The sequence below is a fragment of the Silurus aristotelis genome (assembly GCF_946808225.1).
Source record: "Silurus aristotelis genome assembly, chromosome: 1".
In the NCBI taxonomy this organism is placed as follows: Eukaryota; Metazoa; Chordata; class Actinopteri; order Siluriformes; family Siluridae; genus Silurus; species Silurus aristotelis.
Window position 1 is genome coordinate 27,290,469 of NC_139574.1, and position 72,089 is coordinate 27,362,557.

The window sequence follows — 72,089 nt, forward strand, 5'->3', positions numbered from 1 at the left end:
CTTTTGCAAGCAGTCAATAAGCCTAATGAACCAACATAGCTTCTTTTCCATACTTCAACACCATGAAACTCATTAAAAGTAGGCCAAACAAGTCTTTCAACAAAGACAAATAAATAAAGCAATCTTTTGAACAGGTCTCTTTAATTTACAAATAGATTTACAGTTTAATGTCACAAAAGCAAACAAACTATTACATTTAAAAAAATAATTAACATTTTTTATTTGCCAATACTGGGGCTTGAACCCACAACCTTGTGGGGACCTGTTAGTCAGTTAACCACCAGCTTAACTCACTGAGCTACCACTTCTGACTTTTGCAAGCAGTCAATAAGCCTAATGAACCAACATAGCTTCTTTTCCATACTTCAACACCATGAAACTCATTAAAAGTAGGCCAAACAAGTCTTTCAACAAAGACAAATAAATAAAGCAATCTTTTGAACAGGTCTCTTTAATTAACCACGAGCTTAACCGACTGAGCTACCATTTCTGACTTATTCAAGCAGTCAATAAGCCTAACAAACCAACATGGCTTTGTTTCTTTACTTCAACACCATGTAACTCATATTAAAAGTAGGCCAAACAAGTTTTTCACAAAAGACAAATAAATAAAGCAATCTTTTGAACAGGTCTCTTTAATTAACAAATAGATTTACAGTTTAATGTCACAAAAGCAAACAAACTATTACATTTAAAAAAATAATTAACATTTTTTACTTGCCAATACTGGGGCTTGAACCCACAATCTTGTGGGGAACTGTTAGTCAGTTAACCACCAGCTTAACCCACTGAGCTACCACTTCTGACTTTTGCAAGCAGTCAATAAGCCTAATGAACCAACATAGCTTCTTTTCCATACTTCAACACCATGAAACATTAAAAGTAGGCCAAACAAGTCTTTCAACAAAGACAAAGAAAAAAAGCAATCTTTTGAACAGGTCTCTTTAATAAACAAATTAATTTACAGTTTAATGTCACAAAAGCAAACAAACTATTACATTTCAAAAGAGAAATAAAATGTTTAATTGCCAATACTTGGGTTTGAACCCACGACCTTGTGCGGACTTGTTAGTCAGTTAACCACCAGCTTAACCCACTGAGCTACCATTTCTGATGTGTTAATGCAGTCAATAAGCCTAATAAACCAACATGGATTTTTTCTTTACTTCAACACCATGTAACTCATATTAAAAGTAGTCCAAACAAGTTTTTCACAAAAGACAAATAAATAAAGCAATCTTTTGAACAGGTCTCTTTAATTAACAAATAGATTTACAGTTTAATGTAACAAAAGCAAACAAACTATTACATTTAAAAGAGATTTAAAATTTTTTACTTGCCAATACTGGGGCTTGAACCCACAACTTTGTGTGGACCTGTTAGTCAGTTAACCACGAGCTTAACCGACTGAGCTATCATTTCTGACTTGTTCAAGCAGTCAATAAGCCTAATAAACCAACATGGCTTTGTTTCTTTACTTCAACACCATGTAACTCATAATAAAAGTAGGCCAAACAAGTCTTTCAACAAAGACAAAGAAAAAAAGCAATCTTTTGAACAGGTCTCTTTAATTAACAAATAGATTTACAGTTTAATGTCACAAAAGCAAACAAACTATTACCTTTAAAAAAATAATTAACATTTTTTACTTGCCAATACTGGGGCTTGAACCCACAATCTTGTGGGGACCTGTTAGTCAGTTAACCACCAGCTTAACCCACTGAGCTACCACTTCTGACTTTTGCAAGCAGTCAATAAGCCTAATGAACCAACATAGCTTATTTTCCATACTTCAACACCATGAAACTCATTAAAAGTAAGCCAATCAAGTCTTTCAACAAAGACAAAGAAAAAAAGCAATCTATTGAACAGGTCTCTTTAATAAACAAATTGATTTACAGTTTAATGTCACAAAAGCAAACAAACTATTACATTTAAAAGAGAATTAAAAATGTTTACTTGCCAATACTGGGGCTTGAACCCACAACCTTGTGCGGACCTGTTAGTCAGTTAACCACCAGCTTAACCCACTGAGCTACCATTTCTGAGTTGTTCAAGCAGTCAATAAGCCTAATAAACCAACATGGCTTTTTTCTTTACTTCAACACCATGTAACTCATATTAAAGTAGGCCAAACAAGTTTTTCACAAAAGACAAATAAATAAAGCAATCTTTTGAACAGGTCTCTTTAATTAACGAATAGATTTACAGTTTAATGTCACAAAAGCAAACAAACTATTACATTTAAAAAGAGAATTAAAATTTTTTACTTGCCAATACTGGAGCTTGAACCCACAACCTTGTGGGGACCTGTTAGTCAGTTAACCACCAGCTTAACCTACTGCGCTACCATTTCTGACTTGTTCAAGCAGTCAATAAGCCTAATAAACCAACATAGCTTCTTTTCCATACTTCAACACCATGAAACTCATTAAAAGTAGGCCAAACAAGTCTTTCAACAAAGACAAATAAATAAAGCAATCTTTTGAACAGGTCTCTTTAATTAACAAATAAATTTACAGTTTAATGTCACAAAAGCAAACAAACTATTACATTTAAAAAAATAATTAACATTTTTTACTTGCCAATAATGGGGCTTGAACCCACAACCTTGTGGCGACCTGTTAGTCAGTTAACCACCAGCTTAACCCACTGAGCTACCACTTCTGACTTTAGCAAGCAGTCAATAAGCCTAATGAACCAAAATAGCTTCTTTTCCATACTTAAACACCATGAAACATTAAAAGTAGGCCAAACAAGTCTTTCAACAAAGACAAAGGAAAAAAGCAATCTTTTGAACAGGTCTCTTTAATAAACAAATTGATTTACAGTTTAATGTCACAAAAGCAAACAAACTATTACATTTAAAAGAGAATTAAAAATGTTTACTTGCCAATACTGGGGCTTGAACCCACAACCTTGTGCGGACCTGTTAGTCAGTTAACCACCAGCTTAACCCACTGAGCTACCATTTCTGACTTGTTCAAGCAGTCAATAAGCCTAATAAACCAACATGCCTTTTTTCTTTACTTCAACACCATGAAACTCATTAAAAGTAGGCCAAACAAGTCTTTCAACAAAGACAAATAAATAAAGCAATCTTTTGAACAGGTCTCTTTAATTAACAAATAGATTTACAGTTTAATGTCACAAAAGCAAACAAACTATTACATTTAAAAAAATAATTAACATTTTTTACTTGCCAATACTGGGGCTTGAACCCACAACCTTGGGGGGACCTGTTAGTCAGTTAACCACCAGCTTAACCCACTGAGCTACCACTTCTGACTTTTGCAAGCAGTCCATAAGCCTAATGAACCAACATAGCTTCTTTTCCATACCATGAAACTCATTAAAAGTAAGCCAATCAAGTCTTTCAACAAAGACAAAGAAAAAAAGCAATCTTTTGAACAGGTCTCTTTAATAAACAAATTGATTTACAGTTTAATGTCACAAAAGCAAACAAACTATTACATTTCAAAAGAGAAATAAAATGTTTAATTGCCAATACTTGGGCTTGAACCCACAACCTTGTGGGGACCTGTTAGTCAGGTAACCACCAGCTTAACCTACTGAGCTACCATTTCTGACTTGTTAAAGCAGTCAATAAGCCTAATAAACCAACATAGCTTCTTTTCCATACTTCAACACCATAAAAGTCATTAAAAGTAGGCCAAACAAGTCTTTCAACAAAGACAAATAAGTAAAGCAATCTTTTGAACAGGTCTCTTTAATTAACAAATAGATTTACAGTTTAATGTCACAAAAGCAAACAAACTATTACATTTAAAAAAATAATTAACATTTTTTACTTGCCAATAATGGGGCTTGAACCCACAACCTTGTGGGGAACTGTTAGTCAGTTAACCACCAGCTTAACCCACTGAGCTACCACTTCTGGCTTTTGCAAGCAGTCAATAAGCCTAATGAACCAACATAGCTTCTTTTCCATACCATGAAACTCATTAAAAGTAAGCCAATCAAGTCTTTCAACAAAGACAAAGAAAAAAAGCAATCTTTTGAACAGGTCTCTTTAATAAACAAATTGATTTACAGTTTAATGTCACAAAAGCAAACAAACTATTACATTTAAAAAGAGAATTAGAATTTTTTACTTGCCAATACTGGAGTTTAAACCCACAACCTTGTGCGGACCTGTTAGTCAGTTAACCACCAGCTTAACCTACTGCGCTACCATTTCTGACTTGTTTAAGCAGTCAATAAGCCTAATAAACCAACATAGCTTCTTTTCCATACTTCAACACCATGAAACTCATTAAAAGTAGGCCAAACAAGTCTTTCAACAAAGACAAAGAAAAAAAGCAATCTTTTGAACAGGTCTCTTTAATAAACAAATTGATTTACAGTTTAATGTCACAAAAGCAAACAAACTAATACATTTCAAAAGAGAATTAAAATTTTTTACTTGCCAATATTGGGGCTTGAACCCACAACCTTGTGGGGACCTGTTAGTCAGTTAACCACCAGCTTAACCTACAGAGCTACCATTTCTGACTTACTCAAGCAGTAAATAAGCCTAATAAACCAACATGGCTTTTTTTTTTTCTATACTTTAACACCATGTAACTCATATTAAAAGTGGGCCAAACAAGTTTTTCACAAAAGACAAATAAATAAAGCAATCTTTTGAACAGGTCTCTTTAATTAACAAATAGATTTACAGTTTAATGTCACAAAAGCAAACAAACTATTACATTTAAAAGAGAATTAAAAATGTTTACTTGCCAATACTGGGGCTTGAACCCACAACCTTGTGCGGACCTGTTAGTCAGTTAACCACCAGCTTAACCCACTAAGCTACCATTTCTGACTTGTTCAAGCAGTCAATAAGCCTAATAAACCAACATGGCTTTTGTCTTTACTTCAACACCATGTAACTCATAATAAAAGTAGGCCAAACAAGTTTTTCACAAAAGACAAATAAATAAAGCAATCTTTTGAACAGGTCTCTTTAATTAACGAATAGATTTACAGTTTAATGTCACAAAAGCAAACAAACTATTACATTAAAAAAAATAATTAACATTTTTTACTTGCCAATACTGGGGCTTGAACCCACAACCTTGTGGGGACCTGTTAGTCAGTTAACCACCAGCTTAACCCACTGAGCTACCACTTCTGACTTTTGCAAGCAGTCAATAAGCCTAATAAACCAATATAGCTTCTTTTCCATACTTCAACACCATAAAACTCATTAAAAGTAGGCCAAACAAGTCTTTCAACAAAGACAAATAAGTAAAGCAATCTTTTGAACAGGTCTCTTTAATTAACGAATAGATTTACAGTTTAATGTCACAAAAGCAAACAAACTATTACATTTAAAAAAATAATTAACATTTTTTACTTGCCAATAATGGGGCTTGAAACCACAACCTTGTGGGGACAGTTAGTCAGTTAACCACCAGCTTAACCCACTGAGCTACCACTTCTGACTTTTGCAAGCAGTCAATAAGCCTAATGAACCAACATAGCTTCTTTTCCATACCATGAAACTCATTAAAAGTAAGCCAATCAAGTCTTTCAACAAAGACAAAGAAAAAAAGCAATCTTTTGAACAGGTTTCTTTAATAAACAAATTGATTTACAGTTTAATGTCACAAAAGCAAACAAACTATTACATTTAAAAAGAGAATTAAAAATTTTTTACTTGCCAATACTAGAGCTTGAACCCACAACCTTGTGGGGACCTGTTAGTCAGTTAACCACCAGCTTAACCTACTGCGCTACCATTTCTGACTTGTTCAAGCAGTCAATAAGCCTAATAAACCAACATAGTTTCTTTTCCATACTTCAACACCATGAAACTCATTAAAAGTAGGCCAAACAAGTCTTTCAACAAAGACAAATAAATAAAGCAATCTTTTGAACAGGTCTCTTTAATTAACCACGAGCTTAACCGACTGAGCTACCATTTCTGACTTGTTCAAGCAGTCAATAAGCCTAATAAACCAACATGGCTTTGTTTCTTTACTTCAACACCATGTAACTCATATTAAAAGTAGGCCAAACAAGTTTTTCACAAAAGACAAATAAAAAAACAAATCTTTTGAACAGGTCTCTTTAATTAACAAATAGATTTACAGTTTAATGTCACAAAAGCAAACAAACTATTACATTTAAAAATAATTAACATTTTTTACTTGCCAATACTGGGGCTTGAACCCACAATCTTGTGGGGAACTGTTAGTTAGTTAACCACCAGCTTAACCCACTGAGCTACCATTTCTGACTTGTTAAAGCAGTCAATAAGCCTAATAAACCAACATAGCTTCTTTTCCATACTTCAACACCATAAAACTCATTAAAAGTAGGCCAAACAAGTCTTTCAACAAAGACAAATAAGTAAAGCAATCTTTTGAACAGGTCTCTTTAATTAACAAATAGATTTACAGTTTAATGTCACAAAAGCAAACAAACTATTACATTTAAAAAAATAATTAACATTTTTTACTTGCCAATAATGGGGCTTGAACCCACAACCTTGGGGGGACCTGTTAGTCAGTTAACCACCAGCTTAACCCACTAAGCTACCATTTCTGACTTGTTCAAGCAGTCAATAAGCCTAATAAACCAACATGGCTTTTTTCTTTACTTCAACACCATGTAACTCATAATAAAAGTAGGCCAAACAAGTCTTTCAACAAAGACAAAGAAAAAAAGCAATCTTTTGAACAGGTCTCTTTAATAAACAAATTGATTTACAGTTTAATGTCACAAAAGCAAACAAACTATTACATTTCAAAAGAGAATTAAAATTTTTTACTTGCCAATACTGGGGCTTGAACCCACAACCTTGTGGGGACCTGTTAGTCAGTTAACCACCAGCTTAACCTACAGAGCTACCATTTCTGACTTGTTCAAGCAGTCAATAAGCCTAATAAACCAACATGGCTTTTTTCTTTACTTCAACACCATGTAACTCATTAAAAGTAGGCCAAACAAGTTTTTCACAAAAGACAAATAAATAAAGCAATCTTTTGAACAGGTCTCTTTAATTAACGAATAGATTTACAGTTTAATGTCACAAAAGCAAACAAAATATTACATTTAAAAAGAGAATTAAAAGTTTTTACTTGCCAATACTGGAGCTTGAACCCAAAACCTTGTGGGGACCTGTTAGTCAGTTAACCACCAGCTTAACCTACTGCGCTACCATTTCTGACTTGATCAAGCAGTCAATAAGCCTAATAAACCAACATAGCTTCTTTTCCATACTTTAACACCATGAAACTCATTAAAAGTAGGCCAAACAAGTCTTTCAACAAAGACAAATAAATAAAGCAATCTTTTGAACAGGTCTCTTTAATTAACCACGAGCTTAACCGACTGAGCTACCATTTCTGACTTGTTCAAGCAGTCAATAAGCCTAACAAACCAACATGGCTTTGTTTCTTTACTTCAACACCATGTAACTCATATTAAAAGTAGGCCAAACAAGTTTTTCACAAAAGACAAATAAATAAAGCAATCTTTTGAACAGGTCTCTTTAATTAACAAATAGATTTACAGTTTAATGTCACAAAAGCAAACAAACTATTACATTTAAAAAAATAATTAACATTTTTTACTTGCCAATACTGGGGCTTGAACCCACAATCTTGCGGGGAACTGTTAGTCAGTTAACCACCAGCTTAACCCACTGAGCTACCATTTCTGACTTTTGCAAGCAGTCAATAAGCCTAATGAACCAACATAGCTTCTTTTCCAAACTTCAACACCATGAAACATTAAAAGTAGGCCAAACAAGTCTTTCAACAAAGACAAAGAAAAAAAGCAATCTTTTGAACAGGTCTCTTTAATAAACAAATTGATTTACAGTTTAATGTCACAAAAGCAAACAAACTATTACATTTCAAAAGAGAAATAAAATGTTTAATTGCCAATACTTGGGCTTGAACCCACAACCTTGTGGGGACCTGTTAGTGAGGTAACCACCAGCTTAACCTACTGAGCTACCATTTCTGACTTGTTAAAGCAGTCAATAAGCCTAATAAACCAACATAGCTTCTTTTCCATACTTCAACACCATAAAACTAATTAAAAGTAGGCCAAACAAGTCTTTTAACAAAGACAAATAAGTAAAGCAATCTTTTGAACAGGTCTCTTTAATTAACAAATAGATTTACAGTTTAATGTCACAAAAGCAAACAAACTATTACATTTAAAAAAATAATTAACATTTTTTACTTGCCAATAATGGGGCTTGAACCCACAACCTTGTGGGGACCTGTTAGTCAGTTAACCACCAGCTTAACCCACTAAGCTACCATTTCTGACTTGTTCAAGCAGTCAATAAGCCTAATAAACCAACATGGCTTTTTTCTTTACTTCAACACCATGTAACTCATAATAAAAGTAGGCCAAACAAGTCTTTCAACAAAGACAAAGAAAAAAAGCAATCTTTTGAACAGGTCTCTTTAATAAACAAATTGATTTACAGTTTAATGTCACAAAAGCAAACAAACTATTACATTTCAAAAGAGAATTAAAATGTTTTACTTGCCAATACTGGGGCTTGAACCCACAACCTTGTGGGGATCTGTTAGTCAGTTAACCACCAGCTTAACCTACAGAGCTACCATTTCTGACTTGCTCAAGCAGTAAATAAGCCTAATAAACCAACATGGATTTTTTGTTCTATACTTTAACACCATGTAACTCATATTAAAAGTGGGCCAAACAAGTTTTTCACAAAAGACAAATAAATAAAGCAATCTTTTGAACAGGTCTCTTTAATTAACAAATAGATTTACAGTTTAATGTCACAAAAGCAAACAAACTATTACATTTAAAAGAGAATTAAAAATGTTTACTTGCCAATACTGGGGCTTGAACCCACAACTTTGTGCGGACCTGTTAGTCAGTTAACCACCAGCTTAACCCACTAAGCTACCATTTCTGACTTGTTCAAGCAGTCAATAAGCCTAATAAACCAACATGGCTTTTTTCTTTACTTCAACACCATGTAACTCATAATAAAAGTAGGCCAAACAAGTTTTTCACAAAAGACAAATAAATAAAGCAATCTTTTGAACAGGTCTCTTTAATTAACGAATAGATTTACAGTTTAATGTCACAAAAGCAAACAAACTATTACATTTAAAAAAGTAATTAACATTTTTTACTTGCCAATACTGGGGCTTGAACCCACAACCTTACGGGGACCTGTTAGTCAGTTAACCACCAGCTTAACCCACTGAGCTACCACTTCTGACTTTTGCAAGCAGTCCATAAGCCTAATGAACCAACATAGCTTCTTTTCCATACTTCAACACCATGAAACTCATTAAAAGTAGGCCAATCAAGTCTTTCAACAAAGACAAAGAAAAAAAGCAATCTTTTGAACAGGTCTCTTTAATAAACAAATTGATTTACAGTTTAATGTCACAAAAGCAAACAAACTATTCAATTTCAAAAGAGAAATAAAATGTTTAATTGCCAATACTTGGGCTTGAACCCACAACCTTGTGCGGACCTGTTAGTCAGTTAACCACCAGCTTAACCTACTGAGCTACCATTTCTGACTTGCTCAAGCAGTCAATAAGCCTAATAAACTAACATAGCTTCTTTTCCATACTTTAACACCATGAAACTCATTAAAAGTAGGCCAAACAAGTCTTTCAACAAAGACAAATAAATAAAGCAATCTTTTGAACAGGTCTCTTTAATTAACCACGAGCTTAACCGACTGAGCTACCATTTCTGACTTGTTCAAGCAGTCAATAAGCCTAACAAACCAACATGGCTTTGTTTCTTTACTTCAACACCATGTAACTCATATTAAAAGTAGGCCAAACAAGTTTTTCACAAAAGACAAATAAATAAAGCAATCTTTTGAACAGGTCTCTTTAATTAACAAATAGATTTACAGTTTAATGTCACAAAAGCAAACAAACTATTACATTTAAAAAAATTATTAACATTTTTTACTTGCCAATACTGGGGCTTGAACCCACAATCTTGTGGGGAACTGTTAGTCAGTTAACCACCAGCTTAACCCACTGAGCTACCATTTCTGACTTTTGCAAGCAGTCAATAAGCCTAATGAACCAACATAGCTTCTTTTCCATACTTCAACACCATGAAACATTAAAAGTAGGCCAAACAAGTCTTTCAACAAAGACAAAGAAAAAAAGCAATCTTTTGAACAGGTCTCTTTAATAAACAAATTGATTTACAGTTTAATGTCACAAAAGCAAACAAACTATTACATTTCAAAAGAGAAATAAAATGTTTAATTGCCAATACTTGGGCTTGAACCCACAACCTTGTGGGAACCTGTTAGTGAGGTAACCACCAGCTTAACCTACTGAGCTACCATTTCTGACTTGTTAAAGCAGTCAATAAGCCTAATAAACCAACATAGCTTCTTTTCCATACTTCAACACCATAAAACTAATTAAAAGTAGGCCAAACAAGTCTTTCAACAAAGACAAATAAGTAAAGCAATCTCTTGAACAGGTCTCTTTAATTAACAAATAGATTTACAGTTTAATGTCACAAAAGCAAACAAACTATTACATTTAAAAAAATAATTAACATTTTTTACTTGTCAATAATGGGGCTTGAACCCACAACCTTGTGGGGACCTGTTAGTCAGTTAACCACCAGCTTAACCCACTAAGCTACCATTTCTGACTTGTTCAAGCAGTCAATAAGCCTAATAAACCAACATGGCTTTTTTCTTTACTTCAACACCATGTAACTCATATTAAAAGTGGGCCAAACAAGTTTTTCACAAAAGACAAATAAATAAAGCAATCTTTTGAACAGGTCTCTTTAATTAACAAATAGATTTACAGTTTAATGTCACAAAAGCAAACAAACTATTACATTTAAAAGAGAATTAAAAATGTTTACTTGCCAATACTGGGGCTTGAACCCACAACTTTGTGCGGACCTGTTAGTCAGTTAACCACCAGCTTAACCCACTAAGCTACCATTTCTGACTTGTTCAAGCAGTCAATAAGCCTAATAAACCAACATGGCTTTTTTCTTTACTTCAACACCATGTAACTCATAATAAAAGTAGGCCAAACAAGTTTTTCACAAAAGACAAATAAATAAAGCAATCTTTTGAACAGGTCTCTTTAATTAACGAATAGATTTACAGTTTAATGTCACAAAAGCAAACAAACTATTACATTTAAAAAAGTAATTAACATTTTTTACTTGCCAATACTGGGGCTTGAACCCACAACCTTACGGGGACCTGTTAGTCAGTTAACCACCAGCTTAACCCACTGAGCTACCACTTCTGACTTTTGCAAGCAGTCCATAAGCCTAATGAACCAACATAGCTTCTTTTCCATACTTCAACACCATGAAACTCATTAAAAGTAGGCCAATCAAGTCTTTCAACAAAGACAAAGAAAAAAAGCAATCTTTTGAACAGGTCTCTTTAATAAACAAATTGATTTACAGTTTAATGTCACAAAAGCAAACAAACTATTCAATTTCAAAAGAGAAATAAAATGTTTAATTGCCAATACTTGGGCTTGAACCCACAACCTTGTGCGGACCTGTTAGTCAGTTAACCACCAGCTTAACCTACTGAGCTACCATTTCTGACTTGCTCAAGCAGTCAATAAGCCTAATAAACTAACATAGCTTCTTTTCCATACTTTAACACCATGAAACTCATTAAAAGTAGGCCAAACAAGTCTTTCAACAAAGACAAATAAATAAAGCAATCTTTTGAACAGGTCTCTTTAATTAACCACGAGCTTAACCGACTGAGCTACCATTTCTGACTTGTTCAAGCAGTCAATAAGCCTAACAAACCAACATGGCTTTGTTTCTTTACTTCAACACCATGTAACTCATATTAAAAGTAGGCCAAACAAGTTTTTCACAAAAGACAAATAAATAAAGCAATCTTTTGAACAGGTCTCTTTAATTAACAAATAGATTTACAGTTTAATGTCACAAAAGCAAACAAACTATTACATTTAAAAAAATTATTAACATTTTTTACTTGCCAATACTGGGGCTTGAACCCACAATCTTGTGGGGAACTGTTAGTCAGTTAACCACCAGCTTAACCCACTGAGCTACCATTTCTGACTTTTGCAAGCAGTCAATAAGCCTAATGAACCAACATAGCTTCTTTTCCATACTTCAACACCATGAAACATTAAAAGTAGGCCAAACAAGTCTTTCAACAAAGACAAAGAAAAAAAGCAATCTTTTGAACAGGTCTCTTTAATAAACAAATTGATTTACAGTTTAATGTCACAAAAGCAAACAAACTATTACATTTCAAAAGAGAAATAAAATGTTTAATTGCCAATACTTGGGCTTGAACCCACAACCTTGTGGGAACCTGTTAGTGAGGTAACCACCAGCTTAACCTACTGAGCTACCATTTCTGACTTGTTAAAGCAGTCAATAAGCCTAATAAACCAACATAGCTTCTTTTCCATACTTCAACACCATAAAACTAATTAAAAGTAGGCCAAACAAGTCTTTCAACAAAGACAAATAAGTAAAGCAATCTCTTGAACAGGTCTCTTTAATTAACAAATAGATTTACAGTTTAATGTCACAAAAGCAAACAAACTATTACATTTAAAAAAATAATTAACATTTTTTACTTGCCAATAATGGGGCTTGAACCCACAACCTTGTGGGGACCTGTTAGTCAGTTAACCACCAGCTTAACCCACTAAGCTACCATTTCTGACTTGTTCAAGCAGTCAATAAGCCTAATAAACCAACATGGCTTTTTTCTTTACTTCAACACCATGTAACTCATAATAAAAGTAGGCCAAACAAGTCTTTCAACAAAGACAAATAAATAAAGCAATCTTTTGAACAGGTCTCTTTAATTAACAAATAGATTTACAGTTTAATGTCACAAAAGCAAACAAACTATTACATTTAAAAGAGAATTAAAAATGTTTACTTGCCAATACTGGGGCTTGAACCCACAACCTTGTGCGGACCTGTTAGTCAGTTAACCACCAGCTTAACCCACTAAGCTACCATTTCTGACTTGTTCAAGCAGTCAATAAGCCTAATAAACCAACATGGCTTTTGTCTTTACTTCAACACCATGTAACTCATAATAAAAGTAGGCCAAACAAGTTTTTCACAAAAGACAAATAAATAAAGCAATCTTTTGAACAGGTCTCTTTAATTAACGAATAGATTTACAGTTTAATGTCACAAAAGCAAACAAACTATTACATTAAAAAAAATAATTAACATTTTTTACTTGCCAATACTGGGGCTTGAACCCACAACCTTGTGGGGACCTGTTAGTCAGTTAACCACCAGCTTAACCCACTGAGCTACCACTTCTGACTTTTGCAAGCAGTCAATAAGCCTAATAAACCAATATAGCTTCTTTTCCATACTTCAACACCATAAAACTCATTAAAAGTAGGCCAAACAAGTCTTTCAACAAAGACAAATAAGTAAAGCAATCTTTTGAACAGGTCTCTTTAATTAACGAATAGATTTACAGTTTAATGTCACAAAAGCAAACAAACTATTACATTTAAAAAAATAATTAACATTTTTTACTTGCCAATAATGGGGCTTGAAACCACAACCTTGTGGGGACAGTTAGTCAGTTAACCACCAGCTTAACCCACTGAGCTACCACTTCTGACTTTTGCAAGCAGTCAATAAGCCTAATGAACCAACATAGCTTCTTTTCCATACCATGAAACTCATTAAAAGTAAGCCAATCAAGTCTTTCAACAAAGACAAAGAAAAAAAGCAATCTTTTGAACAGGTTTCTTTAATAAACAAATTGATTTACAGTTTAATGTCACAAAAGCAAACAAACTATTACATTTAAAAAGAGAATTAAAAATTTTTTACTTGCCAATACTAGAGCTTGAACCCACAACCTTGTGGGGACCTGTTAGTCAGTTAACCACCAGCTTAACCTACTGCGCTACCATTTCTGACTTGTTCAAGCAGTCAATAAGCCTAATAAACCAACATAGTTTCTTTTCCATACTTCAACACCATGAAACTCATTAAAAGTAGGCCAAACAAGTCTTTCAACAAAGACAAATAAATAAAGCAATCTTTTGAACAGGTCTCTTTAATTAACCACGAGCTTAACCGACTGAGCTACCATTTCTGACTTGTTCAAGCAGTCAATAAGCCTAATAAACCAACATGGCTTTGTTTCTTTACTTCAACACCATGTAACTCATATTAAAAGTAGGCCAAACAAGTTTTTCACAAAAGACAAATAAAAAAAGCAATCTTTTGAACAGGTCTCTTTAATTAACAAATAGATTTACAGTTTAATGTCACAAAAGCAAACAAACTATTACATTTAAAAATAATTAACATTTTTTACTTGCCAATACTGGGGCTTGAACCCACAATCTTGTGGGGAACTGTTAGTTAGTTAACCACCAGCTTAACCCACTGAGCTACCATTTCTGACTTGTTAAAGCAGTCAATAAGCCTAATAAACCAACATAGCTTCTTTTCCATACTTCAACACCATAAAACTCATTAAAAGTAGGCCAAACAAGTCTTTCAACAAAGACAAATAAGTAAAGCAATCTTTTGAACAGGTCTCTTTAATTAACAAATAGATTTACAGTTTAATGTCACAAAAGCAAACAAACTATTACATTTAAAAAAATAATTAACATTTTTTACTTGCCAATAATGGGGCTTGAACCCACAACCTTGGGGGGACCTGTTAGTCAGTTAACCACCAGCTTAACCCACTAAGCTACCATTTCTGACTTGTTCAAGCAGTCAATAAGCCTAATAAACCAACATGGCTTTTTTCTTTACTTCAACACCATGTAACTCATAATAAAAGTAGGCCAAACAAGTCTTTCAACAAAGACAAAGAAAAAAAGCAATCTTTTGAACAGGTCTCTTTAATAAACAAATTGATTTACAGTTTAATGTCACAAAAGCAAACAAACTATTACATTTCAAAAGAGAATTAAAATTTTTTACTTGCCAATACTGGGGCTTGAACCCACAACCTTGTGGGGACCTGTTAGTCAGTTAACCACCAGCTTAACCTACAGAGCTACCATTTCTGACTTGTTCAAGCAGTCAATAAGCCTAATAAACCAACATGGCTTTTTTCTTTACTTCAACACCATGTAACTCATTAAAAGTAGGCCAAACAAGTTTTTCACAAAAGACAAATAAATAAAGCAATCTTTTGAACAGGTCTCTTTAATTAACGAATAGATTTACAGTTTAATGTCACAAAAGCAAACAAAATATTACATTTAAAAAGAGAATTAAAAGTTTTTACTTGCCAATACTGGAGCTTGAACCCAAAACCTTGTGGGGACCTGTTAGTCAGTTAACCACCAGCTTAACCTACTGCGCTACCATTTCTGACTTGATCAAGCAGTCAATAAGCCTAATAAACCAACATAGCTTCTTTTCCATACTTTAACACCATGAAACTCATTAAAAGTAGGCCAAACAAGTCTTTCAACAAAGACAAATAAATAAAGCAATCTTTTGAACAGGTCTCTTTAATTAACCACGAGCTTAACCGACTGAGCTACCATTTCTGACTTGTTCAAGCAGTCAATAAGCCTAACAAACCAACATGGCTTTGTTTCTTTACTTCAACACCATGTAACTCATATTAAAAGTAGGCCAAACAAGTTTTTCACAAAAGACAAATAAATAAAGCAATCTTTTGAACAGGTCTCTTTAATTAACAAATAGATTTACAGTTTAATGTCACAAAAGCAAACAAACTATTACATTTAAAAAAATAATTAACATTTTTTACTTGCCAATACTGGGGCTTGAACCCACAATCTTGCGGGGAACTGTTAGTCAGTTAACCACCAGCTTAACCCACTGAGCTACCATTTCTGACTTTTGCAAGCAGTCAATAAGCCTAATGAACCAACATAGCTTCTTTTCCAAACTTCAACACCATGAAACATTAAAAGTAGGCCAAACAAGTCTTTCAACAAAGACAAAGAAAAAAAGCAATCTTTTGAACAGGTCTCTTTAATAAACAAATTGATTTACAGTTTAATGTCACAAAAGCAAACAAACTATTACATTTCAAAAGAGAAATAAAATGTTTAATTGCCAATACTTGGGCTTGAACCCACAACCTTGTGGGGACCTGTTAGTGAGGTAACCACCAGCTTAACCTACTGAGCTACCATTTCTGACTTGTTAAAGCAGTCAATAAGCCTAATAAACCAACATAGCTTCTTTTCCATACTTCAACACCATAAAACTAATTAAAAGTAGGCCAAACAAGTCTTTTAACAAAGACAAATAAGTAAAGCAATCTTTTGAACAGGTCTCTTTAATTAACAAATAGATTTACAGTTTAATGTCACAAAAGCAAACAAACTATTACATTTAAAAAAATAATTAACATTTTTTACTTGCCAATAATGGGGCTTGAACCCACAACCTTGTGGGGACCTGTTAGTCAGTTAACCACCAGCTTAACCCACTAAGCTACCATTTCTGACTTGTTCAAGCAGTCAATAAGCCTAATAAACCAACATGGCTTTTTTCTTTACTTCAACACCATGTAACTCATAATAAAAGTAGGCCAAACAAGTCTTTCAACAAAGACAAAGAAAAAAAGCAATCTTTTGAACAGGTCTCTTTAATTAACAAATAGATTTACAGTTTAATGTCACAAAAGCAAACAAACTATTACATTTAAAAGAGAATTAAAAATGTTTACTTGCCAATACTGGGGCTTGAACCCACAACTTTGTGCGGACCTGTTAGTCAGTTAACCACCAGCTTAACCCACTAAGCTACCATTTCTGACTTGTTCAAGCAGTCAATAAGCCTAATAAACCAACATGGCTTTTTTCTTTACTTCAACACCATGTAACTCATAATAAAAGTAGGCCAAACAAGTTTTTCACAAAAGACAAATAAATAAAGCAATCTTTTGAACAGGTCTCTTTAATTAACGAATAGATTTACAGTTTAATGTCACAAAAGCAAACAAACTATTACATTTAAAAAAGTAATTAACATTTTTTACTTGCCAATACTGGGGCTTGAACCCACAACCTTACGGGGACCTGTTAGTCAGTTAACCACCAGCTTAACCCACTGAGCTACCACTTCTGACTTTTGCAAGCAGTCCATAAGCCTAATGAACCAACATAGCTTCTTTTCCATACTTCAACACCATGAAACTCATTAAAAGTAGGCCAATCAAGTCTTTCAACAAAGACAAAGAAAAAAAGCAATCTTTTGAACAGGTCTCTTTAATAAACAAATTGATTTACAGTTTAATGTCACAAAAGCAAACAAACTATTCAATTTCAAAAGAGAAATAAAATGTTTAATTGCCAATACTTGGGCTTGAACCCACAACCTTGTGCGGACCTGTTAGTCAGTTAACCACCAGCTTAACCTACTGAGCTACCATTTCTGACTTGCTCAAGCAGTCAATAAGCCTAATAAACTAACATAGCTTCTTTTCCATACTTTAACACCATGAAACTCATTAAAAGTAGGCCAAACAAGTCTTTCAACAAAGACAAATAAATAAAGCAATCTTTTGAACAGGTCTCTTTAATTAACCACGAGCTTAACCGACTGAGCTACCATTTCTGACTTGTTCAAGCAGTCAATAAGCCTAACAAACCAACATGGCTTTGTTTCTTTACTTCAACACCATGTAACTCATATTAAAAGTAGGCCAAACAAGTTTTTCACAAAAGACAAATAAATAAAGCAATCTTTTGAACAGGTCTCTTTAATTAACAAATAGATTTACAGTTTAATGTCACAAAAGCAAACAAACTATTACATTTAAAAAAATTATTAACATTTTTTACTTGCCAATACTGGGGCTTGAACCCACAATCTTGTGGGGAACTGTTAGTCAGTTAACCACCAGCTTAACCCACTGAGCTACCATTTCTGACTTTTGCAAGCAGTCAATAAGCCTAATGAACCAACATAGCTTCTTTTCCATACTTCAACACCATGAAACATTAAAAGTAGGCCAAACAAGTCTTTCAACAAAGACAAAGAAAAAAAGCAATCTTTTGAACAGGTCTCTTTAATAAACAAATTGATTTACAGTTTAATGTCACAAAAGCAAACAAACTATTACATTTCAAAAGAGAAATAAAATGTTTAATTGCCAATACTTGGGCTTGAACCCACAACCTTGTGGGAACCTGTTAGTGAGGTAACCACCAGCTTAACCTACTGAGCTACCATTTCTGACTTGTTAAAGCAGTCAATAAGCCTAATAAACCAACATAGCTTCTTTTCCATACTTCAACACCATAAAACTAATTAAAAGTAGGCCAAACAAGTCTTTCAACAAAGACAAATAAGTAAAGCAATCTCTTGAACAGGTCTCTTTAATTAACAAATAGATTTACAGTTTAATGTCACAAAAGCAAACAAACTATTACATTTAAAAAAATAATTAACATTTTTTACTTGCCAATAATGGGGCTTGAACCCACAACCTTGTGGGGACCTGTTAGTCAGTTAACCACCAGCTTAACCCACTAAGCTACCATTTCTGACTTGTTCAAGCAGTCAATAAGCCTAATAAACCAACATGGCTTTTTTCTTTACTTCAACACCATGTAACTCATAATAAAAGTAGGCCAAACAAGTCTTTCAACAAAGACAAATAAATAAAGCAATCTTTTGAACAGGTCTCTTTAATTAACAAATAGATTTACAGTTTAATGTCACAAAAGCAAACAAACTATTACATTTAAAAGAGAATTAAAAATGTTTACTTGCCAATACTGGGGCTTGAACCCACAACCTTGTGCGGACCTGTTAGTCAGTTAACCACCAGCTTAACCCACTAAGCTACCATTTCTGACTTGTTCAAGCAGTCAATAAGCCTAATAAACCAACATGGCTTTTTTCTTTACTTCAACACCATGTAACTCATAATAAAAGTAGGCCAAACAAGTTTTTCACAAAAGACAAATAAATAAAGCAATCTTTTGAACAGGTCTCTTTAATTAACGAATAGATTTACAGTTTAATGTCACAAAAGCAAACAAACTATTACATTTAAAAAGAGAATTAAAAGTTTTTACTTGCCAATACTGGAGCTTGAACCCACAACCTTGTGGGGACCTGTTAGTCAGTTAACCACCAGCTTAACCTACTGCGCTACCATTTCTGACTTGTTCAAGCAGTCAATAAGCCTAATAAACCAACATAGCTTCTTTTCCATACTTTAACGCCATGAAACCCATTAAAAGTAGGCCAAACAAGTCTTTCAACAAAGACAAATAAATAAAGCAATCTTTTGAACAGGTCTCTTTAATAAACAAATTGATTTACAGTTTAATGTCACAAAAGCAAACAAACTATTACAATTCAAAAGAGAAATAAAATGTTTAATTGCCAATACTTGGGCTTGAACCCACAACCTTGTGGGGACCTGTTAGTCAGGTAACCACCAGCTTAACCTACTGAGCTACCATTTCTGACTTGCTCAAGCGGTAAATAAGCCTAATAAACCAACATGCCTTGTTTTTCTATACTTTAACACCATGTAACTCATAATAAAAGTGGGCCAAACAAGTTTTTCACAAAAGACAAATAAATAAAGCAATCTTTTGAACAGTTCTCTTTAATTAACAAATAGATTTACAGTTTAATGTCAAAAAAGCAAACAAACTATTACATTTAAAAGAGAATTAAAAATGTTTACTTGCCAATACTGGGGCTTGAACCCACAACCTTGTAGGGACCTGTTAGTCAGTTAACCACCAGCATAACCCACTAAGCTACCATTTCTGACTTGCTCAAGCAGTCAATAAGCCTAATAAACCAACATAGCTTCTTTTCCATACTTCAACACCATGAAACTCATTAAAAGTAGGCCAAACAAGTCTTTCAACAAAGACAAATAAATAAAGCAATCTTTTGAACAGGTCTCTTTAATTAACAAATAGATTTACAGTTTAATGTCACAAAAGCAAACAAACTATTACATTTAAAAAAATAATTAACATTTTTTACTTGCCAATACTGGGGCTTGAACCAACAACCTTGTGGGGACCTGTTAGTCAGTTAACCACCAGCTTAACCCACTGAGCTACCACTTCTGACTTTTGCAAGCAGTCCATAAGCCTAATGAACCAACATAGCTTCTTTTCCATACTTCAACACCATGAAACTCATTAAAAGTAGGCCAATCAAGTCTTTCAACAAAGACAAAGAAAAAAAGCAATCTTTTGAACAGGTCTCTTTAATAAACAAATTGATTTACAGTTTAATGTCACAAAAGCAAACAAACTATTCAATTTCAAAAGAGAAATAAAATGTTTAATTGCCAATACTTGGGCTTGAACCCACAACCTTGTGCAGACTTGTTAGTCAGTTAACCACCAGCTTAACCTACTGAGCTACCATTTCTGACTTGCTCAAGCAGTAAATAAGCCTAATAAACCAACATGGCTTTTTTTCCTATACTTTAACACCATGTAACTCATATTAAAAGTGGGCCAAACAAGTTTTTCACAAAAGACAAATAAATAAAGCAATCTTTTGAACAGGTCTCTTTAATTAACAAATACATTTACAGTTTAATGTAACAAAAGCAAACAAACTATTACATTTAAAACAGATTTAAAAATTTTTACTTGCCAATACTGGCGCTTGAACCCACAACCTTGTGCAGACCTATTAGTCAGTTAACCACCAGCTTAACCCACTGAGCTACCATTTCTGACTTGTTCAAGCAGTCAATAAGCCTAATAAACCAACGTGGCTTTTTTTCTTTACTTCAACACCATGTAACTCATATTAAAAGTAGGCCAAACAAGTTTTTCACAAAAGACAAATAAATAAAGAAAACTTTTGAACAGGTCTCTTTAATTAACAAATAGATTTACAGTTTAATGTCACAAAAGCAAACAAACTATTACATTTAAAAAGAGAATTAAAATGTTTTACTTGCCAATACTGGGGCTTGAACCCACAACCTTGTGGGGACCTGTTAGTCAGTTAACCACCAGCTTAACCTACTGAGCTACCATTTCTGACTTGTTAAAGCAGTCAATAAGCCTAATAAACCAACATAGCTTCTTTTCCATACTTCAACACCATGAAACTCATTAAAAGTAGGCCAAACAAGTCTTTCAACAAAGACAAATAAATAAAGCAATCTTTTGAACAGGTCTCTTTAATTAACAAATAGATTTACAGTTTAATGTCACAAAAGCAAACAAACTATTACATTTAAAAAAATAATTAACATTTTTTACTTGCTAATACTGGGGCTTGAACCCACATCCTTTTGGGGACATGTTAGTCAGTTAACCACCAGCTTAACCCACTGAGCTACCACTTCTGACATTTGCAAGCAGTCAATAAGCCTAATGAACCAACATAGCTTATTTTCCATACTTCAACACAATGAAACTCATTAAAAGTAGGCCAAACAAGTCTTTCAACAAAGACAAAGAAAAAAAGCAATCTTTTAAACAGGTCTCTTTAATATACGAATTGATTTACAGTTTAATGTCACAAAAGCAAACAAACTATTACATTTAAAAGAGAAATAAAATGTTTAATTGCCAATACTTGGGCTTGAACCCACAACTTTGTGCGGACCTGTTAGTCAGTTAACCACCAGCTTAACCCACTGAGCTACCATTTTTGACTTGTTCAAGCAGTCAATAAGCCTAATAAACCAACATGGCTTTTTTTGTATACTTTAACACCATGAAACTCATATTAAAAGTAGGCCAAACAAGTCTTTCAACAAAGACAAATAAATAAAGCAATCTTTTGAACAGGTCTCTTTAATTAACAAATAGATTTACAGTTTAATGTCACAAAAGCAAACAAACTATTACATTTAAAAGAGAATTAAAAATGTTTACTTGCCAATACTGGGGCTTGAACCCACAACCTTGTGCGGACCTGTTAGTCAGTTAACCACCAGCTTAACCCACTAAGCTACCATTTCTGACTTGTTCAAGCAGTCAATAAGCCTAATAAACCAACATGGCTTTTTTCTTTACTTCAACACCATGTAACTCATAATAAAAGTAGGCCAAACAAGTTTTTCACAAAAGACAAATAAATAAAGCAATCTTTTGAACAGGTCTCTTTAATTAACGAATAGATTTACAGTTTAATGTCACAAAAGCAAACAAACTATTACATTTAAAAAGAGAATTAAAAGTTTTTACTTGCCAATACTGGAGCTTGAACCCACAACCTTGTGGGGACCTGTTAGTCAGTTAACCACCAGCTTAACCTACTGCGCTACCATTTCTGACTTGTTCAAGCAGTCAATAAGCCTAATAAACCAACATAGCTTCTTTTCCATACTTTAACGCCATGAAACCCATTAAAAGTAGGCCAAACAAGTCTTTCAACAAAGACAAATAAATAAAGCAATCTTTTGAACAGGTCTCTTTAATAAACAAATTGATTTACAGTTTAATGTCACAAAAGCAAACAAACTATTACAATTCAAAAGAGAAATAAAATGTTTAATTGCCAATACTTGGGCTTGAACCCACAACCTTGTGGGGACCTGTTAGTCAGGTAACCACCAGCTTAACCTACTGAGCTACCATTTCTGACTTGCTCAAGCGGTAAATAAGCCTAATAAACCAACATGCCTTTTTTTTCTATACTTTAACACCATGTAACTCATAATAAAAGTGGGCCAAACAAGTTTTTCACAAAAGACAAATAAATAAAGCAATCTTTTGAACAGTTCTCTTTAATTAACAAATAGATTTACAGTTTAATGTCAAAAAAGCAAACAAACTATTACATTTAAAAGAGAATTAAAAATGTTTACTTGCCAATACTGGGGCTTGAACCCACAACCTTGTGGGGACCTGTTAGTCAGTTAACCACCAGCATAACCCACTAAGCTACCATTTCTGACTTGTTCAAGCAGTCAATAAGCCTAATAAACCAACATGGCTTTTTTCTTTACTTCAACACCATGTAACTCATAATAAAAGTAGGCCAAACAAGTTTTTCACAAAAGACAAATAAATAAAGCAATCTTTTGAACAGGTCTCTTTAATTAACGAATAGATTTACAGTTTAATGTCACAAAAGCAAACAAACTATTACATTTAAAAAGAGAATTAAAAATTTTTACTTGCCAATACTGGAGCTTGAACCCACAACCTTGTGGGGACCTGTTAGTCAGTTAACCACCAGCTTAACCTACTGCGCTACCATTTCTGACTTGTTCAAGCAGTCAATAAGCCTAATAAACCAACATAGCTTCTTTTCCATACTTCAACACCATGAAACTCATTAAAAGTAGGCCAAACAAGTCTTTCAACAAAGACAAATAAATAAAGCAATCTTTTGAACAGGTCTCTTTAATTAACAAATAGATTTACAGTTTAATGTCACAAAAGCAAACAAACTATTACATTTAAAAAAATAATTAACATTTTTTACTTGCCAATAATGGGGCTTGAACCCACAACCTTGTGGGGACCTGTTAGTCAGTTAACCACCAGCTTAACCCACTAAGCTACCATTTCTGACTTGTTCAAGCAGTCAATAAGCCTAATAAACCAACATGGCTTTTTTCTTTACTTCAACACCATGTAACTCATAATAAAAGTAGGCCAAACAAGTCTTTCAACAAAGACAAATAAATAAAGCAATCTTTTGAACAGGTCTCTTTAATTAACAAATAGATTTACAGTTTAATGTCACAAAAGCAAACAAACTATTACATTTAAAAGAGAATTAAAAATGTTTACTTGCCAATACTGGGGCTTGAACCCACAACCTTGTGCGGACCTGTTAGTCAGTTAACCACCAGCTTAACCCACTAAGCTACCATTTCTGACTTGCTCAAGCAGTCAATAAGCCTAATAAACCAACATAGCTTCTTTTCCATACTTCAACACCATGAAACTCATTAAAAGTAGGCCAAACAAGTCTTTCAACAAAGACAAATAAATAAAGCAATCTTTTGAACAGGTCTCTTTAATTAACAAATAGATTTACAGTTTAATGTCACAAAAGCAAACAAACTATTACATTTAAAAAAATAATTAACATTTTTTACTTGCCAATACTGGGGCTTGAATCAACAACCTTGTGGGGACCTGTTAGTCAGTTAACCACCAGCTTAACCCACTGAGCTACCACTTCTGACTTTTGCAAGCAGTCCATAAGCCTAATGAACCAACATAGCTTCTTTTCCATACTTCAACACCATGAAACTCATTAAAAGTAGGCCAATCAAGTCTTTCAACAAAGACAAAGAAAAAAAGCAATCTTTTGAACAGGTCTCTTTAATAAACAAATTGATTTACAGTTTAATGTCACAAAAGCAAACAAACTATTCAATTTCAAAAGAGAAATAAAATGTTTAATTGCCAATACTTGGGCTTGAACCCACAACCTTGTGCAGACTTGTTAGTCAGTTAACCACCAGCTTAACCTACTGAGCTACCATTTCTGACTTGCTCAAGCAGTAAATAAGCCTAATAAACCAACATGGCTTTTTTTCCTATACTTTAACACCATGTAACTCATATTAAAAGTGGGCCAAACAAGTTTTTCACAAAAGACAAATAAATAAAGCAATCTTTTGAACAGGTCTCTTTAATTAACAAATACATTTACAGTTTAATGTAACAAAAGCAAACAAACTATTACATTTAAAACAGATTTAAAAATTTTTACTTGCCAATACTGGCGCTTGAACCCACAACCTTGTGCAGACCTATTAGTCAGTTAACCACCAGCTTAACCCACTGAGCTACCATTTCTGACTTGTTCAAGCAGTCAATAAGCCTAATAAACCAACGTGGCTTTTTTTCTTTACTTCAACACCATGTAACTCATATTAAAAGTAGGCCAAACAAGTTTTTCACAAAAGACAAATAAATAAAGAAAACTTTTGAACAGGTCTCTTTAATTAACAAATAGATTTACAGTTTAATGTCACAAAAGCAAACAAACTATTACATTTAAAAAGAGAATTAAAATGTTTTACTTGCCAATACTGGGGCTTGAACCCACAACCTTGTGGGGACCTGTTAGTCAGTTAACCACCAGCTTAACCTACTGAGCTACCATTTCTGACTTGTTAAAGCAGTCAATAAGCCTAATAAACCAACATAGCTTCTTTTCCATACTTCAACACCATGAAACTCATTAAAAGTAGGCCAAACAAGTCTTTCAACAAAGACAAATAAATAAAGCAATCTTTTGAACAGGTCTCTTTAATTAACAAATAGATTTACAGTTTAATGTCACAAAAGCAAACAAACTATTACATTTAAAAAAATAATTAACATTTTTTACTTGCTAATACTGGGGCTTGAACCCACATCTTTTTGGGGACATGTTAGTCAGTTAACCACCAGCTTAACCTACTGCGCTACCATTTCTGACTTGTTCAAGCAGTCTATAAGCCTAATAAACCAACATAGTTTCTTTTCCATACTTCAACACCATGAAACTCATTAAAAGTAGGCCAAACAAGTCTTTCAACAAAGACAAATAAATAAAGCAATCTTTTGAACAGGTCTCTTTAATTAACCACGAGCTTAACCGACTGAGCTACCATTTCTGACTTGTTCAAGCAGTCAATAAGCCTAATAAACCAACATGGCTTTGTTTCTTTACTTCAACACCATGTAACTCATATTAAAAGTAGGCCAAACAAGTTTTTCACAAAAGACAAATAAAAAAAGCAATCTTTTGAACAGGTCTCTTTAATTAACAAATAGATTTACAGTTTAATGTCACAAAAGCAAACAAACTATTACATTTAAAAATAATTAACATTTTTTACTTGCCAATACTGGGGCTTGAACCCACAATCTTGTGGGGAACTGTTAGTTAGTTAACCACCAGCTTAACCCACTGAGCTACCATTTCTGACTTGTTAAAGCAGTCAATAAGCCTAATAAACCAACATAGCTTCTTTTCCATACTTCAACACCATAAAACTCATTAAAAGTAGGCCAAACAAGTCTTTCAACAAAGACAAATAAGTAAAGCAATCTTTTGAACAGGTCTCTTTAATTAACAAATAGATTTACAGTTTAATGTCACAAAAGCAAACAAACTATTACATTTAAAAAAATAATTAACATTTTTTACTTGCCAATAATGGGGCTTGAACCCACAACCTTGGGGGGACCTGTTAGTCAGTTAACCACCAGCTTAACCCACTAAGCTACCATTTCTGACTTGTTCAAGCAGTCAATAAGCCTAATAAACCAACATGGCTTTTTTCTTTACTTCAACACCATGTAACTCATAATAAAAGTAGGCCAAACAAGTCTTTCAACAAAGACAAAGAAAAAAAGCAATCTTTTGAACAGGTCTCTTTAATAAACAAATTGATTTACAGTTTAATGTCACAAAAGCAAACAAACTATTACATTTCAAAAGAGAATTAAAATTTTTTACTTGCCAATACTGGGGCTTGAACCCACAACCTTGTGGGGACCTGTTAGTCAGTTAACCACCAGCTTAACCTACAGAGCTACCATTTCTGACTTGTTCAAGCAGTCAATAAGCCTAATAAACCAACATGGCTTTTTTCTTTACTTCAACACCATGTAACTCATTAAAAGTAGGCCAAACAAGTTTTTCACAAAAGACAAATAAATAAAGCAATCTTTTGAACAGGTCTCTTTAATTAACGAATAGATTTACAGTTTAATGTCACAAAAGCAAACAAAATATTACATTTAAAAAGAGAATTAAAAGTTTTTACTTGCCAATACTGGAGCTTGAACCCAAAACCTTGTGGGGACCTGTTAGTCAGTTAACCACCAGCTTAACCTACTGCGCTACCATTTCTGACTTGATCAAGCAGTCAATAAGCCTAATAAACCAACATAGCTTCTTTTCCATACTTTAACACCATGAAACTCATTAAAAGTAGGCCAAACAAGTCTTTCAACAAAGACAAATAAATAAAGCAATCTTTTGAACAGGTCTCTTTAATTAACCACGAGCTTAACCGACTGAGCTACCATTTCTGACTTGTTCAAGCAGTCAATAAGCCTAACAAACCAACATGGCTTTGTTTCTTTACTTCAACACCATGTAACTCATATTAAAAGTAGGCCAAACAAGTTTTTCACAAAAGACAAATAAATAAAGCAATCTTTTGAACAGGTCTCTTTAATTAACAAATAGATTTACAGTTTAATGTCACAAAAGCAAACAAACTATTACATTTAAAAAAATAATTAACATTTTTTACTTGCCAATACTGGGGCTTGAACCCACAATCTTGCGGGGAACTGTTAGTCAGTTAACCACCAGCTTAACCCACTGAGCTACCATTTCTGACTTTTGCAAGCAGTCAATAAGCCTAATGAACCAACATAGCTTCTTTTCCAAACTTCAACACCATGAAACATTAAAAGTAGGCCAAACAAGTCTTTCAACAAAGACAAAGAAAAAAAGCAATCTTTTGAACAGGTCTCTTTAATAAACAAATTGATTTACAGTTTAATGTCACAAAAGCAAACAAACTATTACATTTCAAAAGAGAAATAAAATGTTTAATTGCCAATACTTGGGCTTGAACCCACAACCTTGTGGGGACCTGTTAGTGAGGTAACCACCAGCTTAACCTACTGAGCTACCATTTCTGACTTGTTAAAGCAGTCAATAAGCCTAATAAACCAACATAGCTTCTTTTCCATACTTCAACACCATAAAACTAATTAAAAGTAGGCCAAACAAGTCTTTTAACAAAGACAAATAAGTAAAGCAATCTTTTGAACAGGTCTCTTTAATTAACAAATAGATTTACAGTTTAATGTCACAAAAGCAAACAAACTATTACATTTAAAAAAATAATTAACATTTTTTACTTGCCAATAATGGGGCTTGAACCCACAACCTTGTGGGGACCTGTTAGTCAGTTAACCACCAGCTTAACCCACTAAGCTACCATTTCTGACTTGTTCAAGCAGTCAATAAGCCTAATAAACCAACATGGCTTTTTTCTTTACTTCAACACCATGTAACTCATAATAAAAGTAGGCCAAACAAGTCTTTCAACAAAGACAAAGAAAAAAAGCAATCTTTTGAACAGGTCTCTTTAATTAACAAATAGATTTACAGTTTAATGTCACAAAAGCAAACAAACTATTACATTTAAAAGAGAATTAAAAATGTTTACTTGCCAATACTGGGGCTTGAACCCACAACTTTGTGCGGACCTGTTAGTCAGTTAACCACCAGCTTAACCCACTAAGCTACCATTTCTGACTTGTTCAAGCAGTCAATAAGCCTAATAAACCAACATGGCTTTTTTCTTTACTTCAACACCATGTAACTCATAATAAAAGTAGGCCAAACAAGTTTTTCACAAAAGACAAATAAATAAAGCAATCTTTTGAACAGGTCTCTTTAATTAACGAATAGATTTACAGTTTAATGTCACAAAAGCAAACAAACTATTACATTTAAAAAAGTAATTAACATTTTTTACTTGCCAATACTGGGGCTTGAACCCACAACCTTACGGGGACCTGTTAGTCAGTTAACCACCAGCTTAACCCACTGAGCTACCACTTCTGACTTTTGCAAGCAGTCCATAAGCCTAATGAACCAACATAGCTTCTTTTCCATACTTCAACACCATGAAACTCATTAAAAGTAGGCCAATCAAGTCTTTCAACAAAGACAAAGAAAAAAAGCAATCTTTTGAACAGGTCTCTTTAATAAACAAATTGATTTACAGTTTAATGTCACAAAAGCAAACAAACTATTCAATTTCAAAAGAGAAATAAAATGTTTAATTGCCAATACTTGGGCTTGAACCCACAACCTTGTGCGGACCTGTTAGTCAGTTAACCACCAGCTTAACCTACTGAGCTACCATTTCTGACTTGCTCAAGCAGTCAATAAGCCTAATAAACTAACATAGCTTCTTTTCCATACTTTAACACCATGAAACTCATTAAAAGTAGGCCAAACAAGTCTTTCAACAAAGACAAATAAATAAAGCAATCTTTTGAACAGGTCTCTTTAATTAACCACGAGCTTAACCGACTGAGCTACCATTTCTGACTTGTTCAAGCAGTCAATAAGCCTAACAAACCAACATGGCTTTGTTTCTTTACTTCAACACCATGTAACTCATATTAAAAGTAGGCCAAACAAGTTTTTCACAAAAGACAAATAAATAAAGCAATCTTTTGAACAGGTCTCTTTAATTAACAAATAGATTTACAGTTTAATGTCACAAAAGCAAACAAACTATTACATTTAAAAAAATTATTAACATTTTTTACTTGCCAATACTGGGGCTTGAACCCACAATCTTGTGGGGAACTGTTAGTCAGTTAACCACCAGCTTAACCCACTGAGCTACCATTTCTGACTTTTGCAAGCAGTCAATAAGCCTAATGAACCAACATAGCTTCTTTTCCATACTTCAACACCATGAAACATTAAAAGTAGGCCAAACAAGTCTTTCAACAAAGACAAAGAAAAAAAGCAATCTTTTGAACAGGTCTCTTTAATAAACAAATTGATTTACAGTTTAATGTCACAAAAGCAAACAAACTATTACATTTCAAAAGAGAAATAAAATGTTTAATTGCCAATACTTGGGCTTGAACCCACAACCTTGTGGGAACCTGTTAGTGAGGTAACCACCAGCTTAACCTACTGAGCTACCATTTCTGACTTGTTAAAGCAGTCAATAAGCCTAATAAACCAACATAGCTTCTTTTCCATACTTCAACACCATAAAACTAATTAAAAGTAGGCCAAACAAGTCTTTCAACAAAGACAAATAAGTAAAGCAATCTCTTGAACAGGTCTCTTTAATTAACAAATAGATTTACAGTTTAATGTCACAAAAGCAAACAAACTATTACATTTAAAAAAATAATTAACATTTTTTACTTGCCAATAATGGGGCTTGAACCCACAACCTTGTGGGGACCTGTTAGTCAGTTAACCACCAGCTTAACCCACTAAGCTACCATTTCTGACTTGTTCAAGCAGTCAATAAGCCTAATAAACCAACATGGCTTTTTTCTTTACTTCAACACCATGTAACTCATAATAAAAGTAGGCCAAACAAGTCTTTCAACAAAGACAAATAAATAAAGCAATCTTTTGAACAGGTCTCTTTAATTAACAAATAGATTTACAGTTTAATGTCACAAAAGCAAACAAACTATTACATTTAAAAGAGAATTAAAAATGTTTACTTGCCAATACTGGGGCTTGAACCCACAACCTTGTGCGGACCTGTTAGTCAGTTAACCACCAGCTTAACCCACTAAGCTACCATTTCTGACTTGTTCAAGCAGTCAATAAGCCTAATAAACCAACATGGCTTTTTTCTTTACTTCAACACCATGTAACTCATAATAAAAGTAGGCCAAACAAGTTTTTCACAAAAGACAAATAAATAAAGCAATCTTTTGAACAGGTCTCTTTAATTAACGAATAGATTTACAGTTTAATGTCACAAAAGCAAACAAACTATTACATTTAAAAAGAGAATTAAAAGTTTTTACTTGCCAATACTGGAGCTTGAACCCACAACCTTGTGGGGACCTGTTAGTCAGTTAACCACCAGCTTAACCTACTGCGCTACCATTTCTGACTTGTTCAAGCAGTCAATAAGCCTAATAAACCAACATAGCTTCTTTTCCATACTTTAACGCCATGAAACCCATTAAAAGTAGGCCAAACAAGTCTTTCAACAAAGACAAATAAATAAAGCAATCTTTTGAACAGGTCTCTTTAATAAACAAATTGATTTACAGTTTAATGTCACAAAAGCAAACAAACTATTACAATTCAAAAGAGAAATAAAATGTTTAATTGCCAATACTTGGGCTTGAACCCACAACCTTGTGGGGACCTGTTAGTCAGGTAACCACCAGCTTAACCTACTGAGCTACCATTTCTGACTTGCTCAAGCGGTAAATAAGCCTAATAAACCAACATGCCTTGTTTTTCTATACTTTAACACCATGTAACTCATAATAAAAGTGGGCCAAACAAGTTTTTCACAAAAGACAAATAAATAAAGCAATCTTTTGAACAGTTCTCTTTAATTAACAAATAGATTTACAGTTTAATGTCAAAAAAGCAAACAAACTATTACATTTAAAAGAGAATTAAAAATGTTTACTTGCCAATACTGGGGCTTGAACCCACAACCTTGTAGGGACCTGTTAGTCAGTTAACCACCAGCATAACCCACTAAGCTACCATTTCTGACTTGCTCAAGCAGTCAATAAGCCTAATAAACCAACATAGCTTCTTTTCCATACTTCAACACCATGAAACTCATTAAAAGTAGGCCAAACAAGTCTTTCAACAAAGACAAATAAATAAAGCAATCTTTTGAACAGGTCTCTTTAATTAACAAATAGATTTACAGTTTAATGTCACAAAAGCAAACAAACTATTACATTTAAAAAAATAATTAACATTTTTTACTTGCCAATACTGGGGCTTGAACCAACAACCTTGTGGGGACCTGTTAGTCAGTTAACCACCAGCTTAACCCACTGAGCTACCACTTCTGACTTTTGCAAGCAGTCCATAAGCCTAATGAACCAACATAGCTTCTTTTCCATACTTCAACACCATGAAACTCATTAAAAGTAGGCCAATCAAGTCTTTCAACAAAGACAAAGAAAAAAAGCAATCTTTTGAACAGGTCTCTTTAATAAACAAATTGATTTACAGTTTAATGTCACAAAAGCAAACAAACTATTCAATTTCAAAAGAGAAATAAAATGTTTAATTGCCAATACTTGGGCTTGAACCCACAACCTTGTGCAGACTTGTTAGTCAGTTAACCACCAGCTTAACCTACTGAGCTACCATTTCTGACTTGCTCAAGCAGTAAATAAGCCTAATAAACCAACATGGCTTTTTTTCCTATACTTTAACACCATGTAACTCATATTAAAAGTGGGCCAAACAAGTTTTTCACAAAAGACAAATAAATAAAGCAATCTTTTGAACAGGTCTCTTTAATTAACAAATACATTTACAGTTTAATGTAACAAAAGCAAACAAACTATTACATTTAAAACAGATTTAAAAATTTTTACTTGCCAATACTGGCGCTTGAACCCACAACCTTGTGCAGACCTATTAGTCAGTTAACCACCAGCTTAACCCACTGAGCTACCATTTCTGACTTGTTCAAGCAGTCAATAAGCCTAATAAACCAACGTGGCTTTTTTTCTTTACTTCAACACCATGTAACTCATATTAAAAGTAGGCCAAACAAGTTTTTCACAAAAGACAAATAAATAAAGAAAACTTTTGAACAGGTCTCTTTAATTAACAAATAGATTTACAGTTTAATGTCACAAAAGCAAACAAACTATTACATTTAAAAAGAGAATTAAAATGTTTTACTTGCCAATACTGGGGCTTGAACCCACAACCTTGTGGGGACCTGTTAGTCAGTTAACCACCAGCTTAACCTACTGAGCTACCATTTCTGACTTGTTAAAGCAGTCAATAAGCCTAATAAACCAACATAGCTTCTTTTCCATACTTCAACACCATGAAACTCATTAAAAGTAGGCCAAACAAGTCTTTCAACAAAGACAAATAAATAAAGCAATCTTTTGAACAGGTCTCTTTAATTAACAAATAGATTTACAGTTTAATGTCACAAAAGCAAACAAACTATTACATTTAAAAAAATAATTAACATTTTTTACTTGCTAATACTGGGGCTTGAACCCACATCCTTTTGGGGACATGTTAGTCAGTTAACCACCAGCTTAACCCACTGAGCTACCACTTCTGACATTTGCAAGCAGTCAATAAGCCTAATGAACCAACATAGCTTATTTTCCATACTTCAACACAATGAAACTCATTAAAAGTAGGCCAAACAAGTCTTTCAACAAAGACAAAGAAAAAAAGCAATCTTTTAAACAGGTCTCTTTAATATACGAATTGATTTACAGTTTAATGTCACAAAAGCAAACAAACTATTACATTTAAAAGAGAAATAAAATGTTTAATTGCCAATACTTGGGCTTGAACCCACAACTTTGTGCGGACCTGTTAGTCAGTTAACCACCAGCTTAACCCACTGAGCTACCATTTTTGACTTGTTCAAGCAGTCAATAAGCCTAATAAACCAACATGGCTTTTTTTGTATACTTTAACACCATGAAACTCATATTAAAAGTAGGCCAAACAAGTCTTTCAACAAAGACAAATAAATAAAGCAATCTTTTGAACAGGTCTCTTTAATTAACAAATAGATTTACAGTTTAATGTCACAAAAGCAAACAAACTATTACATTTAAAAGAGAATTAAAAATGTTTACTTGCCAATACTGGGGCTTGAACCCACAACCTTGTGCGGACCTGTTAGTCAGTTAACCACCAGCTTAACCCACTAAGCTACCATTTCTGACTTGTTCAAGCAGTCAATAAGCCTAATAAACCAACATGGCTTTTTTCTTTACTTCAACACCATGTAACTCATAATAAAAGTAGGCCAAACAAGTTTTTCACAAAAGACAAATAAATAAAGCAATCTTTTGAACAGGTCTCTTTAATTAACGAATAGATTTACAGTTTAATGTCACAAAAGCAAACAAACTATTACATTTAAAAAGAGAATTAAAAGTTTTTACTTGCCAATACTGGAGCTTGAACCCACAACCTTGTGGGGACCTGTTAGTCAGTTAACCACCAGCTTAACCTACTGCGCTACCATTTCTGACTTGTTCAAGCAGTCAATAAGCCTAATAAACCAACATAGCTTCTTTTCCATACTTTAACGCCATGAAACCCATTAAAAGTAGGCCAAACAAGTCTTTCAACAAAGACAAATAAATAAAGCAATCTTTTGAACAGGTCTCTTTAATAAACAAATTGATTTACAGTTTAATGTCACAAAAGCAAACAAACTATTACAATTCAAAAGAGAAATAAAATGTTTAATTGCCAATACTTGGGCTTGAACCCACAACCTTGTGGGGACCTGTTAGTCAGGTAACCACCAGCTTAACCTACTGAGCTACCATTTCTGACTTGCTCAAGCGGTAAATAAGCCTAATAAACCAACATGCCTTTTTTTTCTATACTTTAACACCATGTAACTCATAATAAAAGTGGGCCAAACAAGTTTTTCACAAAAGACAAATAAATAAAGCAATCTTTTGAACAGTTCTCTTTAATTAACAAATAGATTTACAGTTTAATGTCAAAAAAGCAAACAAACTATTACATTTAAAAGAGAATTAAAAATGTTTACTTGCCAATACTGGGGCTTGAACCCACAACCTTGTGGGGACCTGTTAGTCAGTTAACCACCAGCATAACCCACTAAGCTACCATTTCTGACTTGTTCAAGCAGTCAATAAGCCTAATAAACCAACATGGCTTTTTTCTTTACTTCAACACCATGTAACTCATAATAAAAGTAGGCCAAACAAGTTTTTCACAAAAGACAAATAAATAAAGCAATCTTTTGAACAGGTCTCTTTAATTAACGAATAGATTTACAGTTTAATGTCACAAAAGCAAACAAACTATTACATTTAAAAAGAGAATTAAAAATTTTTACTTGCCAATACTGGAGCTTGAACCCACAACCTTGTGGGGACCTGTTAGTCAGTTAACCACCAGCTTAACCTACTGCGCTACCATTTCTGACTTGTTCAAGCAGTCAATAAGCCTAATAAACCAACATAGCTTCTTTTCCATACTTCAACACCATGAAACTCATTAAAAGTAGGCCAAACAAGTCTTTCAACAAAGACAAATAAATAAAGCAATCTTTTGAACAGGTCTCTTTAATTAACAAATAGATTTACAGTTTAATGTCACAAAAGCAAACAAACTATTACATTTAAAAAAATAATTAACATTTTTTACTTGCCAATAATGGGGCTTGAACCCACAACCTTGTGGGGACCTGTTAGTCAGTTAACCACCAGCTTAACCCACTAAGCTACCATTTCTGACTTGTTCAAGCAGTCAATAAGCCTAATAAACCAACATGGCTTTTTTCTTTACTTCAACACCATGTAACTCATAATAAAAGTAGGCCAAACAAGTCTTTCAACAAAGACAAATAAATAAAGCAATCTTTTGAACAGGTCTCTTTAATTAACAAATAGATTTACAGTTTAATGTCACAAAAGCAAACAAACTATTACATTTAAAAGAGAATTAAAAATGTTTACTTGCCAATACTGGGGCTTGAACCCACAACCTTGTGCGGACCTGTTAGTCAGTTAACCACCAGCTTAACCCACTAAGCTACCATTTCTGACTTGCTCAAGCAGTCAATAAGCCTAATAAACCAACATAGCTTCTTTTCCATACTTCAACACCATGAAACTCATTAAAAGTAGGCCAAACAAGTCTTTCAACAAAGACAAATAAATAAAGCAATCTTTTGAACAGGTCTCTTTAATTAACAAATAGATTTACAGTTTAATGTCACAAAAGCAAACAAACTATTACATTTAAAAAAATAATTAACATTTTTTACTTGCCAATACTGGGGCTTGAATCAACAACCTTGTGGGGACCTGTTAGTCAGTTAACCACCAGCTTAACCCACTGAGCTACCACTTCTGACTTTTGCAAGCAGTCCATAAGCCTAATGAACCAACATAGCTTCTTTTCCATACTTCAACACCATGAAACTCATTAAAAGTAGGCCAATCAAGTCTTTCAACAAAGACAAAGAAAAAAAGCAATCTTTTGAACAGGTCTCTTTAATAAACAAATTGATTTACAGTTTAATGTCACAAAAGCAAACAAACTATTCAATTTCAAAAGAGAAATAAAATGTTTAATTGCCAATACTTGGGCTTGAACCCACAACCTTGTGCAGACTTGTTAGTCAGTTAACCACCAGCTTAACCTACTGAGCTACCATTTCTGACTTGCTCAAGCAGTAAATAAGCCTAATAAACCAACATGGCTTTTTTTCCTATACTTTAACACCATGTAACTCATATTAAAAGTGGGCCAAACAAGTTTTTCACAAAAGACAAATAAATAAAGCAATCTTTTGAACAGGTCTCTTTAATTAACAAATACATTTACAGTTTAATGTAACAAAAGCAAACAAACTATTACATTTAAAACAGATTTAAAAATTTTTACTTGCCAATACTGGCGCTTGAACCCACAACCTTGTGCAGACCTATTAGTCAGTTAACCACCAGCTTAACCCACTGAGCTACCATTTCTGACTTGTTCAAGCAGTCAATAAGCCTAATAAACCAACGTGGCTTTTTTTCTTTACTTCAACACCATGTAACTCATATTAAAAGTAGGCCAAACAAGTTTTTCACAAAAGACAAATAAATAAAGAAAACTTTTGAACAGGTCTCTTTAATTAACAAATAGATTTACAGTTTAATGTCACAAAAGCAAACAAACTATTACATTTAAAAAGAGAATTAAAATGTTTTACTTGCCAATACTGGGGCTTGAACCCACAACCTTGTGGGGACCTGTTAGTCAGTTAACCACCAGCTTAACCTACTGAGCTACCATTTCTGACTTGTTAAAGCAGTCAATAAGCCTAATAAACCAACATAGCTTCTTTTCCATACTTCAACACCATGAAACTCATTAAAAGTAGGCCAAACAAGTCTTTCAACAAAGACAAATAAATAAAGCAATCTTTTGAACAGGTCTCTTTAATTAACAAATAGATTTACAGTTTAATGTCACAAAAGCAAACAAACTATTACATTTAAAAAAATAATTAACATTTTTTACTTGCTAATACTGGGGCTTGAACCCACATCTTTTTGGGGACATGTTAGTCAGTTAACCACCAGCTTAACCCACTGAGCTACCACTTCTGACATTTGCAAGCAGTCAATAAGCCTAATGAACCAACATAGCTTATTTTCCATACTTCAACACAATGAAACTCATTAAAAGTAGGCCAAACAAGTCTTTCAACAAAGACAAAGAAAAAAAGCAATCTTTTAAACAGGTCTCTTTAATATACGAATTGATTTACAGTTTAATGTCACAAAAGCAAACAAACTATTACATTTAAAAGAGAAATAAAATGTTTAATTGCCAATACTTGGGCTTGAACCCACAACTTTGTGCGGACCTGTTAGTCAGTTAACCACCAGCTTAACCCACTGAGCTACCATTTTTGACTTGTTCAAGCAGTCAATAAGCCTAATAAACCAACATGGCTTTTTTTGTATACTTTAACACCATGAAACTCATATTAAAAGTAGGCCAAACAAGTCTTTCAACAAAGACAAATAAATAAAGCAATCTTTTGAACAGGTCTCTTTAATTAACAAATAGATTTACAGTTTAATGTCACAAAAGCAAACAAACTATTACATTTAAAAGAGAATTAAAAATGTTTACTTGCCAATACTGGGGCTTGAACCCACAACCTTGTGCGGACCTGTTAGTCAGTTAACCACCAGCTTAACCCACTAAGCTACCATTTCTGACTTGTTCAAGCAGTCAATAAGCCTAATAAACCAACATGGCTTTTTTCTTTACTTCAACACCATGTAACTCATAATAAAAGTAGGCCAAACAAGTTTTTCACAAAAGACAAATAAATAAAGCAATCTTTTGAACAGGTCTCTTTAATTAACGAATAGATTTACAGTTTAATGTCACAAAAGCAAACAAACTATTACATTTAAAAAGAGAATTAAAAGTTTTTACTTGCCAATACTGGAGCTTGAACCCACAACCTTGTGGGGACCTGTTAGTCAGTTAACCACCAGCTTAACCTACTGCGCTACCATTTCTGACTTGTTCAAGCAGTCAATAAGCCTAATAAACCAACATAGCTTCTTTTCCATACTTTAACGCCATGAAACCCATTAAAAGTAGGCCAAACAAGTCTTTCAACAAAGACAAATAAATAAAGCAATCTTTTGAACAGGTCTCTTTAATAAACAAATTGATTTACAGTTTAATGTCACAAAAGCAAACAAACTATTACAATTCAAAAGAGAAATAAAATGTTTAATTGCCAATACTTGGGCTTGAACCCACAACCTTGTGGGGACCTGTTAGTCAGGTAACCACCAGCTTAACCTACTGAGCTACCATTTCTGACTTGCTCAAGCGGTAAATAAGCCTAATAAACCAACATGCCTTTTTTTTCTATACTTTAACACCATGTAACTCATAATAAAAGTGGGCCAAACAAGTTTTTCACAAAAGACAAATAAATAAAGCAATCTTTTGAACAGTTCTCTTTAATTAACAAATAGATTTACAGTTTAATGTCAAAAAAGCAAACAAACTATTACATTTAAAAGAGAATTAAAAATGTTTACTTGCCAATACTGGGGCTTGAACCCACAACCTTGTGGGGACCTGTTAGTCAGTTAACCACCAGCATAACCCACTAAGCTACCATTTCTGACTTGTTCAAGCAGTCAATAAGCCTAATAAACCAACATGGCTTTTTTCTTTACTTCAACACCATGTAACTCATAATAAAAGTAGGCCAAACAAGTTTTTCACAAAAGACAAATAAATAAAGCAATCTTTTGAACAGGTCTCTTTAATTAACGAATAGATTTACAGTTTAATGTCACAAAAGCAAACAAACTATTACATTTAAAAAGAGAATTAAAAATTTTTTCTTGCCAATACTGGAGCTTGAACCCACAACCTTGTGGGGACCTGTTAGTCAGTTAACCACCAGCTTAACCTACTGCGCTACCATTTCTGACTTGTTCAAGCAGTCAATAAGCCTAATAAACCAACATAGCTTCTTTTCCATACTTCAACACCATGAAACTCATTAAAAGTAGGCCAAACAAGTCTTTCAACAAAGACAAATAAATAAAGCAATCTTTTGAACAGGTCTCTTTAATTAACAAATAGATTTACAGTTTAATGTCACAAAAGCAAACAAACTATTACATTTAAAAAAATAATTAACATTTTTTACTTGCCAATACTGGGGCTTGAACCCACAACCTTGTGGGGACCTGTTAGTCAGTTAACCACCAGCTTAACCCACTGAGCTACCACTTCTGACTTTTGCAAGCAGTCCATAAGCCTAATGAACCAACATAGCTTCTTTTCCATACTTCAACACCATGAAACTCATTAAAAGTAGGCCAATCAAGTCTTTCAACAAAGACAAAGAAAAAAAGCAATCTTTTGAACAGGTCTCTTTAATAAACAAATTGATTTACAGTTTAATGTCACAAAAGCAAACAAACTATTCAATTTCAAAAGAGAAATAAAATGTTTAATTGCCAATACTTGGGCTTGAACCCACAACCTTGTGCAGACTTGTTAGTCAGTTAACCACCAGCTTAACCTACTGAGCTACCATTTCTGACTTGCTCAAGCAGTAAATAAGCCTAATAAACCAACATGGCTTTTTTTCCTATACTTTAACACCATGTAACTCATATTAAAAGTGGGCCAAACAAGTTTTTCACAAAAGACAAATAAATAAAGCAATCTTTTGAACAGGTCTCTTTAATAAACAAATTGATTTACAGTTTAATGTCACAAAAGCAAACAAACTATTACAATTCAAAAGAGAAATAAAATGTTTAATTGCCAATACTTGGGCTTGAACCCACAACCTTGTGGGGACCTGTTAGTCAGGTAACCACCAGCTTAACCTACTGAGCTACCATTTCTGACTTGCTCAAGCGGTAAATAAGCCTAATAAACCAACATGCCTTTTTTTTCTATACTTTAACACCATGTAACTCATAATAAAAGTGGGCCAAACAAGTTTTTCACAAAAGACAAATAAATAAAGCAATCTTTTGAACAGTTCTCTTTAATTAACAAATAGATTTACAGTTTAATGTCAAAAAAGCAAACAAACTATTACATTTAAAAGAGAATTAAAAATGTTTACTTGCCAATACTGGGGCTTGAACCCACAACCTTGTGGGGACCTGTTAGTCAGTTAACCACCAGCATAACCCACTAAGCTACCATTTCTGACTTGTTCAAGCAGTCAATAAGCCTAATAAACCAACATGGCTTTTTTCTTTACTTCAACACCATGTAACTCATAATAAAAGTAGGCCAAACAAGTTTTTCACAAAAGACAAATAAATAAAGCAATCTTTTGAACAGGTCTCTTTAATTAACGAATAGATTTACAGTTTAATGTCACAAAAGCAAACAAACTATTACATTTAAAAAGAGAATTAAAAATTTTTACTTGCCAATACTGGAGCTTGAACCCACAACCTTGTGGGGACCTGTTAGTCAGTTAACCACCAGCTTAACCTACTGCGCTACCATTTCTGACTTGTTCAAGCAGTCAATAAGCCTAATAAACCAACATAGCTTCTTTTCCATACTTCAACACCATGAAACTCATTAAAAGTAGGCCAAACAAGTCTTTCAACAAAGACAAATAAATAAAGCAATCTTTTGAACAGGTCTCTTTAATTAACAAATAGATTTACAGTTTAATGTCACAAAAGCAAACAAACTATTACATTTAAAAAAATAATTAACATTTTTTACTTGCCAATACTGGGGCTTGAACCCACAACCTTGTGGGGACCTGTTAGTCAGTTAACCACCAGCTTAACCCACTGAGCTACCACTTCTGACTTTTGCAAGCAGTCCATAAGCCTAATGAACCAACATAGCTTCTTTTCCATACTTCAACACCATGAAACTCATTAAAAGTAGGCCAATCAAGTCTTTCAACAAAGACAAAGAAAAAAAGCAATCTTTTGAACAGGTCTCTTTAATAAACAAATTGATTTACAGTTTAATGTCACAAAAGCAAACAAACTATTCAATTTCAAAAGAGAAATAAAATGTTTAATTGCCAATACTTGGGCTTGAACCCACAACCTTGTGCAGACTTGTTAGTCAGTTAACCACCAGCTTAACCTACTGAGCTACCATTTCTGACTTGCTCAAGCAGTAAATAAGCCTAATAAACCAACATGGCTTTTTTTCCTATACTTTAACACCATGTAACTCATATTAAAAGTGGGCCAAACAAGTTTTTCACAAAAGACAAAAAAATAAAGCAATCTTTTGAACAGGTCTCTTTAATTAACAAATACATTTACAGTTTAATGTAACAAAAGCAAACAAACTATTACATTTAAAACAGATTTAAAATTTTTTACTTGCCAATACTGGCGCTTGAACCCACAACCTTGTGCAGACCTATTAGTCAGTTAACCACCAGCTTAACCCACTGAGCTACCATTTCTGACTTGTTCAAGCAGTCAATAAGCCTAATAAACCAACGTGGCTTTTTTTCTTTACTTCAACACCATGTAACTCATATTAAAAGTAGGCCAAACAAGTTTTTCACAAAAGACAAATAAATAAAGCAAACTTTTGAACAGGTCTCTTTAATTAACAAATAGATTTACAGTTTAATGTCACAAAAGCAAACAAACTATTACATTTAAAAAGAGAATTAACATGTTTTACTTGCCAATACTGGGGCTTGAACCCCCAACCTTGTGGGGACCTGTTAGTCAGTTAACCACCAGCTTAACCTACTGAGCTACCATTTCTGACTTGTTAAAGCAGTCAATAAGCCTAATAAACCAACATAGCTTCTTTTCCATACTTCAACACCATGAAACTCATTAAAAATAGGCCAAACAAGTCTTTCAACAAAGACAAATAAATAAAGCAATCTTTTGAACAGGTCTCTTTAATAAACAAATTGATTTACAGTTTAATGTCACAAAAGCAAACAAACTATTACAATTCAAAAGAGAAATAAAATGTTTAATTGCCAATACTTGGGCTTGAACCCACAACCTTGTGGGGACCTGTTAGTCAGGTAACCACCAGCTTAACCTACTGAGCTACCATTTCTGACTTGCTCAAGCGGTAAATAAGCCTAATAAACCAACATGCCTTTTTTTTCTATACTTTAACACCATGTAACTCATAATAAAAATGGGCCAAACAAGTTTTTCACAAAAGACAAATAAATAAAGCAATCTTTTGAACAGTTCTCTTTAATTAACAAATAGATTTACAGTTTAATGTCAAAAAAGCAAACAAACTATTACATTTAAAAGAGAATTAAAAATGTTTACTTGCCAATACTGGGGCTTGAACCCACAACCTTGTGGGGACCTGTTAGTCAGTTAACCACCAGCATAACCCACTAAGCTACCATTTCTGACTTGTTCAAGCAGTCAATAAGCCTAATAAACCAACATGGCTTTTTTCTTTACTTCAACACCATGTAACTCATAATAAAAGTAGGCCAAACAAGTTTTTCACAAAAGACAAATAAATAAAGCAATCTTTTGAACAGGTCTCTTTAATTAACGAATAGATTTACAGTTTAATGTCACAAAAGCAAACAAACTATTACATTTAAAAAGAGAATTAAAAATTTTTACTTGCCAATACTGGAGCTTGAACCCACAACCTTGTGGGGACCTGTTAGTCAGTTAACCACCAGCTTAACCTACTGCGCTACCATTTCTGACTTGTTCAAGCAGTCAATAAGCCTAATAAACCAACATAGCTTCTTTTCCATACTTCAACACCATGAAACTCATTAAAAGTAGGCCAAACAAGTCTTTCAACAAAGACAAATAAATAAAGCAATCTTTTGAACAGGTCTCTTTAATTAACAAATAGATTTACAGTTTAATGTAACAAAAGCAAACAAACTATTACATTTAAAAAAATAATTAAAATTTTTACTTGCCAATACTGGGGCTTGAACCCACAACCTTGTGGGGACCTGTTAGTCAGTTAACCACCAGCTTAACCCACTGAGCTACCACTTCTGACTTTTGCAAACAGTCCATAAGCCTAATGAACCAACATAGCTTCTTTTCCATACTTCAACACCATGAAACTCATTAAAAGTAGGCCAATCAAGTCTTTCAACAAAGACAAAGAAAAAAAGCAATCTTTTGAACAGGTCTCTTTAATAAACAAATTGATTTACAGTTTAATGTCACAAAAGCAAACAAACTATTCAATTTCAAAAGAGAAATAAAATGTTTAATTGCCAATACTTGGGCTTGAACCCACAACCTTGTGCAGACTTGTTAGTCAGTTAACCACCAGCTTAACCTACTGAGCTACCATTTCTGACTTGCTCAAGCAGTAAATAAGCCTAATAAACCAACATGGCTTTTTTTCCTATACTTTAACACCATGTAACTCATATTAAAAGTGGGCCAAACAAGTTTTTCACAAAAGACAAATAAATAAAGCAATCTTTTGAACAGGTCTCTTTAATTAACAAATACATTTACAGTTTAATGTAACAAAAGCAAACAAACTATTACATTTAAAACAGATTTAAAATTTTTTACTTGCCAATACTGGCGCTTGAACCCACAACCTTGTGCAGACCTATTAGTCAGTTAACCACCAGCTTAACCCACTGAGCTACCATTTCTGACTTGTTCAAGCAGTCAATAAGCCTAATAAACCAACGTGGCTTTTTTTCTTTACTTCAACACCATGTAACTCATATTAAAAGTAGGCCAAACAAGTTTTTCACAAAAGACAAATAAATAAAGCAAACTTTTGAACAGGTCTCTTTAATTAACAAATAGATTTACAGTTTAATGTCACAAAAGCAAACAAACTATTACATTTAAAAAGAGAATTAACATGTTTTACTTGCCAATACTGGGGCTTGAACCCCCAACCTTGTGGGGACCTGTTAGTCAGTTAACCACCAGCTTAACCTACTGAGCTACCATTTCTGACTTGTTAAAGCAGTCAATAAGCCTAATAAACCAACATAGCTTCTTTTCCATACTTCAACACCATGAAACTCATTAAAAGTAGGCCAAACAAGACTTTCAACAAAGACAAATAAATAAAGCAATCTTTTGAACAGGTCTCTTTAATTAACAAATAGATTTACAGTTTAATGTCACAAAAGCAAACAAACTATTACATTTAAAAAAATAATTAACATTTTTTACTTGCTAATACTGGGGCTTGAACCCACATCCTTTTGGGGACATGTTAGTCAGTTAACCACCAGCTTAACCCACTGAGCTACCACTTCTGACATTTGCAAGCAGTCAATAAGCCTAATGAACCAACATAGCTTATTTTCCATACTTCAACACAATGAAACTCATTAAAAGTAGGCCAAACAAGTCTTTCAACAAAGACAAAGAAAAAAAGCAATCTTTTAAACAGGTCTCTTTAATATACGAATTGATTTACAGTTTAATGTCACAAAAGCAAACAAACTATTACATTTAAAAGAGAAATAAAATGTTTAATTGCCAATACTTGGGCTTGAACCCACAACTTTGTGCGGACCTGTTAGTCAGTTAACCACCAGCTTAACCCACTGAGCTACCATTTTTGACTTGTTCAAGCAGTCAATAAGCCTAATAAACCAACATGGCTTTTTTTGTATACTTTAACACCATGAAACTCATATTAAAAGTAGGCCAAACAAGTCTTTCAACAAAGACAAATAAATAAAGCAATCTTTTGAACAGGTCTCTTTAATTAACAAATAGATTTACAGTTTAATGTCACAAAAGCAAACAAACTATTACATTTAAAATAGAATTAAAATGTTTATTTGCCAATACTGGGGCATGAACCCACAACCTTGTGGGGACCTGTTAGTCAGTTAACCACCAGCTTAACCTACTGAGCTACCATTTTTGACTTGCTCAAGCAGTCAATAAGCCTAATAAACCATCATGGCTTTTTTCTATACTTTAACACTATGTAACTCATATTAAAAGTAGGCCAAACAAGTTTTTCACAAAAGACAAATAAATAAAGCAATCTTTTGAACAGGTCTCTTTAATAAACAAATTGATTTACAGTTTAATGTCACAAAAGCAAACAAACTATTACATTTTAAAAGAGAAATAAAATGTTTACTTGCCAATGCTGGGGCTTGAACACACAACCTTGTGCGGACCTGTTAGTCAGTTAACCAACAGCTTAACCCACTGAGCTACCACTTCTGATGTTTGCAAGCAGTCAATAAGCCTAATGAACCAACATAGCTTCTTTTCCATACTTCAACACCATGAAACTCATATTAAAAGTAGGCCAAACACGTCTTTCAACAAAGACAAAGAAAAAAAGCAATCTTTTGAACAGGTCTCTTAATTAAACAAATTGATTTTCAGTTTAATGTCACAAAAGCAAACAAACTATTACAGAAATAAAATGTTTACTTGCCAATACTGGGGCTTGAACCCATAACCTTGTGGGGACCTGTTAGTCAGTTAACCACCAGCTTAACCTACTGAGCTACCATTTCTGACTTGTTCAAGCAGTCAATAAGCCTAATAAACCAACATGGCTTTTTTTCTTTACTTCAACACCATGTAACTCATATTAAAAGTAGGCCAAACAAGTTTTTCACAAAAAAACAAATAAATAAAGCAATCTTTTGAACAGGTCTCTTTATTTACCAAATAGATTTACAGTTTAATGTCACAAAAGCAAACAAACTATTACATTTAAAAAGAGAATTAAAAATTTGTACTTGCCAATACTGGGGCTTGAACCCACAACCTTGTTGGGACCTGTTAGTCAGTTAACCACCAGCTTAACCTACTGAGTTACCATTTCTGACTTGTTAAAGCAGTCAATAAGCCCAATAAACCAACATGGGTTTTTTTTCTATACTTTAACACCATGTAACTCATATTAAAAGTAGGCCAAACAAGTTTTTCACAAAAGACAAATAAATAAAGCAATCTTTTGAACAGGTCTCTTTATTTAACAAATAGATTTACGCTTTAATGTCACAAAAGCAAACAAACTATTATATTTAAAAAGAGAATTAGAAATTTGTACTTGCAAATACTGGGGCTTGAACCCACAACCTTGTGGGGACCTGTTAATCAGTTAATCACCAGCTTAACCTACTGAGCTACCATTTCTGACTTGTTCAAGCAGTCAATAAGCCTAATAAACCAACATAGCTTCTTTTCCATACTTTAACACCATGTAACACATATTAAAAATAGGCCAAACAAGTTTTTCAACAAAGACAAATAAATAAAGCAATCTTTTGAACAGGTCTCTTTAATTAACAAATAGATTTACAGTTTAATGTCACAAAAGCAAACAAACTATTACATTTAAAAAGAGAATTGAAATTTTTTGCTTGCAAATACTGGGGCTTGAAGCCACAACCTTGTGGGGACCTGTTAGTCAGTTAACCACCAGCTTAACCTACTGAGCTACCATTTCAGACTTGCTCAAGCAGTCAAAAAGCCTAATAAACCAACATGGCTTTTTTTCTATACTTTAACACCATGTAACTCATATTAAAAGTAGGCCAAACAAGTTTTTCACAAAAGACAAATAAATAAAGCAATCTTTTGAACAGGTCTCTTTAATTAACAAATAGATTTGCAGTTTAATGTCACAAAAGCAAACAAACTATTACATTTAAAAAGAGAACGGAAACGTTTTACTTGCCAATACTGGGGCTTGATCCCACAACCTTGTGGGGACCTGTTAGTCAGTTAACCACCAGCTTAACCCACTGAGCTACCACTTCTGACTTTTGCACGCAGTCAATAAGCCTAATAAACCAACATAGCTTCTTTTCCATACTTCAACACCATGAAACTCATTAAAAGTAGGCCAAACAAGTCTTTCAACAAAGACAAAGAAAAAAAGCAATCTTTTGAACAGGTCTCTTTAATATACAAATTGATTTACAGTTTAATGTCACAAAAGAAAACAAACTATTACATTTCAAAAGAGAAATAAAATGTTTAATTGCCAATACTGGGGCTTGAACCCAGAACCTTGTGGGGACCGGTTAGTCAGTTAACCACCAGCTTAACCTACTGAGCTACCATTTTTGACTTGCTCAAGCAGTCAATAAGCCTAATAAACCATCATGGCTTTTTTCTATACTTTAACACTATGTAACTCATATTAAAAGTAGGCCAAACAAGTTTTTCACAAAAGACAAATAAATAAAGCAATCTTTTGAACAGGTCTTTTTAATAAACAAATTGATTTACAGTTTAATGTCACAAAAGCAAACAAACTATTACATTTTAAAAGAGAAATAAAATGTTTAAATGCCAATACTGGGGCTTGAACCCACAATCTTGCACGGACCTGTTAGTCAGTTATACACCAGCTTAACCCACTGAGCTACCATTTCTGACTTGTTCAAGCAGTCAATAAGCCTAATAAACTAACATGGCTTTTTTTCTTAATTTAAACACCATGTAACTCATATTAAAAGTAGGCCAGACAAGTTTTTCACAAAAGACAAATAAATAAAGCAATCTTTTGAACAGGTCTCTTTGATAAACAAATAGATTTACAGTTTAATGTCACAAAAGCAAACAAACTATTACATTTAAAAAGAGAATTAACATTTTTTACTTGCCAATACTGGGGCTTGAACCCACAACCTCGTGGGGACCTGTTAGTCAGTTAACCACCAGATTAACCCACTGAGCTACTACTTCTGACCTGTCAAGCAGTCAGTGAGCCTAATAAACCAACATGGCTTTTTTTCTACACTTTAACACCATGTAACTCATATTAAAAGTAGGCCAAACAAGTTTTTCACAAAAGACAAATAAATAAAGCAATCTTTTGAACAGGTCTCTTTAATTAACAAATAGATTTACAGTTTAATGTCACAAAAGCAAACAAACTATTACATTTAAAAAGAGATTTGAAATTTTTTACTTGCCAATACTGGGGCTTGAACCCACAACCTTGGGGGTACCTGTTAGTCAGTTAACCACCAGCTTAACCCACTGAGCTACCACTTCTGACTTTTGCAAGCAGTCAATAAGCCTAATGAACCAACATAGCTTCTTTTCCATACTTCAACACCATGAAACTCATATTAAAAGTAGGCCAAACAAGTCTTTCAACAAAGACAAAGAAAAAAGCAATCTGTTGAACAGGTCTCTCTAATAAACAAATTGATTTACAGTTTAATGTCACAAAAGCAAACAAACTATTAGATTTCAAGAGAGATTTGAAATTATTTACTTGCCAATGCTGGGGCTTGAACACACAACCTTGTGCGGACCTGTTAGTCAGTTAACCAACAGCTTAACCCACTGAGCTACCACTTCTGAGGTTTGCAAGCAGTCAATAAGCCTAATGAACCAACATAGCTTCTTTTCCATACTTCAACACCATGAAACTCATATTAAAAGTAGGCCAAACAAGTCTTTCAACAAAGACAAAGAAAAAAAGCAATCTTTTGAACAGGTCTCTTAATTAAACAAATTGATTTACAGTTTAATGTCACAAAAGCAAACAAACTATTACAGAAATAAAGTGTTTACTTGCCAATACTGGGGCTTGAACCCACAACCTTGTGTGGACCTGTTAGTCAGTTAACCACCAGCTTAACCTACTGAGCTACCATTTCTGACTTGTTCAAGCAGTCAATAAGCCTAATAAACCAACATGGCTTTGTTTCTTTACTTCAACACCATGTAACTCATATTAAAAGTAGGCCAAACAAGTTTTTCACAAAAAAACAAATAAATAAAGCAATCTTTTGAACAGGTCTCTTTATTTAACAAATAGATTTACAGTTTAATGTCACAAAAGCAAACAAACTATTACATTTAAAAAGAGAATTAAAAATTTGTACTTGCCAATACTGGGGCTTGAACCCACAACCTTGTTGGGACCTGTTAGTCAGTTAACCACCAGCTTAACCTACTGAGCTACCATTTCTGACTTGTTAAAGCAGTCAATAAGCCCAATAAACCAACATGGGTTTTTTTTCTATACTTTAACACCATGTAACTCATATTAAAAGTAGGCCAAACAAGTTTTTCACAAAAGACAAATAAATAAAGCAATCTTTTGAACAGGTCTCTTTATTTAACAAATAGATTTACGCTTTAATGTCACAAAAGCAAACAAACTATTACATTTAAAAAGAAAATTAGAAATTTGTACTTGCAAATACTGGGGCTTGAACCCACAACCTTGTGGGGACCTGTTAGTCAGTTAACCACCAGCTTAACCTACTGAGCTACCATTTCTGACTTGTTCAAGCAGTCAATAAGCCTAATAAACCAACATAGCTTCTTTTCCATACTTCAACACCATGAAACTCATTAAAAGTAGGCCAAACAAGTCTTTCAACAAAGACAAATAAATAAAGCAATTTTTTGAACAGGTCTCCTTATTTAACAAATAGATTTACAGTTTAATGTCACAAAAGCAAACAAACTATTACATTTAAAAGAGAATTAAACATTTTTACTTGCCAATACTGGGGCTTGAACCCACAACCTTGTGGGGACCTGTTAGTCAGTTAACCACCAGCTTAACCTACTGAGCTACTATTTCTGACTTGTTCAAGCAGTCAATAAGCCTAATAAACCAACATGGCTTTTTTTCTATACTTTAACACCATGTAACAGATATTAAAAATAGGCCAAACAAGTCTTTCAACAAAGACAAATAAATAAAGCAATCTTTTGAACAGGTCTCTTTAATTAACAAATAGATTTACAGTTTAATGTCACAAAAGCAAACAAACTATTACATTTAAAATGAGAATTGAAATTTTTTGCTTGCAATTACTGGGGCTTGAAGCCACAACCTTGTGGGGACCTGTTAGTCAGTTAACCACCAGCTTAACCTACTGAGCTACCATTTCAGACTTGCTCAAGCAGTCAATAAGCCTAATAAACCAACATGGCTTTTTTTCTATACTTTAACACCATGTAACTCATATTAAAAGTAGGCCAAACAAGTTTTTCACAAAAGACAAATAAATAAAGCAATCTTTTGAACAGGTCTCTTTAATTAACAAATAGATTTGCAGTTTAATGTCACAAAAGCAAACAAACTATTACATTTAAAAAGAGAACGGAAATTTTTTTCTTGCCAATACTGGGGCTTGAACCCACAACCTTGTGAGGACCTGTTAGTCAGTTAACCACCAGCTTAACCCACTGAGCTACCACTTCTGACTTTTGCAAGCAGTCAATAAGCCTAATGAACCAACATAGCTTCTTTTCCATACTTCAACACCATGAAACTCATTAAAAGTAGGCCAAACAAGTCTTTCAACAAAGACAAAGAAAAAAAGCAATCTTTTAAACAGGTCTCTTTAATATACAAATTGATTTACAGTTTAATGTCACAAAAGCAAACAAACTATAACATTTAAAAAAAGAATAATATTTTTTGACTTGCCAATACTGGGGCTTGAACCCACAACCTTGTGCGGACCTGTTAGTCAGTTAACCACCAGCTTAACCCACTGAGCTACCATTTCTGACTTGTTCAAGCAGTCAATAAGCCTAATAAACCAACATGGCTTTTTTCTATACTTTAACACCATGTAACTCATATTAAAAGTAGGCCAAACAAGTTTTTCACAAAAGACAAATAAATAAAGCAATCTTTTGAACAGGTCTCTTTAATCAACAAATAGATTTACAGTTTAATGTCACAAAAGCAAACAAACTATTACATTTAAAATAGAATTAAAATGTTTATTTGCCAATACTGAGGCTTGAACCCACAATGTTGTGGGGACCTGTTAGTCAGTTAACCACCAGCCTAACCTACTGAGCTACCATTTTTGACTTGCTCAAGCAGTCAATAAGCCTAATAAACCAACATGGCTTTTTTCTATACTTTAACACCATGTAACTCATATTAAAAGTAGGCCAAACAAGTTTTTCACAAAAGACAAATAAATAAAGCAATCTTTTGAACAGGTCTCTTTAATCAACAAATAGATTTACAGTTTAATGTCACAAAAGCAAACAAACTATTACATTTAAAATAGAATTAAAATGTTTATTTGCCAATACTGAGGCTTGAACCCACAATGTTGTGGGGACCTGTTAGTCAGTTAACCACCAGCCTAACCTACTGAGCTACCATTTTTGACTTGCTCAAGCAGTCAATAAGCCTAATAAACCATCATGGCTTTTTTCTATACTTTAACACTATGTAACTCATATTAAAAGTAGGCCAAACAAGTTTTTCACAAAAGACAAATAAATAAAGCAATCTTTTGAACAGGTCTCTTTAATAAACAAATTGATTTACAGTTTATTGTCACAAAAGCAAACAAACTATTACATTTTAAAAGAGAAATCAAATGTTTAAATGCCAATACTGGGGCTTGAACCCACAACTTTGTGGGGACCTGTTAGTCAGTTAACCACCAGCTTAACCCACTGAGCTACCACTTCTGACTTTTGCAAGCAGTCAATAAGCCTAATAAACCAACATAGCTTCTTTTCCATACTTCAACACCATGAAACTCATTAAAAATAGGCCAAACAAGTCTTTCAAACAAAGACAAATAAATAAAGCAATCTTTTGAACAGGTCTCTTTAATTAACAAATAGATTTACAGTTTAATGTCACAAAAGCAAACAAACTATTACATTTAAAAAGAGAATTGAAATTTTTTGCTTGCAAATACTGGGGCTTGAAGCCACAACCTTGTGGGGACCTGTTAGTCAGTTAACCACCAGCTTAACCTACTGAGCTACCATTTTAGACTTGCTCAAGCAGTCAATAAGCCTAATAAACCAACATGGCTTTTTTTCTATACTTTAACACCATGTAACTCATATTAAAAGTAGGCCAAACAAGTTTTTCACAAAAAACAAATAAATAAAGCAATCTTTTGAACAGGTCTCTTTAATTAACAAATAGATTTGCAGTTTAATGTTGTCGGATCTCAGAATCCCCTCTGAGACCAAACACCTCAGGAGTGCTCCAAGTTTACCTTTCTGGTTCTTAATTAACACTAACTCGGTCAGAACTCCCAATAAAAGGCCCAGAGACTTGGATGAGAAGGACAGCAAAATACAAGTTTATTTCTTTTCTCTGCAGAGAAGATCAATCACCAAAACAGATATAATCCAGAAGAAAAACTCCTTTTTCAGAATAATAGATGCTTGCAAGCGCTTCAAAAAGGGAAGTCCCCAAAACCCTAATGGGAGAATCACCTACGGTGATTTCCACCCTGAACTTTTAGGTAGTTTCCAGAATCAGAGCTCACCAAAAAATAAAAGTACCAAATAAAATCCCGAAAAGAAAGTCTTCAGACCGGTCTTGAAGGTAATCCTACTGCTCAAAAGAAACTGCTCAAACACGACTACTACGAACGACCCTCTGCTGAGAGTGTCTCTTATTTATGTGCAGGCGCCTCTAGGCGCCTCCTACCTTAATTTGCATGGTTCTACTTGAAATCCCATTATTTCTGACCTACCCAATTTTTTGGGCCCTTCCTACTCATTATTATGCATCACGTGGTGAATCCTAATTCCCATTATTTTCGTTCCCTCCTGGTTCTTCCTCTTCCCTTCGTCATTTCCTCCACGTGATCCCTCTCACCTATATCCCCTTATTTTCGGGCTTTCTTGGGGTTTTATTTTTTAAAACTTGTCCTATCTTCCTCATTCTTGTCCTAACGCTTGTTTGAGTAACACTATTTTGGACTAGCCTTCAGTTCCTTCCAGATATTTTCTTATTTTCTTCTTCTTGATTATGCGTAAGTTTCTTCTCTTATTTTACCTTATTCTATGATTATATATTTCTCCTTAGACCTTCATTTTAATGCTCTTATGTACCTTTTCCTGCTAATGCTATGGTTATAGTTGGTTATATGGCTGTGTGTTAGATATTTTTCTTAAGCTTGGCTGTGCACTAGTTCAGTACCTAGTGTACTGGACTGGTTCTTCCTATTTAGTTGCCACCATGCTATTCATTGACCTTGGTCTTGTTCTCTTCTTTCTGTGTGTTTTTCTAGCTCGTTACAAGACCACTAGACGCAAGAGATCTCTCCCTTACTCTAGGGTTTGCACTTCTCCCATTTCTCCCTATCGCCATTTTCAGATCTCCCGTTTGCTTGATGACTTGGACAACTATTTGGTCGACCCTTGTGATGGTCCTGATCGTCCTACTTCTTCCCCTACTGCTCACTCCTCTCCTTCTACCGTTGATGTGGGCACTCAGACTGACCCTGTGTTGATTCTGCCTGTCAGTCCTCCTCCTGGGGCTCCCCTCTCTTCCGACACTGACAGTGCACCTGATTCTGGGCCTGACTCAGGGCCTAGTTCGCCTGATCTTCGTCAAGGTGCTTCTCCTTCCTATTCCCCTACTTCTCCCTGCAATCCTCCTCATGGGCCCTCTTCTCCTCCTACTCCTTGGGCATCTCCTGACAGTGTCATCATGGTTGAGTCTGAGCCTGAGCCTGGCTTTGGGCCTGACCCCTGTGGCTCCCTGTCCTCTGAGCCCTACCATAGCCTGTCTCTTAACAGTCCCTGGCTGGTTTGTCGTCCTTGTCATCTTTTCCCTAAGTGTTCCCACTGGGAGTGTCGTCCTTAATAAACATGGTGGTCTTTTTCTAAATGGTCTCTGTTGTGGTTTCTTGATAAGCAAGCAATAGGCTTTGATTACATTGGTCTAAGGTCAACCTGTTAGGCAGGTTTATTAAAGCAAAGAGTATACTTAGTCTATTAAGTGATACTAAAACAACTTAACTGATAATTACTTTATAGACTTGGTTGTATAGACTTGGTTTGTATCGATGCCTATCAAAAAATTCCACAATGTCACAAAAGCAAACAAACTATTACATTTAAAAAGAGAACGGAATTTTTTTACTTGCCAATACTGGGGCTTGAACCCACAACCTTGTGGGGACCTATTAGTCAGTTAACCACCAGCTTAACCCACTGAGCTACCACTTCTGACTTTTGCAAACAGTCAATAAGCCTAATAAACCAACATAGCTTGTTTTCCATACTTCAACACCATGAAACTCATTAAAAGTAGGCCAAACAAGTCTTTGAACAAAGACAAAGAAAAAAAGCAATCTTTTGAACAGGTCTCTTTAATATACAAATTGATTTACAGTTTAATGTCACAAAAGAAAACAAACTATTACATTTCAAAAGAGAAATAAAATGTTTAATTGCCAATACTGGGGCTTGAACCCACAACCTTGTGGGGACCGGTTAGTCAGTTAACCACCAGCTTAACCTACTGAGCTACCATTTTTGACTTGCTCAAGCAGTCAATAAGCCTAATAAACCATCATGGCTTTTTTCTATACTTTAACACTATGTAACTCATATTAAAAGTAGGCCAAACAAGTTTTTCACAAAAGACAAATAAATAAAGCAATCTTTTGAACAGGTCTCTTTAATAAACAAATTGATTTACAGTTTAATGTCACAAAAGCAAACAAACTATTACATTTTAAAAGAGAAATAAAATGTTTAAATGCCAAAACTGGGGCTGAACCCACAATCTTGCACGGACCTGTTAGTCAGTTATACACCAGCTTAACCCACTGAGCTACCATTTCTGACTTGTTCAAGCAGTCAATAAGCCTAATAAACTAACATGGCTTTTTTTCTTTACTTAAACACCATGTAACTCATATTAAAAGTAGGCCAGACAAGTTTTTCACAAAAGACAAATAAATAAAGCAATCTTTTGAACAGGTCTCTTTAATTAACAAATAGATTTACAGTTTAATGTCACAAAAGGAATCAAACTATTACATTTAAAAAGAGAATTAAAAATTTTTACTTGCCAATACTGGGGCTTGAACCAACAACCTTGTGCGGACCTGTTAGTCAGTTAACCACCAGCTTAACCTACTGAGCTACCATTTCTGAGTGGTTCAAGCAGTCAATAAGCCTAATAAACCAACATGGCTTTTTTTCTATACTTTAACACCATGTAACTCATATTAAAAGTAGGCCAAAAAAGTTTTTCACAAAAGACAAATAAATAAAGCAATCTTTTGAACAGGTCTCTTTAATCAACAAATAGATTTACAGTTTAATGTCACAAAAGCAAACAAACTATTACATTTAAAAAGAGAATTAAAAGTTTTTACTTGCCAATACTGGGGCTTGAACCCACAACCTTGTGGGGACCTGTTAGCCAGTTAACCACCAGCTTAACCTACTGAGCTACCATTTCTGACTTGTTCAACCAGTCAATAAGCCTAATAAACCAACATGGCTTTTTTACTATACTTTAACACCATGTAACTCATATTAAAAGTAGGCCAAACAAGTTTTTCACAAAAGACAAATAAATAAAGCAATCTTTTTAACAGGGCTCTTTAATTAACAAATAGATTTACAGTTTAATGTCACAAAAGCAAACAAACTATTACATTTAAAAAGAGAATAAAAAATTTGTACTTGCCAATACTGGGGCTTGAACCCACAACCTTGTGGGGAGCTGTTAGTCAGGTAACCACCAGCTTAACCTACTGAGCTACCATTTCTGACTTGTTTAAGCAGTAAATAAGCCTAATAAACCAACATGGCTTTTTTTATATACTTTAACACCATGTAACTTATATTAAAAGTAGGCCAAACAAGTTTTTCACAAAAGACAAAAAAATATAGCAATCTTTTGAACAGGTCTCTTTAATTAACAAATAGATTTACAGTTTAATGTCACAAAAGCAAACAAACTATTACATTTAAAAAGAGAATTGAAATTTTTCACTTGCCAATACTGGGGCTTGAACCCACAACCTTGTGGGGACCTGTTAGTCAGTTAACCACCAGCTTAACCTACTGAGCTACCATTTCTAAGTGGTTCAAGCAGTCAATAAGCCTAATAAACCAACATGGCTTCTTTTCTTTACTTCAACACCATGTAACTCATATTAAAAGTAGGCCAAACAAGTTTTTCACAAAAGACAAATAAATAAAGCAATCTTTTGAACAGGTCTCTTTTATTAACAAATAGATTTACAGTTTAATGTCACAAAAGCAAACAAATTATTACATTTAAAAAGAGAATTAAAATTTTTTACTTGCCAAAAAGGGCTTGAACCCACAACCTTGTGGGGACCTGTTAGTCAGTTAACCACCATCTTAACCTACTGAGCTACCATTTCTGACTTGTTAAAGCAGTCAATAAGCCCAATAAACCAACATGGCTTTTTTTTCTATACTTTAACACCATGTAACTCATATTAAAAGTAGGCCAAACAAGTTTTTCACAAAAGACAAATAAATAAAGCAATCTTTTGAACAGGTCTCTTTATTTAACAAATAGATTTACAGTTTAATGTCACAAAAGCAAACAAACTATTACATTTAAAAAGAGAATTGAAATTTTTTACTTGCCAATACTGGGGCTTGAACCCACAACCTTGTGGGGACCTGTTAGTCAGTTAACCACCAGCTTAACCCACTGAGCTACCACTTCTGACTTTTGCAAGCAGTCAATAAGCCTAATGAACCAACATAGCTTCTTTTCCATAGTTCAACACCATGAAACTCATATTAAAAGTAGGCCAAACAAGTCTTTCAACAAAGACAAAGAAAAAAGCAATCTTTTGAACAGGTCTCTTTAATAAACAAATTGATTTACAGTTTAATGTCACAAAAGCAAACAAACTATTAGATTTCAAAAGAGAATTGAAATTATTTACTTCCCAATGCTGGGGCTTGAACCCACAACCTTGTGCGGACCTGGTATTCAGTTAACCAACAGCTTAACCCACTGAGCTACCACTTCTGACGTTTGCAAGCAGTCAATAAGCCTAATGAACCAACATAGCTTCTTTTCCATACTTCAACACCATGAAACTCATATTAAAAATAGGCCAAACAAGTCTTTCAACAAAGACAAATAAATAAAGCAATCTTTTGAACAGGTCTCCTTATTTAACAAATAGATTTACAGTTTATTGTCACAAAAGCAAACAAACTATTACATTTAAAAGAGAATTAAACATTTTTACTTGCCAACACTGGGGCTTGAACCCACAACCTTGTGCGGACCTGTTAGTCAGTTAACCACCAGCTTAACCTACTGAGCTACTATTTCGGACTTGTTCAAGCGTCAATAAGCCTAATAAACCAACATGGCTTTTTTTCTATACTTTAACACCATGTAACTCATATTAAAAGTAGGCCAAACAAGTCTTTCAACAAAGACAAATAAATAAAGCAATCTTTTGAACAGGTCTCTTTAATTAACAAATAGATTTACAGTTTAATGTCACAAAAGCAAACAAACTATTACATTTAAAAAGAGAATTGAAATTTTTTGCTTGCAAATACTGTGGGGCTTGAAGCCACAACCTTGTGGGGACCTGCTAGTCAGTTAACCACCAGCTTAACCTACTGAGCTACCATTTCAGACTTGCTCAAGCAGTCAATAAGCCTAATAAACCAACATGGCTTTTTTTCCATACTTCAACACCATGAAACTCATTAAAAGTAGGCCAAACAAGTCTTTCAAGAAAGACAAAGAAAAAAAGCAATCTTTTAAACAGGTCTCCTTATTTAACAAATAGATTTACAGTTTATTGTCACAAAAGCAAACAAACTATTACATTTAAAAAGAGAATTAAAATTTTTTACTTGCCAAAAAGGGCTTGAACCCACAACCTTGTGGGGACCTGTTAGTCAGTTAACCACCAGCTTAACCTATTGAGCTACCATTTATGACTTGTTCAAGCAGTCAATAAGCCCAATAAACCAACATGGCTTTTTTTTCTATACTTTAACACCATGTAACTCATTAAAAGTAGGCCAAACAAGTTTTTCACAAAAGACAAATAAATAAAGCAATCTTTTGAGCAGGTCTCTTTATTTAACAAATAGATTTACAGTTTAATGTCACAAAAGCAAACAAACTATTACATTTAAAAAGAGAATTAGAAATTTGTACTTGCAAATACTGGGGCTTGAACCCACAACCTTGTGGGGAGCTGTTAGTCAGTTAACCACCAGCTTAACCTACTGAGCTACCATTTCTGACTTGTTCAAGCAGTCAAAAAGCCTAATAAACCAACATAGCTTCTTTTCCATACTTCAACACCATGAAACTCATATTAAAAATAGGCCAAACAAGTCTTTCAACAAAGACAAATAAATAAAGCAATCTTTTGAACAGGTCTCTTTAATTAACAAATAGATTTGCAGTTTAATGTTACAAAAGCAAACAAACTTTTACATTTAAAAAGAGAATTGAAATTTTTTGCTTGCAAATACTGGGGCTTGAAGCCACAACCTTGTGGGGACCTGTTAGTCAGTTAACCACCAGCTTAACCTACTGAGCTACCATTTCAGACTTGCTCAAGAAGTCAATAAGCCTAATAAACCAACATGGCTTTTTTTCTATACTTTAACACCATGTAACTCATATTAAAAGTAGGCCAAACAAGTGTTTCACAAAAGACAAATAAATAAAGCAATCTTTTGAACAGGTCTCTTTAATTAACAAATAGATTTGCAGTTTAATGTTACAAAAGCAAACAAACTATTACATTTAAAAAGAGAACGGAAATTTTTTACTTGCCAATACTGGGGCTTGAACCCACAACCTTGTGGGGACCTGTTAGTCAGTTAATCACCAGCTTAACCTACTGAGCTACCACTTCTGACTTTTGCAAGCAGTCAATAAGCCTAATGAACCAACATAGCTTCTTTTCCATACTTCAACACCATGAAACTCATTAAAAGTAGGCCAAACAAGTCTTTCAACAAAGACAAAGAAAAAAAGCAATCTTTTAAACAGGTCTCTTTAATATACAAATTGATTTACAGTTTAATGTCACAAAAGCAAACAAACTATTACATTTAAAAAGAGAATTACAATTTTTTACTTGCCAATACTGGGGCTTGAACCCAAAACCTTGTGGGGACATGTTAGTCAGTTAACCACCAGCTTAACCTACTGAGCTACCATTTCTGACTTGTTCAAGCAGTCAATAAGCCTAATAAACCAACATGGCTTTTTTACTATACTTTAACACCATGTAACTCATATTAAAAGTAGGCCAAACAAGTTTTTCACAAAAGACAAATAAATAAAGCAATCTTTTGAACAGGTCTCTTTAATTAACAAATAGATTTACAGTTTAATGTCACAAAAGCAAACAAACTATTACATTTAAAATAGAATTAAAATGTTTATTTGCCAATACTGGGGCCTGAACCCACAACCTTGTGGGGACCTATTAGTCAGTTAACCACCAGCTTAACCTACTGAGCTACCATTTTTGACTTGCTCAAGAAATCAATAAGCCTAATAAACCAACATGGCTTTTTTTCTATACTTTAACACCATGTAACTCATATTAAAAGTAGGCCAAACAAGTTTTTCACAAAAGACAAATAAATAAAGCAATCTTTTGAACAGGTCTCTTTAATTAACAAATAGATTTACAGTTTAATGTCACAAAAGCAAACAAACTATTACATTTAAAATAGAATTAAAATGTTTATTTGCCAATACTGGGGCCTGAACCCACAACCTTGTGGGGACCTATTAGTCAGTTAACCACCAGCTTAACCTACTGAGCTACCATTTTTGACTTGCTTAAGCAGTCAATAAGCCTAATAAACCAACATGGCTTTTTTTCTATACTTTAACACCATGTAACTCATATTAAAAATAGGCCAAACAAGTCTTTCAACAAAGACAAATAAATAAAGCAATCTTTTGAACAGGTCTCTTTAATTAACAAATAGATTTACAGTTTAATGTTACAAAAGCAAACAAACTTTTACATTTAAAAAGAGAATTGAAATTTTTTGCTTGCAAATACTGGGGCTTGAAGCCACAACCTTGTGGGGACCTGTTAGTCAGTTAACCACCAGCTTAACCTACTGAGCTACCATTTCAGACTTGCTCAAGAAGTCAATAAGCCTAATAAACCAACATGGCTTTTTTTCTATACTTTAACACCATGTAACTCATATTAAAAGTAGGCCAAACAAGTTTTTCACAAAAGACAAATAAATAAAGCAATCTTTTGAACAGGTCTCTTTAATTAACAAATAGATTTGCAGTTTAATGTTACAAAAGCAAACAAACTATTACATTTAAAAAGAGAACGGAAATTTTTTACTTGCCAATACTGGGGCTTGAACCCACAACCTTGTGGGGACCTGTTAGTCAGTTAATCACCAGCTTAACCTACTGAGCTACCACTTCTGACTTTTGCAAGCAGTCAATAAGCCTAATGAACCAACATAGCTTCTTTTCCATACTTCAACACCATGAAACTCATTAAAAGTAGGCCAAACAAGTCTTTCAACAAAGACAAAGAAAAAAAGCAATCTTTTAAACAGGTCTCTTTAATATACAAATTGATTTACAGTTTAATGTCACAAAAGCAAACAAACTATTACATTTAAAAAGAGAATTACAATTTTTTACTTGCCAATACTGGGGCTTGAACCCAAAACCTTGTGGGGACATGTTAGTCAGTTAACCACCAGCTTAACCTACTGAGCTACCATTTCTGACTTGTTCAAGCAGTCAATAAGCCTAATAAACCAACATGGCTTTTTTACTATACTTTAACACCATGTAACTCATATTAAAAGTAGGCCAAACAAGTTTTTCACAAAAGACAAATAAATAAAGCAATCTTTTGAACAGGTCTCTTTAATTAACAAATAGATTTACAGTTTAATGTCACAAAAGCAAACAAACTATTACATTTAAAATAGAATTAAAATGTTTATTTGCCAATACTGGGGCCTGAACCCACAACCTTGTGGGGACCTATTAGTCAGTTAACCACCAGCTTAACCTACTGAGCTACCATTTTTGACTTGCTTAAGCAGTCAATAAGCCTAATAAACCATCATGGCTTTTTTCTATACTTTAACACTATGTAACTCATATTAAAAGTAGGCCAAACAAGTTTTTCACAAAAGACAAATAAATAAAGCAATCTTTTGAACAGGTCTCTTTAAAAAACAAATTGATTTACAGTTTAATGTCACAAAAGCAAACAAACTATTACATTTTAAAAGAGAAATAAAATGTTTAAATGCCAATACTGGGGCTTGAACCCACAACCTTGGGGGGACCTGTTAGTCAGTTAACCACCAGCTTAACCCACTGAGCTACCACTTCTGACTTTTGCAAGCAGTCAATAAGCCTAATGAACCAACATAGCTTCTTTTCCATACTTCAACACCATGAAACTCATTAAAAGTAGGCCAAACAAGTCTTTCAACAAAGACAAAGAAAAAAAGCAATCTTTTAAACAGGTCTCTTTAATATACAAATTGATTTACAGTTTAATGTCACAAAAGCAAACAAACTATTACATTTAAAAAAAAAATAAACATTTTTTACTTGCCAATACTGGGGCTTGAACCCACAACCTTGTGGGGACCTGTTAGTCAGTTAACCACCAGCTTAACCCACTGAGCTACCACTTCTGACTTTTGCAAGCAGTCAATAAGCCTAATAAACCAACATAGCTTCTTTTCCATACTTCAACACCATGAAACTCATTAAAAGTAGGCCAAACAAGTCTTTCAACAAAGACAAAGAAAAAAAGCAATCTTTTGAACAGGTCTCTTTAATATACAAATTGATTTACAGTTTAATGTCACAAAAGAAAACAAACTATTACATTTCAAAAGAGAAATAAAATGTTTAATTGCCAATACTTGGGCTTGAACCCACAACCTTGTGCGGACCTGTTAGTCAGTTAACCACCAGCTTAACCCACTGAGCTACCATTTCTGATGTGTTCAAGCAGTCAATAAGCCTAATAAACCAACATGGCTTTTTTTCTTTACTTCAACACCATGTAACATATTAAAAGTAGGCCAAACAAGTTTTTCACAAAAGACAAATAAATAAAGCAATCTTTTGAACAGGTCTCTTTAATCAACAAATAGATTTACAGTTTAATGTCACAAAAGCAAACAAACTATTACATTTAAAAAGAGAATTAAAATTTTTTACTTGCCAATACTGGTGCTTGAACCCACAACCTTGTGGGGACCTGTTAGCCAGTTAACCACCAGCTTAACCCACTGAGCTACCAATTCTGACTCATTCAAGCAGTCAATAAGCCTAATAAACCAACATGGCTTTTTTTACTATACTTTAACACCATGTAACTCATATTAAAAGTAGGCCAAACAAGTTTTTCACAAAAGACAAATAAATAAAGCAATCTTTTGAACAGGTCTCTTTAATTAACAAATAGATTTACAGTTTAATGTCACAAAAGCAAACAAACTATTACATTTAAAATAGAATTAAAATGTTTATTTGCCAATACTGGGGCCTGAACCCACAACCTTGTGGGGACCTGTTAGTCAGTTAACCACCAGCTTAACCTACTGAGCTACCATTTTTGACTTGCTTAAGCAGTCAATAAGCCTAATAAACCATCATGGCTTTTTTCTATACTTTAACACTATGTAACTCATATTAAAAGTAGGCCAAACAAGTTTTTCACAAAAGACAAATAAATAAAGCAATCTTTTGAACAGGTCTCTTTAATAAACAAATTGATTTACAGTTTAATGTCACAAAAGCAAACAAACTATTACATTTTAAAAGAGAAATAAAATGTTTAAATGCCAATACTGGGGCTTGAACCCACAACCTTGGGGGGACCTGTTAGTCAGTTAACCACCAGCTTAACCCACTGAGCTACCACTTCTGACTTTTGCAAGCAGTCAATAAGCCTAATGAACCAACATAGCTTCTTTTCCATACTTCAACACCATGAAACTCATTAAAAGTAGGCCAAACAAGTCTTTCAACAAAGACAAAGAAAAAAAGCAATCTTTTAAACAGGTCTCTTTAATATACAAATTGATTTACAGTTTAATGTCACAAAAGCAAACAAACTATTACATTTAAAAAAAGAATAAACATTTTTTACTTGCCAATACTGGGGCTTGAACCCACAACCTTGTGGGGACCTGTTAGTCAGTTAACCACCAGCTTAACCCACTGAGCTACCACTTCTGACTTTTGCAAGCAGTCAATAAGCCTAATAAACCAACATAGCTTCTTTTCCATACTTCAACACCATGAAACTCATTAAAAGTAGGCCAAACAAGTCTTTCAACAAAGACAAAGAAAAAAAGCAATCTTTTGAACAGGTCTCTTTAATATACAAATTGATTTACAGTTTAATGTCACAAAAGAAAACAAACTATTACATTTCAAAAGAGAAATAAAATGTTTAATTGCCAATACTTGGGCTTGAACCCACAACCTTGTGCGGACCTGTTAGTCAGTTAACCACCAGCTTAACCCACTGAGCTACCATTTCTGATGTGTTCAAGCAGTCAATAAGCCTAATAAACCAACATGGCTTTTTTTCTTTACTTCAACACCATGTAACTCATATTAAAAGTAGGCCAAACAAGTTTTTCACAAAAGACAAATAAATAAAGCAATCTTTTGAACAGGTCTCTTTAATCAACAAATAGAGTTACAGTTTAATGTCACAAAAGCAAACAAACTATTACATTTAAAAAGAGAATTAAAATTTTTTACTTGCCAATTCTGGTGCTTGAACCCACAACCTTGTGGGGACCTGTTAGCCAGTTAACCACCAGCTTAACCCACTGAGCTACCAATTCTGACTTGTTCAAGCAGTCAATAAGCCTAATAAACCAACATGGCTTTTTTACTATACTTTAACACCATGTAACTCATATTAAAAGTAGGCCAAACAAGTTTTTCACAAAAGACAAATAAATAAAGCAATCTGTTGAACAGGTCTCTTTAATTAACAAATAGATTTACAGTTTAATGTCACAAAAGCAAACAAACTATTACATTTAAAATAGAATTAACACTTTTTACTTGCCAATACTGGGGCTTGAACCCACAACCTGGTGGGGACCTGTTAGTCAGTTAACCACCAGCTTAACCTACTGAGCTACCATTTCTGACTTGTTCAAGCAGTCAATAAGCCTAATAAACCAACATGGCTTTTTTTCTTTACTTCAACACCAGGTAACTCATATTAAAAGTAGGCCAAACAAGTTTTTCACAAAAGACAAATAAATAAAGCAATCTTTTGAACAGGTCTCTTTATTTAACAAATAGATTTACAGTTTAATGTTACAAAAGCAAACAAACTATTACATTTAAAAAGAGAATAAAAAATTTGTACTTGCCAATACTGGGGCTTGAACCCACAACCTTGTGGGGACCTGTTAGTCAGTTAACCACCAGCTTAACCTACTGAGCTACCATTTCTGAATTGTTAAAGCAGTCAATAAGCCCAATATACAACATGGGTTTTTTTCTATACTTTAACACCATGTAACTCATATTAAAAGTAGGCCAAACAAGTTTTTCACAAAAGACAAATAAATAAAGCAATCTTTTGAACAGGTCTCTTTATTTAACAAATAGATTTACGCTTTAATGTCACAAAAGCAAACAAACTATTATATTTAAAAAGAGAATTAAAAATTTGTACTTGCCAATACTGGGGCTTGAACCCACAACCTTGTGGGGAGCTGTTAGTCAGGTAACCACCAGCTTAACCTACTGAGCTACCATTTCTGACTTGTTTAAGCAGTAAATAAGCCTAATAAACCAACATGGCTTTTTTTAATACTTTAACACCATGTAACTTATATTAAAAGTAGGCCAAACAAGTTTTTCACAAAAGACAAATAAATATAGCAATCTTTTGAACAGGTCTCTTTAATTAACAAATAGATTTACAGTTTAATGTCACAAAAGCAAACAAACTATTACATTTAAAAAGAGAATTGAAATTTTTCACTTGCCAATACTGGGGCTTGAACCCACAACCTTGTGGGGACCTGTTAGTCAGTTAACCACCAGCTTAACCCACTGAGCTACCACTTCTGACTTTTGCAAGCAGTCAATGAGCCTAATGAACTAACATAGCTTCTTTTCCATACTTCAACACCATGAAACTCATATTAAAAGTAGGCCAAACAAGTCTTTCAACAAAGACAAAGAAAAAAGCAATCTTTTGAACAGGTCTCTTTAATAAACAAATTGATTTACAGTTTAATGTCACAAAAGCAAACAAACTATTAGATTTCAAAAGAGAATTGAAATTATTTACTTGCTAATGCTGGGGTTTGAACCCACAACCTTGTGGGGACCTGTTAGTCAGTTAACCACCAGCTTAACCCACTGAGCTACCATTTCTGATGTGTTCAAGCAGTCAATAAGCCTAATAAACCAACATGGCTTTTTTTCTTTACTTCAACACCATGTAACTCATATTAAAAGTAGGCCAAACAAGTTTTTCACAAAAGACAAATAAATAAAGCAATCTTTTGAACAGGTCTCTTTAATCAACAAATAGAGTTACAGTTTAATGTCACAAAAGCAAACAAACTATTACATTTAAAAAGAGAATTAAAATTTTTTACTTGCCAATTCTGGTGCTTGAACCCACAACCTTGTGGGGACCTGTTAGCCAGTTAACCACCAGCTTAACCCACTGAGCTACCAATTCTGACTTGTTCAAGCAGTCAATAAGCCTAATAAACCAACATGGCTTTTTTACTATACTTTAACACCATGTAACTCATATTAAAAGTAGGCCAAACAAGTTTTTCACAAAAGACAAATAAATAAAGCAATCTGTTGAACAGGTCTCTTTAATTAACAAATAGATTTACAGTTTAATGTCACAAAAGCAAACAAACTATTACATTTAAAATAGAATTAACACTTTTTACTTGCCAATACTGGGGCTTGAACCCACAACCTGGTGGGGACCTGTTAGTCAGTTAACCACCAGCTTAACCTACTGAGCTACCATTTCTGACTTGTTCAAGCAGTCAATAAGCCTAATAAACCAACATGGCTTTTTTTCTTTACTTCAACACCAGGTAACTCATATTAAAAGTAGGCCAAACAAGGTTTTCACAAAAGACAAATAAATAAAGCAATCTTTTGAACAGGTCTCTTTATTTAACAAATAGATTTACAGTTTAATGTTACAAAAGCAAACAAACTATTACATTTAAAAAGAGAATAAAAAATTTGTACTTGCCAATACTGGGGCTTGAACCCACAACCTTGTGGGGACCTGTTAGTCAGTTAACCACCAGCTTAACCTACTGAGCTACCATTTCTGAATTGTTAAAGCAGTCAATAAGCCCAATATACAACATGGGTTTTTTTCTATACTTTAACACCATGTAACTCATATTAAAAGTAGGCCAAACAAGTTTTTCACAAAAGACAAATAAATAAAGCAATCTTTTGAACAGGTCTCTTTATTTAACAAATAGATTTACGCTTTAATGTCACAAAAGCAAACAAACTATTATATTTAAAAAGAGAATTAAAAATTTGTACTTGCCAATACTGGGGCTTGAACCCACAACCTTGTGGGGAGCTGTTAGTCAGGTAACCACCAGCTTAACCTACTGAGCTACCATTTCTGACTTGTTTAAGCAGTAAATAAGCCTAATAAACCAACATGGCTTTTTTTAATACTTTAACACCATGTAACTTATATTAAAAGTAGGCCAAACAAGTTTTTCACAAAAGACAAATAAATATAGCAATCTTTTGAACAGGTCTCTTTAATTAACAAATAGATTTACAGTTTAATGTCACAAAAGCAAACAAACTATTACATTTAAAAAGAGAATTGAAATTTTTCACTTGCCAATACTGGGGCTTGAACCCACAACCTTGTGGGGACCTGTTAGTCAGTTAACCACCAGCTTAACCCACTGAGCTACCACTTCTGACTTTTGCAAGCAGTCAATGAGCCTAATGAACTAACATAGCTTCTTTTCCATACTTCAACACCATGAAACTCATATTAAAAGTAGGCCAAACAAGTCTTTCAACAAAGACAAAGAAAAAAGCAATCTTTTGAACAGGTCTCTTTAATAAACAAATTGATTTACAGTTTAATGTCACAAAAGAAAACAAACTATTAGATTTCAAAAGAGAATTGAAATTATTTACTTGCTAATGCTGGGGTTTGAACCCACAACCTTGTGGGGACCTGTTAGTCAGTTAACCACCAGCTTAACCCACTGAGCTACCATTTCTGATGTGTTCAAGCAGTCAATAAGCCTAATAAACCAACATGGCTTTTTTTCTTTACTTCAACACCATGTAACTCATATTAAAAGTAGGCCAAACAAGTTTTTCACAAAAGACAAATAAATAAAGCAATCTTTTGAACAGGTCTCTTTAATCAACAAATAGAGTTACAGTTTAATGTCACAAAAGCAAACAAACTATTACATTTAAAAAGAGAATTAAAATTTTTTACTTGCCAATTCTGGTGCTTGAACCCACAACCTTGTGGGGACCTGTTAGCCAGTTAACCACCAGCTTAACCCACTGAGCTACCAATTCTGACTTGTTCAAGCAGTCAATAAGCCTAATAAACCAACATGGCTTTTTTACTATACTTTAACACCATGTAACTCATATTAAAAGTAGGCCAAACAAGTTTTTCACAAAAGACAAATAAATAAAGCAATCTGTTGAACAGGTCTCTTTAATTAACAAATAGATTTACAGTTTAATGTCACAAAAGCAAACAAACTATTACATTTAAAATAGAATTAACACTTTTTACTTGCCAATACTGGGGCTTGAACCCACAACCTGGTGGGGACCTGTTAGTCAGTTAACCACCAGCTTAACCTACTGAGCTACCATTTCTGACTTGTTCAAGCAGTCAATAAGCCTAATAAACCAACATGGCTTTTTTTCTTTACTTCAACACCAGGTAACTCATATTAAAAGTAGGCCAAACAAGTTTTTCACAAAAGACAAATAAATAAAGCAATCTTTTGAACAGGTCTCTTTATTTAACAAATAGATTTACAGTTTAATGTTACAAAAGCAAACAAACTATTACATTTAAAAAGAGAATAAAAAATTTGTACTTGCCAATACTGGGGCTTGAACCCACAACCTTGTGGGGACCTGTTAGTCAGTTAACCACCAGCTTAACCTACTGAGCTACCATTTCTGAATTGTTAAAGCAGTCAATAAGCCCAATATACAACATGGGTTTTTTTCTATACTTTAACACCATGTAACTCATATTAAAAGTAGGCCAAACAAGTTTTTCACAAAAGACAAATAAATAAAGCAATCTTTTGAACAGGTCTCTTTATTTAACAAATAGATTTACGCTTTAATGTCACAAAAGCAAACAAACTATTATATTTAAAAAGAGAATTAAAAATTTGTACTTGCCAATACTGGGGCTTGAACCCACAACCTTGTGGGGAGCTGTTAGTCAGGTAACCACCAGCTTAACCTACTGAGCTACAATTTCTGACTTGTTTAAGCAGTAAATAAGCCTAATAAACCAACATGGCTTTTTTTAATACTTTAACACCATGTAACTTATATTAAAAGTAGGCCAAACAAGTTTTTCACAAAAGACAAATAAATATAGCAATCTTTTGAACAGGTCTCTTTAATTAACAAATAGATTTACAGTTTAATGTCACAAAAGCAAACAAACTATTACATTTAAAAAGAGAATTGAAATTTTTCACTTGCCAATACTGGGGCTTGAACCCACAACCTTGTGGGGACCTGTTAGTCAGTTAACCACCAGCTTAACCCACTGAGCTACCACTTCTGACTTTTGCAAGCAGTCAATGAGCCTAATGAACTAACATAGCTTCTTTTCCATACTTCAACACCATGAAACTCATATTAAAAGTAGGCCAAACAAGTCTTTCAACAAAGACAAAGAAAAAAGCAATCTTTTGAACAGGTCTCTTTAATAAACAAATTGATTTACAGTTTAATGTCACAAAAGAAAACAAACTATTAGATTTCAAAAGAGAATTGAAATTATTTACTTGCTAATGCTGGGGTTTGAACCCACAACCTTGTGGGGACCTGTTAGTCAGTTAACCACCAGCTTAACCCACTGAGCTACCACTTCTGACTTTTGCAAGCAGTCAATAAGCCTAATAAACCAACATGGCTTTTTTACTATACTTTAACACCATGTAACTCATATTAAAAGTAGGCCAAACAAGTTTTTCACAAAAGACAAATAAATAAAGCAATCTTTTGAACAGGTCTCTTTAATTAACAAATAGATTTACAGTTTAATGTCACAAAAGCAAACAAACTATTACATTTAAAATAGAATTAAAATGTTTATTTGCCAATACTGGGGCTTGAACCCACAACCTTGTGGGGACCTGTTAGTCAGTTAACCACCAGCTAAACCTACTGAGCTACCATTTCTGACTTGTCCAAGCAGTCAATAAGCCTAATAAACCAACATGGCTTTTTTTCTATACTTTAACACCATGTAACTCATATTAAAAGTAGGCCAAACAAGTTTTTCACAAAAGACAAATAAATAAAGCAATCTTTTGAACAGGTCTCTTTAATTAACAAATAGATTTACAGTTTAATGTCACAAAAGCAAACAAACTATTACATTTAAAAAGAGAATTAACATTTTTTACTTGCCAATACTGGGGCTTGAACCCACAACCTTGTGGGGACCTGTTAGTCAGTTAACCACCAGCTTAACCTACTGAGCTACCATTTTTGACTTGCTCAAGCAGTCAATAAGCCTAATAAACCATCATGGCTTTTTTTCTATACTTTAACACCATGTAACTCATATTAAAAGTAGGCCAAACAAGTTTTTCACAAAAGACAAATAAATAAAGCAATCTTTTGAACAGGTCTCTTTAATTAACAAATAGATTTGCAGTTTAATGTCACAAAAGCAAACAAACTATTACATTAAAAAAGAGAACGGAAATGTTTTACTTGCCAATACTGGGGTTCGAACCCACAACCTTGTGGAGACCTGTTAGTCAGTTAACCACCAGATTAACCCACTGAGCTACCACTTCTAAATTTTACAAGCAGTCAATAAGCCTAATGAACGTACATAGATTCTTTTCCATACTTCAACACCATGAAACTCATTAAAAGTAGGCCAAACAAGTCTTTCAACAAAGACAAAGAAAAAAAGCAATCTTTTAAACAGGTCTCTTTAATAAACAAATTGATTTACAGTTTAATGTCACAAAAGCAAACAAACTATTCCATTTCAAAAGAGAAATAAAATGTTTAATTGCCAATACTGGGGCTTGAACCCACAACCTTGTGCGGACCTGTTAGTCAGTTAACCACAAGCTTAACCTATTGAGCTACCAATTCTGACTTGATCAAGCAGTCAATAAGCCTAATAAACCAACATGGCTTTTTCTATACTTTAACACCATGTAACGCATATTAAAAGTAGGCCAGACAAGTTTTTCACAAAAGACAAATAATTAAAGCAATCTTTTGAACAGGTCTCTTTATTTAACAAATAGATTTACAGTTTAATGTTACAAAAGCAAACAAACTATTACATTTAAAAAGAGAATAAAAAAATTTGTACTTGCCAATACTGGGGCTTGAACCCACAACCTTGTGGGGACCTGTAAGTCAGTTAACCACCAGCTTAACCCACTGAGCTACCACTTCTGACTTTTGCAACCAGTCAATAAGCCTAATGAACCAACATAGCTTCTTTTTTATACTTCAACACCATGTAACTCATATTAAAAGTAGGCCAAACAAGTTTTTCACAAAAGACAAATAAAAAAAGCAATCTTTTGAACAGGTCTCTTTAATAAACAAATTGATTTACAGTTTAATGTCACAAAAGCAAACAAACTATTCCATTTCAAAAGAGAAATAAAATGTTTAATTGCCAATACTGGGGCTTGAACCCACAACCTTGTGCGGACCTGTTAGTCAGTTAACCACCAGCTTAACCTATTGAGCTACCATTTATGACTTGTTCAAGCAGTCAATAAGCCTAATAAACCAACATGGCTTTTTCTATACTTTAACACCATGTAACTCATATTAAAAGTAGGCCAGACAAGTTTTTCACAAAAGACAAATAAATGAAGCAATCTTTTGAACAGGTCTCTTTAATTAACAAATAGATTTACAGTTTAATGTCACAAAAGCAAACAAACTATTACATTTAAATAGAGAATTTAAATTTTTTACTTGCCAATACTGGGGCTTGAACCCACAACCTTGTGGGGACCTGTTAGTCAGTTAACCACCAGCTTAACCTACTGAGCTCCCATTTCTGACTTGTTCAAGCAGTCAATAAGCCTAACAAACCAACATGGCTTTTTTTCTATACTTTAACACCATGTAACTCATATTAAAAGTAGGCCAAACAAGTCTTTCAACAAAGACAAAGAAAAAAAGCAATCTTTTGAACAGGTCTCTTTAATATACAAATTGATTTACAGTTTAATGTCACAAAAGCAAACAAACTTTTCCATTTCAAAAGAGAAATAAAATGTTTAATTGCAAATACTGGGGCTTGAACCCACAACCTTGTGCGGACCTGTTAGTCAGTTAACCACCAGCTTAACCCACTGAGGTACCATTTCTGACTTGTTTAAAGCAGTCAATAAGCCTAATAAACCAACCTGGCTTTTTTTCTTTACTTCAACACCATGTAAATCATATTAAAATCAGGCCAAACAAGTTTTTCACAAAAGACAAATAAATAAAGCAATCTTTTGAACAGGTCTCTTTAATTACCAAATAGATTTAAAGTTTAATGTCACAAAAGCAAACAAACTATTACATTTAAAAAGAGAATTAAAATTTTTTACTTGCCAATACTGGGGGTTGAACCCACAACCTTGTGGGGACCTGTTAGTCAGTTAACCACCAGCTTAACCCACTGAGCTACCACTTCTGACTTTTGCAACCAGTCAATAAGCCTAATGAACCAACATAGCTTCTTTTACATACTTCAACACCATCAAACTCATATTAAAAGTAGGTCAAACAAGTCTTTCAACAAAGACAAAGAAAAAAAGCAATCTTTTGAACAGGTCTCTTTAATTAACAAATAGATTTACAGTTTAATGTCACAAAAGCAAACAAACTATTACATATAAAAAGAGAATTAAAAATGTTTACTTGCCAATACTGGGGCTTGAACCAACAACCTTGTGGGGACCTGTTAGTCAGTTAACCACCAGCTTAACCTACTGAACTACCATTTCTGACTTAGTCAAGCAGTCAATAAGCCTAATAAACCAACATGGCTTTTTTTCTTTACTTCAACACCATGTACCTCATATTAAAAGTAGGCCAAACAAGTTTTTCACAAAAGACAAACAAATAAAGCAATCTTTTGAACAGGTCTATTTAATTAACAAATAGATTTACAGTTTAATGTCACAAAAGCAAACAAACTATTACATTTAAAAAGAGAATTACCATTTTTTACTTGCCAATACTGGGGCTTGAACCCACAACCTTGTGCAGACCTGTTAGTCAGTTAACCACCAGCTTAACCCACTGAGCTACCATTACTGACTTGTTCATGCAGTCAATAAGCCTAATAA